Raw genomic sequence first — 71,386 nt, forward strand, 5'->3', positions numbered from 1 at the left:
TTATTATATGCATACACTAGTAATTACCAGGAAATTATAGCACCAGTGCCCACACAGCTCTGCTGTATGTATTCATCCCATACAACAGGGATCACAAGCAGCACAGCAGTCCTACACACTGATCACCCCCTGGTCATGTGACCCTGGACTCCTCCCACACAGGTGACTGATCACATGACTCATCTCAGATGCTGTAAAAGCACATGGCTGTTGTCCAGCGCTGCAGGTTTTTTTTTAATAGAGTGACGCACTGTGATGTTGCCATCATGTGATCAGGGGTGGAGCACAGGTGACTGATCACATGACTGACATCACCACATGTAACTCAGACAGGTGGTCGTTCGTATTATATAGTAACAGACCACGGTGATTTATAGGGGATGTAATCTGCACAGGGATGAAGCACCTGTGATGTCACTCATGTGATCAGGGGCGGAGCATGTAACACTCAAGGACACAAGAGCCCAGGCGATTGATCAAATGGCGGTTACATCAGTTATACATTTTAGGACCTGTGGCGGAACACGCAAATCACGAACAGGTGGTCGTTAGTATTTTGATATGTACACGGGTGGTTAAAAAAAAAACAAAAAAAAACAAAACACACAACTGGTACTACAGACTTGTTGGATACAAAAATATTTACTGATATCACATAGTATAAATACAAATGGTCAGATTCTCCTTTCTGCATGATCCACTTGGCTATACTAGCCTTAAATACAAAGTAACGCTAGGATGTCAGTGCTTTTCGTGCCATTTCCAGAGCTCCTTCCTGTGTCTCATTTCCACCAATGAAGCCATTGGCATGGACAAAGATACAACCAGGAATGCCACTGACAGAGGAGAGGTCATCTGCTCGAAGCCCACGCCAGTCCTCTGGTAGAGAAAGTCTAAAGAAAGAGGAAAAACAGTTATCAATTGCACCCCAAAACTCAACAATCAGACATTGCTGTTTCACTGTAGTCTACACAATTAAAGGGCATCAGTCATCACCTTTGAGCCCTCATAAACTATGTTATAGGGCTCAAAGATGAGGGGACAGGGAGCTGCTTTTTAGACACATTGGGTGCAATCAGTGCATGCACACAGCTCGACCGGTCACAAGGCGGAGAGCGTGCGTTCTGCCATAGAGATGAATGGGAGTGCACGCTCACCCCCGTGAAGAGTCAAGCTGTATGCACATACTTGGGGGCACAGCACTGGAACGGAGGACAGTATAACCAGCAGCTCCCTGGCCCCTATTCCCTCGCCTTTGAGTCTCATAAAGTAGTTGATGTGGCTCAAAAGGTGATGACAGATGCCCTGTAAGCCAAAATAGGTTTACTGTATCTAAAATCGTGATTGCTTATGTGTATATGGAGGCACAACCCCTGCTGATCAGCAGAACTCACGCACTGCTCTCCAGCCAGTGCCGCATCCCCTAAACTATGTACAATCAAGCTGAGGCCGGGTACTGCAGCTCAACCCCACCTACCTGAATGGGCACCTCATTCTGCCCGAGACCCTCATCAATCAAGTATTGATAGGATAAAAAAAAAAAAAAAAAAAAGCAGGATTGTTTTCTTCCAAAACCAGCATTGTATGTGGCGTTACAGTTCAGCCCCGTTCTGAGCTACAATGCCAGACCCAACCCGTGGGCAGCTCTGGAAGAAAGCAGCCATGTTTTTTGTTTATTCTGAACAAGCCCTTTAAAAGAAGCAGCCTTTAAAATGCTAGCCTTATAAAAGTCCTTAATTGGTGATTTGTAATCTACAAATATTACCCCAAACCAAATGGTTTTCCCTCAATAAATCACATTTCTGGAATCATTAAAGCCCATTTTACTTTAACCCTCTGACTGCCAGGTCTTTAAGAACAATTTTCACACTTGCCACGCAACCTCTCTTCATACATAGCCCGCCGCTCCATGATGTATCGGTACGTCATGGAGCAGGAAGGGGTTAAAGCCCACTTACCCAGGACATAAAGAGGCAATGGGGCTGTCGTTATAGGGTTAACACATTATGTCAAGTTAACATTTGCTACATCTGTATATAAACAAAAACATCATAGAGCAGGAAAGTCAGAGGGAGTTAGACTTCAAAAAAAAAAAAATCACAAGACATTTCTATAAAGCTTATAATTTAGGAAATTGCCGTTTCTGCTATTTCTGTATAAAGGCCAGGTGTGCAAGCTGTAGAGCTACAATTTTGGTTATGAGAAGTTATTACTGACCGATTCTGAAAAGTGTTGGGACCGGTGGGGACACACTGCACCCTCCACTGGGCGCTCTGATCTGGGTAGAGTACATATTTAATTTGCTTCTCTAGACCCATTTCCTTTTCCACCTGGAATAAGTGCTCCTTCCAAGGACATCCACCCTGAGCCAAGACCACCACTTCTCCACTGTTGTCCACCTGCAAGAGACACCACCCATTATTGACAAGCACATGCTATATCCCAATCATGGCCTCTCATTGCAGCCTTAATCATGGCTACTAAACCTGGAAACGTTGTCTGATGGCCTCCTCCACCAACGCACGAGCCGGGAGCCAAGATCGGTGGTAAAAGTCCAGGCGCGACACAAACTCTGTCCCTGCCAGTTCCATCGCCTTCCTAAATCCGGCCTACAAAGTAAAGGTATCTGTAAGTCAAGTGACAGAAAACACCCAACACCCAAGTAACCATGTAAAGCTCTGTAACATACGCCATCTCACCCCTGATATGGTGCACTGTATATAGACAGCAGCTCTGTAATACAATGCGGCTTAGTATACTGCGGCACTGGAAGCCTACTACACTGCAGTGTTTCCAGCTACATGATCTGCCAGGACCTTCTTAGGGTGCGTTCACACACTGCAGAATTGTTGCGGAATTTCGGCTGCAGAACGTGCGCTGAAAATCTGCAACATACAGAGCAATGTAAGTGAATGGGGGTTTAACAGACCCCATTCACTGACAGCTGAAGAAATCAGCAGCGGAAAATATATTGCTGCAGCTTTTCAAATCTACAGAGTGTTCTGACAGCGGGTTTTAGCACACCACATCATTGTGACAGGTGATGAGGTGCACTACACGCAGTAAAATAAGGCAGACAGCGCTCGAATATCACGTTGTCAGAAAAAGCTGCGATCGAGCGCATGTCTGCGAGGACCCATTTCAATGGGAGCATTGTATCGCGGTGTGCAAAACATTGCGGTAAAAAGCTATGTGTGAGAGTGGCCTTACACAAACAATACTTGAAACAGTGGCAGAACATGCCGAGCAGTTCCTGTAATTGCCACTCCTGCCACTTTATCAGTATGCCATATAGCTGCCCACAGGCACTACAACAGAATCTCACTCCCCTGTGATTGGCATATTCTTGTGGCTCGCATGTTGACACCAAAAAGGTACAAACAGTACAAAGCAATATTGTTCATGCAAAGGTGTGTTAATCAATGGGAGTAATGCCTACTTCAGGCTATAATAGAGGGCATCGCTTCCAGTGAGAGTGGAGCCATCTATTCCACTTCTGGCCCCGACCACCAATGTGGACATCTAGCACACTACACTGACAGCGGGCTGGAAGATCGGTGGGGATCGCAAATTGGTGGATCCCTGCCGATCAACTTGAAGACCCATTCTGAGGGAAGGTCATCAATAGTAAGTGCCCAGAATACACTTTTAACCACAAAACTGGCACCTATCATCCAATTTAACAAGGAAACCCCATTTAAATGACCCCCCCCCCCCCCCCCCCCCCATGACAGAGTTATTACATCCGTGTCCTGATCGGGCTCATTCCAGCGCGGGTTGAGATGTCCAATGCGGGAGCTCAGGGTGGTGGAAATGTTGTACCGCGGCTCCCCGTCAAACTGCAATATTCCGTTGTCTATGGCATCGATTTCTTCCACAAAATTCTCATACATCTGGGAAACGAAAGGATTACAGCTTTACACGACACATCCATGTCTAGACTTCAACAACACGCTTAGGGCTCATTCACACGGCCGTGAACTTGCATTGATCCAAGAGGAGTATGAAACAGCTTCATGGGTCACAAAAAAAAAAAAAATATATAAAAAAATATAGGTTTTTGTGTCACTTGCCTTGTCATATAAAACGGGTATAATTGGATCCTCGTCATCAGTTCCCAGTAGCGTGGCTAGTATCTGTGCGCCAAAGTGGGCATATACCAGGCCGGCACTGCTCAGCTTGGTCAGCCATGGCTTGTCGGGATATAAACTGTTCATTGTTTCACAGAACGATCTGCAAGAGTTGAGTGAAGGTAGACATTACAGAGACTACAAGAGGGCCAAGATACAGAGGGATAAAGAGAAGTCGCCTCACCTCTGATGGTGGTCGTAGCGGTTCCGGGAGGGATCGTACTCTCCCCCCACATCAACAACAACATCACACTGGGACAGAAGCTGCGGGTCCCGGGTTCTAATGATCTCCGAATCCTAATAAAGGACAAGATAGAAAGCTGTAATAAATCTATACTTGGCACATTTGACATTTTACACAATCACATCTACAATTTGCACCGTACATTCAATAGTAAACTCTACTGGTAGCGCCAATTCCTACTGCGATTTTTCAGTTTGCTTTCACGCAGATGAACCCACTCCAGTCCTGTCTCTAGAGATGCCACCAACTTAAAGGAATTGTGCAGTTCAGGCCTAAAGACCGCTTTACACTACAAGATAAACTGGAAAGAGCCCGCACCGAGCAGTGGTGTGGCGAGTGATATACGCTCGCCACGCATATACAATAAATAATTGGGTAGTTTTGAACGGTCATAACCAGCCCTCTTCTGTCACTACATTCTTGTGACGCCTGCTTACTTTTTCATATTTTGACACGCATTTCAGTTGGACAAAAAAAAAAAAAGAAAAAAAAATATACCACAAAAACACACACACACACGTTCTATTTTTCTGCGTATCTGCACAGCAAAGGTCTTCATAGACATCAGTGGGCTGTGCACAAGTGCGTTCGAAATCTACAAAAAGACGCGTGAAACACTGCGTAATTCCGATGCAAAAAAGACACATCTGGAACTTATTAGATGAGTTGGCCATTTCCATCAATGTGTTTGTGTCCCGCCCACAAAGAACATGCCCTGCAGGCACAAAAAGTACAGAAGGTACACTGATGCGCACAAAGATGTGCTAAGGCATGCACAATTGCGCTTACGTGTGCGTGAAGCCGGCCTAACGGACACTAAGCAAAAACGCTCCACTTAAAAGGGTACAGTCAACAGTTTTAGGCCAGCTGCACACAGGCGGGTCAGATTCCGAATGCGAATCTGCCCCTGTGCCCAGCCGCCATCCGCGAGTACCTGTCCTGAAGTCTCTATATGTACTGCGGATGGTCCGCACGGAGCGTCGTCAGACAAGCGCAGTACAGATTTTTCTTCTTTAAATTTCTTTGTGGAAGGGCCACGAATTGGACGGCTTCCATTGATTTCTATGGAATCCGCACAGAAACGGAGCATGCTGTGATTTCTCGCAATCGATTCCCACTTGTATAGAGGAAACCGCATTTTGCCATAGCATGCCATGGGCAGCATTTGCTGCAGAATTCTGAGGTGAACGGCCGCTCCAGATTCCACAATGCAAATCCACCCGTGTGTAGACGGCCTTACACAGGTAAAACGAAAAACTAACAGCGTTGCAATAGTGTATTCGCAGTCTTCCCCGATGCATACGCAGCTAAGCAGTCCCATTTGTAGGCAGATTCGAATAGCTCATTCACGTCACAGGGGGCTGGAGAAGCGGACTTTGATGAAAACAATGCAGTTAGGGGAGCCGGCCCCCCGACTGCGTCCCTCTGCATCTACATAGAACGCCAATGAGAGCGAACGAACTAGAGATGACGCAACTCACTCGTTTAAACGAGAATCGGTTCATCTAAAAGGACCCTTAGTCATACGAGAATTGTGCCCTGTAAGAGGTCCTCAAGGGCCCCTCCTGACGGGCGAGGACGATCAGTTAGAATGCCCAATCCTTTGATCTCGCAGGAGATGAGCGGCTCAACACCCTGCCCGCTCCTTTACGGTGGAGATGGATGAAATAGCGGTTGGCCTGAAATAACAAAAAGTTCTGCAACTCTGCAATAGACTTTCCACTTTGACGCTTCATCACTTTCAGGATCTCTGCTTGCCATTTACGAATGGGAAAATACATCAAGAACGGGAAGAAATGCCTCCTGCCTGGATACACAATGCGTGCGATTCCCGTGGGCACGAGCTGCAGCCAACTTATGGGCAACAACTTGCCAAAGGCACGGCTTCAGTAACAACGGATATGGTACACAACGCCCATACAGCATGTAGGCACCATTGGAGGGCTTTACCTAGGGGCCCTTTTACACAGGGCCGACAAGACATTCAGATTCCCGCGATGAGAATGTAAAACCATCCACAGACTGAATGACTATTTATAATTCGTTTGTCATTCATTTATGCATGCCTAAAAACCTAAAGATGAACAGGCAGTCATTCATCAACGAACATCTGCCTGTATTATGACTGGAGGCGGGCGAGCCGGAACGATGTCCAACCCGCTCCGCCTCCATTCACTGAGCAATGATGTAAATGCATCGGGATGAGCTGATATACATCTGCGCCCAACAGGTCGTCCCGTGTTAAAGGGCCCTAAGGTATTGATGAGCCGTCCTCAGGGGTCTGAAAACATCACCACCCCCTTGCCGACATCTGGTGTATTGACATGGCGCCAAGCAGCTTATGCAATCTGCTGTACTTCACTATGATTGGGTGCGTTCAGGAGCTGCGCCTGCACTCCACTGCCGGTTACTATTAGACACCGGGGCATCCAAGTGGTTAGACAGTCCTTGATATCTCCCTGTTGCCCCACCACAAGAGTTCTGGCAGTCTGTCATCTTAGTAGCCTAATGGCTAATGCCCACAGATAGATTTAGGCCGTGTTCCCCGTGGCGGAATAACGCAGCTATAAGGTTCTATTGATCCTAATGGTTCGGTCCTCACAGGTGGCATTCTCCTACAGTTTTACGCCGCGGAGGAAAAAAATTGCGGCATGTTCAATTCTACCACGTTTTTCCACGGCGGGAGGCCTCCATTAATAGAGACTGCGGGGAAAAAAAGGCGCGTTTTTCAGCGATCACCAGCGGGACTATTCTTGTTTATTCCCGCGGGCGTATCCCGTTCCGTCCGTGGGCAGGAGGCCTGGCAGGTTGGCGTTTGTGTAGCTACATGGCAGCCAGTAATCACCGCTGTGATTGACAGACGAGGCCTTCCTTTATAAAGCTGCGGCCTTTGATGTGGTCAAAACGCCACCCACCTGTGGCGGCTGGTAACAGTGTGTGGCCACCGGGTGCGACGGGTGGGAAGGGCAACAGCTGCATGCATTCACCCCATCGTGGGGCCGCAGCCCAAGAGGAGAGGGATTCAAAAGGGAAGTACACCCTTTTTTTAACCCATACTCAACTGGATTTCAAGGGGTATTCCGGGCATTTAACCCCTTGTAGTACTGATGACCAATCCTCAGTGGAGGTCATTAATAGCTGATCAGCAGGGTCCGCCACTCTGGGTCTCTAGTGGTCAGCTGAGGTCAGCCCTTGTACTTCCTGTAGAGCAGCCAGATGTCCACATTGTTGTTAAACCTTCTACTGCTCTTGTGGCTCCGGACCCAACATGTCCAGGGGCGGAGATCAGCTGATCACTAGGGGTCCCCCGCCGACCAACTACTGATGACCTACCCTGAAGATAGGTCATCAGTACTGCAAGGGGTTAAATGCCCAGAATACCCTTTAAAAACCCACTTTTAAAGCAAATAAGCCAATTGAATGGTCCAATTGCACCGTGAATGGCGCGACGGTTACATTTCCGTTACTTCTGGGTTATCTGTCACCACTTGTTCTAAAATATATAATTTTTGACGCATTTACACCACCGGTGTTGGAGAAATAAAAAGTTTAAAAGTTAATAGCGCCCCTCCCCCCCTGTATCGGTGAAACTTTTTTTCAAACTAAAAGTGCCGACCGACAACCCAACAAGCAGCAGAGTCTTCCTATGTGGCTTTCACGTCCCGATATGCGCAATCGATTTAAGGCCCTTTTACACGGAATGATTACCATTCAAAAAAAAATAATAAATAAAAAAAAAAAAAAAAAAAAATCAAACGAGTGAAATAAATCATTCGCTTTTCATTCGTCTTCCATTTTGCGCAGACATAACAATCGTCAGCTCGTTCGCTAATCGTTCTCACTCACTTATACAGCGAATGTGAACGGTTTCTGGAATGAACGCACCAATCGTGTATCTGCCTGTATAAACATGGCGGCACAAGCGAACCCCGACATCAGTTCATTCAAACTATTTCACGGGGCGGAAAAGTTTCCATTGTAGCATTGAAATACAAACGCGGGCTTGTGGTCTATTTATCGCAACTCAGTGGCCACAGTCTAGTGGTGCAGTTACACTGCAGTGCACCGGGGGGCGCTACTACAAGTCATGGGCCATGAAGTATACAGCCTGTATATAGTCGCTGGCATGCCGTACTCTATAGGGCTCCAGCGTCCGCAGCAGGTAACACGCCAGCGCCTCGTCGCAGTGGAAGGTCCCGTTGTGGGTGCCAATCTTCGGCGCCATGAGTCGTTCCTCCCGCCGGGGCCGCTTTGGGTCTTCAGGCATCAAGAGTGGAGAGAAGCCGCCCGCAGTGACGGAGAAGCCGGCTCGGCAGATCAGATGGATGGCGCGGGACTGCAGGGCCCACCACACCATGTGGAACCAAACAGAAAGAGGAGGGGAAGGGATAACAGTGCGGATTCCAAACTTCCGGCAGCCGCTGCCACCATGTCTGATGAGGGCGTCTGCCCACACAAGAGAACGAGAGCGTGGGATGCATATTATCAATTTCTGCCATACCTCTGCCCTAACAACCAATCAGGTTGAATGAGCCAACCCAAACAACCAATCAGGTTGAACCAGCCAATCCAAACAACCAATCAGGTTGCTGGAATGGTGAATCAGAACCAATCAGGTGGCTGGAATTGCTGAATACGGCTGAGCTGTTACAGAAATTGCTAATATGCGCGCGGGATTTACTGAGGAATCACAGCCGCGCGAATTTTGTGTGGATTTGACGCAGAATCTGCGCTAATTCCTCTCCAAATCCCATTAATTTCAGTCAGAATCATTTTGTATCCGAGTGGCAGATTTTGCCCCAGATGTTTTTTCAGCGGTGGAAAATCCCCAGCAAATGACGTGTGAACGCAGCTTTATGACGCCGGCCGTGAACGCAGCGGAGTTGCTGTAGAAGATCTGCAGTGTTTATAATACGAACCCCGCGGACGTGATCTAAAATATCGGATCCACAAAGTGGAAAAATTCAGAAACCGCGGTGCATTTCAGATTCTAAATGAGATGCAGAGGTTGAATTCTGCACAGTTAGGCCGGCGTCACACGGGCGAGATAATCGCGCTAGATTTGTGTACTGCGAAATCTCGCACAAATATGAACCCCATTCAAAACACATGAGCGATGTTTCCCTGCGTGGCTTTACAATGCTGGAAGCAGATGGCGGCGTGTTCTATCTTGTGCGCGCTCTGGCATCGCAGCGCACGTTATATTCAATGGGGTCGGGAAAAACTTCACACAACGTGCGAGCTGCACGCGAGTGCGGTACGATGCTTCACGTGGTCAGCGTATTTGCACGTGTAAGTAAATGTCTTAGGCTGCCTGTCCACGGGCGGGTTTGAATTGCCATCGGTGAGCCAGCGCACATGTGCAGTACAGGGGATGCCAGGCTGTTGCTATGGCGATGGTCGCAGGAACCGTGTCATTCTGCAATGAAGATTGCAGAATGGCCGCGGAAGGGACGGCTTCTATTGACTTCAATGAAAGCTGGCCGTGCGTAACCTGCACAAAATCTTGCTGCAATTTCTCCCCCTCGTGCAGAAAATCGCAATTCATTTCCGGTCGTGGGCAGGAAATCGTGCTTTGCCGTAGCATGCTATGGGCTGGATTTGCTGCAGAATCCACAGGCGGAATCCCGCTCCGGATTTCACAATGCGAATCCGCCCGTGTGCAGGCGGCCCTACAGCACAAGACATGCGGAAGAGATTTCTAACATCACCTGCACACGGAGCGGAAAGTTTACTCAACGAATCTGCAGTGTTCTAGAACCCCCTGTGGATTCTACGGATGCGTTCACATGATGGAGGTCACCATGGTAAAATTCGATGTGAATTCTGCCTCTAAAATCACGTCAAAATCGGTGTCTTTTTTATACGTTTTCCGCACAGATCTGCAAGCGGAATTTGGGCTGTCAATGGGCAAAACCCACATGCGGAATTTCAACATTTCCACATCAAGAAGGTGCTGAGACTTTCCACAACAAACCCCCAGCCTGCGGAGACTAGTTTCAAACAGGCGATCGCAATATTGCAAGTAAATCACGGCAAAATCCCATCTGTGCTCATGCGATGTCTGAGCGTCGGCTAGCCTTTTTCTTATAAAAACATTGCGCGTTCCTGCTGCCCGCGATTTTCTTGCACGATAGGCGACAATAGGAGTGTCTAATGTTTGAAGCACATCGCACGAAAATGCAAGTTTGTGCGTTGTGATGTGATAAACAGAATGTTCCATAGGGAAACATGGGCGATAGAAAAGACCAAATCGCAGAAAGCTAGGGCAGGCAGCGATTTCTAAATCTCGCAGCATCGCACGAGAGAAAACGGCGCAGATGGGGAATGGAACCATTGGAAAGCACAGATTTCATAATTCTGCATTTTTACATTGTCCGTGTGAAGGCGGCCTCAAACCTCCTTCCTGCGGTGCAGAGATTTGCCACTGCTGCTTTCTGCTGTGTAATACAAGCATTGGAACACAAGGGTTAAACTCCGCAGTAGATCTGCTTAAAAAAAGTGTCTGAATCTGCACCCTTTAGGTGAGGATTTGGTCTCGGTGGTCTGTTGTAGAAAGCTCGCCGCAGATACGGGCCGTGTGAAGGAGCCCTTTGACTTTGTTCACAAGCAGCAGATTTCTTGCAGGAGCTTGTGTGACTGTTCTATTCCTCTGAATGGGGTTTGTAGAAATCCACGTGTTTGCCACAGAAACATCCCAATTCGCACTAGATTTGGCGCGGATTTACTCTGTGTGATCTGTAAATGGTCACACTTGGCTCTCATTAATAGACGACCATGGAACTGTGTTCCGGGATGTGGGGGGCTCCCGTTGTGTTGCAGTCGGTGTTACTTCACGTGCGTTGTACACAAGTAGGCGTCCTTCTATACGGAGCGAGAAATCATTGGAACAAGCGCCAGCGGGAAGCTTTGCCGTTACGTCGCGGTTATTCCCAATGGTGCCATTTTCCACTGACAATACACTTTCACCAAAGCAGCAGGCGAATATTTCACAAACTGCGCTCGTTGAGAAATACTGTCACTCTTACCCTAAAAACCAGTAATCATCCATTTTTTGCAACTCGGCCCTTTTACCCATGACGAGTGATACATGAGCAGACAGCTTATCACACACCTTATATACCCACCAAGCCATTCCACTTCTTTCATGGCTACTCACTGCAAACGCCAATATTGGAAGGTGGTGACAATAACGCGACTGTATAAATGGACAGCCTTGCACAGGCTCCTGCATGTCACTAATGGAAGGCCATCGGCAACTTCACAGGTTTGAACTATAATGATCAGCTGATCGCCAAGCTGGCTGCATTGGAGGAAGGGATTTCATGGGGAGACAATCCAACACATTTTGCTCCCAGCTACTATTGTCAGTATAGTTCTGAAATTTGAGTGCTGCCTGTTTGACAAACAGGATTTTTGTTATTTACCGTAAAATCCATTTCTCATCGCGTTCATTTGGGGACACAGAAAACCACTGGGAGGCAACACTAAGCAAAAACAGTATTCATCTCTCCTGCCAGCTATACACCTCCTGCGGGCACTAAGCTAAATCAGTTTGTACGGAAGCAGCAGGAGAGAGAAGAATAACCCCTGAAGTTGAGCCATACAGACTATAAGTAGAACCCTTGAATGACCAGCACTTTTCAGTTTTTCCAACCTGAAATGGCGTGCCGGAAAAAACCAAAAAAAAACAAAACATTTTTTTTTATATCCACCATGTGGGATAAATGCTGTATTTTTATAGCTTAGAATTGTACAAAAATGCAGTGATACGAGTCGTTTTTTTATGTGAAATGTTTCAATATTTTACTTTTTTTTGTAAACTCATTTTATTGAACAATAACTATACCATACAGTATAGGAGTAGAAAACTTTGCATACATCATAATATTTCTCACACTAAGGGAGAATTACACAGGTACATTGTTTACAACCGACATATTGGTATAATACATTAGTGCGTCAGACTACGGTGTCAGTAGAATTTGCTAGTTGGCACCCACATTACTGACCAGCCCTAAATACAGCTCTATTCAATAAACTTTGGAACAGATCCCGTGTGGAGGTTGTGTCCGTCGAGCCGCACAGTGTCCCTCCCCTTGGCTGAGGAAGCCATAGAACTGCCACAAGTCTCTGCGGAGACACTCTGCTGGTGTCTGATGTAGTGAGGGGGTTTACTGCATTGGCAGATATGGCCTGGGATACTGGTGATCACCCTTCACCGCAGCAGCTTCTGTGAAGAGAATCTGTAGCCTGGACTAGGCCTTGGATGTCCCGGCCTGAGCCGCTGTCAACTGCTGGATTTTTATACTCATCATTTCCATCACCGCTGCAGAGATAAACATAAAAAGGATTATAAAGCGGCATTACATATAAAGCCACAACAGTAGAGACAAATCACAAGGTGACGGGACGCTGCTGTGTATGAAGGACTTTGGAAGGATAACAGGTTGTTGCCCGTGAATGGTCGTTTTTGCATAATTTCCCTGTGGGGGGTGAAAGTGGAACTCCAGACTGAAGCAGCAGCTTGACCACTGAACTACTTCCCAAGAGCTCCATAATGTTGTGTCTATGCACTGCACAACCACCCTAGGTGACCAGTTCCTTGAGGCCTTCCGCACACCAATGTTTTTGGGCTGTATTTTTGTGTCCATAATATGAACGCATATGCTGGCCTGACCGAAACTCCGAACATCATAGGAATCTGATGCCCAGCGTTCAGGTCAGGAGACCAGCGGTCAGGCTGTGAAACATGTCCGTATTACTGATGCAGACACTACTGCAGTATGTTGTGCATCACCAACCTTCTAAAAACCATGTACAAATATTGTCCATGTAGCATCAATTTTGGTAACTTACTCCGTTTGCTGCACATAACCATGTACATGCCAATCCCTATCTGCACTAAGCTGTAATTGCCCTTAAACACCATACTTACTATGGATTCCTTTTCACCAGTTACACATTGGAAAATGCCCAGCCGTGCCATTCACTCATGACTGGCAGAAACTAGTGCGACCTGGTACACCCATCTACTGTTTGAAGTCATCGCGCCAGAAGCAGTTTTCATGGAAGAATTGCGGCTAAGAAGCCGTATGTTCAACGTAGAAACAAGACCAAGGAACTCAACTGTGCACGAAAGCCTTGAAACCGGGGGTGCAGAAATATGGCAGCAGGTGCTCTGGACTGATAAGTCAATGTTTGTGGGATGAGAGAGCAGTACGAGTGTCTGCAGGCAGCAGTGAAGCATACTGGAGAGCCATATAATAATGAGTGTCTGCAGGCAGTGAAGCATACTGGAGGTTCCTTGCAAGTGTGGGGCTATATTTCAGTAAATGGAGTTGGGGATTTGGTCAGAATTAATGGTGTCCTCAATGCTGAGAAATGCATGATGGATAAGTATCTGCCTGTAATACCATCAGGGAGGCCCCTGATTGGCTCCAAATTTATTCTGTAGCAAGACAACAACCCCAAATATACAGCCAATGTCATGAAGATGTATATACAGTATAAAGAAGAACAGGGGGTCCTGGAAGTGATAATATGGCCACCACAAAGCCCTGATCTCAACGTCATAGAGTCTGTCTGGGACTACATGAGGACACAGAAGGATTTGAGCAAGCCTACATTTATACAAGATCCTTCAAAAACTGTGTACAAGTGTACCAAGAACAGTTAATGCTGTTTTGAAGGCAAAGGATGGTCACACCAAATATTGGTTTGATTTAGGCCTGTGTCACACGGGCGTATTTGTGCAGCGTTCTGCATGTACAATATGCAGCAAAAAGAACATTGATTTCATACTTGCAGCGTATTTTACACGTGTTACATTTACGCAAAAAAAAAAAAAAAAAAAAAGGCAGCATGCTCTATTTTCCTGCGCATCTGCACACAAAAATGGCAGTTTTTGAACTAACTGTCCATTGCAATTCTTGCATGTTTTTTTGGGGGGTTTTTTGCACGTGCAACACCAGCCTTAGGCTGGGTTCACACGGGGCGGATTTGCTGTGGAAATTCCGTGCGGAATTTCGTCGCGGAAAATCCGCATACGGCCCCAATCCCAGGATTAGCCAGCCATGTGGACGAGATTTCTCAGAAATCTCATCTACACGGGACGGCAAATCCTCTGCGACTAAGCCGGCAGAAGCCGCTGCTGCTGCGCGGATTTGCCGACCGCAGCATGTCTATTTTTTTTCCCCCGCTGCGGCCACGCTCTCCTCTATGGGAGCGCCGGCCGCAGCGGAAGGCCGAGCGGCCGGGCCGCTTCAAAGCTGCCGCGGGTTTTGCAGCAGCGGTTCTCCCGGCGGAAATCTTGCGGTTTTTCGCTGTGGCCAAACAGCGGGATTTCCACCGAGAATCCGCCCTGTGAGAACCCAGCTTTAGATTTCTTTGTTGTTTATCCATTTTGCATTTAATTGACAAAAATAACCTATTACCACTTCTAGTTTTGAAAACAAACTTTAGCACAGTACTGTAGTTCAGAACATAACTATTAGTGCCGTTATTCTAAAAGGGGGCTCCAAAACCCCAGCTTTCCTTCACACATCCACATTTTCTATCTAAACCCATGACTATGGCGAGATTACCACAGATCATGGAGCAACAAGGAGCTCTATAAATGTGTCATCTGTAAAGCTCCTCATATACAGGGCCAGTCAAAAGTCTCTACACATGTGCTTCGCAGGTCCACATAAGCGATGCCGCTGACAGCCGAGGAATGGATCACTGCGATACGGCTGGCAGGGTCGGGGTCACCAAGTCAATCACACCAAACATACTGTAAATTGTATCATGAATGTATCCTGTAACATGTGTAGAGGAATAACAATGTATGCAAACTGTATGGAGACTCGACTCACCCTGTAGATGTCCCATTGTAAAGACCTCAACCTCCTAGCATACATTTACCTGCAGTTCACCTTCATGATCTGCAGTACATTTGTGCACTTCATGACCCTACTGCAATATAAAACATGGCATCACCTTGCTTCATGGCGTGTTTTTCCTGTAGAGCGGGCTGAATCTTCTCAATTTGCTTTGTAAGGAAATCAATCTTCCTCTTGAAGAAATCTTTGGCATCACCCACATTCTAGAGAGAAATTCAAGATGTGACAGATAAGACAGAAATAAGACGTCTGGATCTACAGTAGATGCAGTATATTCCAGTCACCAACGTGGACGTAGAAATCCACAGGCTACTATAACAGCGTACAGTGCGAGAACACTTACCGTATCCACGTAATATCCGGTGCCCACATCTATGAGAACATTGGATACGTCGCTAAGTGTACCAGGCACATACATCTGCAGGAAGGCGGAATTAAGAAATCTATACCAACCGACCCAATTAATAAGTCATTTTTAGTTACAGTTTCAGCACTAAACTCTTGAATGGCGTGGATCACGTTTACTGCATCCAGTACGGGGCATACTTCAGTTCGGTAAAGTTCTCAGATTTTGCAGCTACATTCTTTAGGTGACATTTTTAGTACACATTAGCATTTAGTTTGGGAAAAATTAATGCAAAGATATTCTATATATTTATTGTACAGGTTTTTACAGTCGTGCAGAAAGCAAATGAGTTACAGACCACTATATATATATATATATATATATATATATATATATATATATATAGACCTATTTATTGGAAGTCACAGGCAGCTCCCAGTATCATACATGTTTAACTTGGAAGGGGTTAATCATCACACTGTTAACATGTGGTAAATTCTTACACTCTGTAAGGCCGGGCCGTGTAAACCAATGTGGGGCTCCCGCAGCGGTTTACATCTGTGAACCCGGCTGTGGTTCTGCATACGGCAGTGAAATTGTTCTGCGCATGACTGAGTTCTCACACAGGCGGTCACAAAGTTTTTCTTTATATAACCCATGCCGTCGCGATGACGCGTCTACCTGCAGCATATATGCAATGTAATTCTGTATGACCAGCAGGTATATACATGAGAATAGAGAACAATGGGCTCTATCTCGTGTATATACGCGGCAAAATAGACCGTGCTGCGCTCTACTTTACAGATTACGCAATTCCTGCACACTAATGTGAGCAGAACAGTGTAAGCTACAGCGTACCACACGGGTGCACAAAGCCCGCACAATACACACTTTCAGTACGGTTGTGTGAGCCCGGCCATAGGCCACTTCTAGACTAGCAGATTTTAGCTTTGTATCCGGTCTGTAATTTGCGGACCATTATACAGAGCTGATGTAACTTTATGTATCTGTACACTGACTGCCGCAGCTTGCTGATGCTTCTGCCACCAACAGTTTGGCTGTGTGGAAACGCAGCTTCTAGATCGGAGATTCTAGAAGAAAAAAAAAAAACACACAAGAAAATCTTAAGAAGTGGCATTCCCATCTCAGGAATCATATTTCTGTATGTTTAATAAAATAAACAACAAAACAATACACTCACCCACAAAATGTTTATTTCCAAGATGCTCCGTTCTCCAGATATTGATTCCCTGCCCTCTGGTTGTTTACTGGTCGTTGCCAGGAAAGCCAACCACCTTGCCTATGGAATGAGGCAGTCAGCACTTGTGTAATGTCCATCTGAATTTGCTGGCTGGGATCTTAGGAGCGCATGTACGCTAGCTTTCAGCCCAGCCACCTTAAAGTCTTTCCATAGAAGAGGTGGTCCGTTTCCCTAGCAACAAGCGGTAAACAACCAGAGAGCAAAGGAAACAATAGCTGGAGAACAGAGCATTTTGAGAATATACATCTTATGGGTGAATGGATTATTTAGCGATTTCAAACACATTGCAATAGGATTCCCGAGAGGGGAATACCCATAAAGGCCAACGATCAGAAACAAAATGTTCATCTCAAAGTTTGCTCACCCAAACAGAGCCGTTATCAGCCAACAAGTGAGTAAACGCTTATTTGTCAGCTGATTGGATCATTAATACTGCGGAAATAATTGTTGTCGGAAACGCATCTACCTAAGACACTGGATGTGCGCCCGACAATGAAAGTGTGGGGGGAATGAACGATTATATGTACCATCGCTCATTCACCATACATATGGAAGCAGCCTATGTGAAGACCATGTAAACAAGCCGATCGGCGCTTGTAAAATGGCTCATATTGCGCCAATGTGAAGTCACTCTTCCATCATCAGAAGGATACAGAACTGGTCAGGGGAACAAGCACTTTTTTCCCTGTCAAAAAAGAAAAGTAGAAGGTTAGTGAATATAAAGGGACATGTAATAAGTGAGAGGCGGCGCCGTCACTGACCTTCATTACTCTTATGTAACACGCTCAGGCATTCCTTGGCTTCCACGTACTTTGTCTGCACCACTTTCAGCTGCGCGATGGAGGAGGAGAGGAACTCAACTTCCTGCAATGCAAATACAAGATCTATTAGGTGCAACGCAGAATTACCCTCCAGTCACTTCATCACTTGTTATACAGGGGGGTAAACAAACTAGTACAGCAGTAAACTAATTCCTGGTCTAGGGGGGTTTTTTGTTTTGTTTTTAGACTTGCACTACAAAGTCACATGTGTCATACAACAGCAAGCTGCATAAGGCCTCATGTCCACGGGAAATATGATTTGCGGAATCCGTGCAGTAGATCCACAAATCAAGCCGCCGTCCGCAAATGGGTTAAAAAGCATGCAGATTTAATTTGTGGACCTTTCAGTCCTGAAAACAAATCGCAGCATGCTCCATTCTTCTGCGGATACACTCGGGCGGCTTCCATTGAAGTAAATGTAAGCTGTCTGATACGCAGCTGACACTGCGGCCGTGCCGCGGATCCGCGAGAAAGCAGATTTAAAAAACAAAACAAAACCCTGTACTGCGTATGTCCAACAGCGAGCCGTGAGGACCATGCGCAGTACAGCGAACCCAGAAGTGGAGGGATCCCCGCGGGCAGATTCCCTGCGTGCCGCAGACATGAGGCCTAAAACAGTCTGCGTGACTTGTCTGCAGTTTAGTTATTGGAAAAACAACCAAATTGTAGGAAGGTTGCGGTTTCTTGGTTGCGGAGGGAGGAGTCCGGTGACAATGGAGTTGGGTTTTCTGTGTCTATTCTGTCAGCTTTGCGGCAGCATTAGAAACAACTTGGCCTGCGACACGTCAGTGTGTAGCCCTAGTGTCACGGCTCAAGTCCACGACCGTGTTTTACCGCGTGTTGCACGGACATGTGATGCGCCGTGAATGGAGTCAATGAAAGCGGATTAGCCCTTGGGTGTATTTTTTGGTCCGTGCTTGTAGCGGACCGCACAGATCCATTACAGTCATCAGGGATTTACTCTAAGGGCTCATTCACACGACCGCGTGGTTCATGCAGCGTTTTAGCGAACGGGGACTCTCGGTCATGCGATGCCGGTCAGGTCACTGTGCATTCAGCCTTGTCAAGACACATAAAGATGTCTATATGCTGTCATGTACGCAGACACAGGGAGAAGTCACTGTTCTACCATCAATGGGGTGTGCAAGGACTACAAGTCTCAGCATACATGGTAGCCGCCCCGCCGCTGGTAGCTGCCCTTGTACCTGGTCCAGCTGACTTTTCAGTCCCTCGAGCTGCTGCAGAGACAAATCTGTAATGTTCACAGTCTGCGCCATCTTGGAGGAGGCAGAGCTCCTCCTTGTAGCGCTCATCTCACGGCAGTTACGGCGCTCTCGCGAGAGCCGCTGTCTCAGGGGCCGCTCTGCCGTGCTGGCTGCTCTCTATGGTAAGGCTTCCGCTGTGGTCTGTGGTGCGCAGGCGCAGTGCGTCTCAGTCCTTATAAGGCGTCACGTGGGCTGTAATTACTGCCAGGATTTTGGTCCATAGTTGGTTGGGGCGCATAATAACGGTTTCCACGCCACTTCAGCCCTATTCAGCAATTCCAGCAACCTGATTGGTTGTTTGGGTTTGCTGATTCACCGCCCCTTCACTCGGGAGTCACCGGAGCGCGACCGGAAGCTTGGTAAGCTGGAGAGGAGCTGAGGTGGAGTGTGCTTGTGGTGTGCTAGCATGTGCTCATGTTTATACCGTACATATGGTACGTGTATGTGCTGTGCTAGTGCGTCGTCCTGTCTATGCAGTACATATTAGTGTGTGGATATGTGTGTTAGGCTCTGTGTGGTGGTGTGTTAGCATGTGCTCATGGGTGTATGTAGTTAGCGTGTATGTGTTGTGTTAGTGTCTTATACAGTACATGTGGTGGTTGTGTGTATGTGGTACATATTAGCGTGTGTAGCCTGTGTGTGTGTTATATTTGGTGTGCGGTTGTTACCTGTTAGGGTGTGTGTGTGTGTGTGCGCGCGCGCGGCATATCTGGCGTGCGGTGGTGTGGGGTATATTTGGCGTGCGGTTGTTACGTGTGTGTGTGTGGGGGGAGCCTAGAGCCTATTAGCGGTCGGTTGTGCGTGTGTGTTGCATATTAGCATGAGGTTGTGTGTGTGTGTGTGTGTGTGTGTGTGTGTGAATGTAGGGTGCCTATTAACGTGTGTGTGTGTGTGGTGCCTATTGGTGTGTGCGTGCGCGGTATATTTGGCGTGCGGTTGTTACGTGTGTGTGTGTGGGGGGAGCCTAGAGCCTATTAGCGGTCGGTTGTGCGTGTGTGTTGCATATTAGCATGAGGTTGTGTGTGTGTGTGTGTGTGTGTGTGTGTGTGTGTGTGAATGTAGGGTGCCTATTAACGTGTGTGTGTGTGTGGTGCCTATTGGTGTGTGCGTGCGCGGTATATTTGGCGTGCGGTTGTTACCTATTAGCTTGTGGTTGTGTGTGGCGTTTTTATTAACGTGCGGTGTCAGCGTGTGGTTGTGTGTGTGTGTGTGTGTGTACGCACGCGGCATATCTGGCGTGCGGTTGTGTGTGTGTGTGGTATATTTGGCGTGAGGTTGTTACCTGTCAGGTTGTGTGTGGCGTTTTTATTAACGTGTGTGTGTGAGGGGGGGGGGGGGGAGCGGGGAGCCTATTAGCATGAGGTTGTGTGTGTGGATGTAGGGTGCCTATTTAATGTGTGCGGTATGTTTGGCGTGCGGTTGTGTGTGCGGTATGTTTGGCGTGCGGTTGTGTGTGTGTGTGTGTGTGTGTGTGTGTGTGTGTATGTATGTGTGTGTATATATATATATATATCAGGGTGATGACTTTTATACAACCTCGTCTCCCTGCATCATAATTTGATGAGCTTTCGTTAAAGATTAGATAAAATCTTATTTTCAAGATTTGATTAAAAAAAAAAAAAAAAAACACGCACAATCATTTGAAAAATGTTATTTATTGGCTTTTTTGCCCATTTTTTGTAGTCCCTATAAGCAGAAGCTTTAGAGTCACACTATACAACATTATACAGGGGCATCAAACACAAAAGGAAGTCAGTTATTCCCAATGTCATTGGACAGGATGAATCTCGGTGGGAGGTTGCCCTTGTTGTGGCAGGATTCCTGCAAGTCTTGCATCATTTTGATTGGACGCTCACAGCGTCGGGGAATGTTCATTGGAGATTCATCTGTTTTCCAGTGGGTTTTCAAGCATTTGAGACCTGTTCAGTAGTCATTCAAAGCTGCAGATAGTGCATCAAAATCTTCAGCGCGGAACAATTGACTGCTGAACCAATGGTCCGCCCATGAGTAAGAAAAATGAATGAACAGATTGTACGCAGCATGTTCCGGGCATCAGAATAAATGCAGGAAGGGCTAGAATGGCACGAGAGTTCCAGCGTGCATTGCTGATGGTTCGGATCTGTTGAAACTTCACAAAGAGGATCTCATTCCTCTCAGTGATGTGACAGAAGACACGAGTGAGGTGGTAAAGAAACTTCATGTGGTCCCTCCAGCCGCCTGTTTCCTTGATCTCGGGTTTACTGTTGCGGAAGGCTGCTTTCAATTTATCAGTTGCTCATCAAATCCTGCACAAAGTACTCTGTTTGGTGATTTAGTTGACCCATGAAGCTCATTGTCCATGACAACGCAAAGAACGCGATCCAGCACGTGGTGCTGGCAACTGATGAACTTGGGTTTGGGTTGACCTTTCTCTTCGAACATTTGCTGCAACTGAACAACGCCTGTCTTCCTGTCAGTATTCACGTCTGTTGTGTTGGCAACAATCCTCACAATTGATCCCCACAGGTTGAACTTCTCTAACACATCCTGGAGTCCTTCTGCGATTGAAAGATAGGAAAACTCAAACAATGTGAGCGCAGTCAACCTAATTTCTTTTGCTTCATTCTTGAGGACCACGGCCTGATATTCAATGTTCTCAATGTGTTTGCCGTCAAAGTGTATGCTCCACTTCTCCAGATGCAGCATGCTCATCAAGTGCTTCTTCACTGAGCAGCTCTCGTGTAGATAGCCTTGTGGATTGCTGACTGATATGGGGTTGGGATTTCAATGCCCTCACCTGAAAGCTGGCAGCACACCTTTGCTGCTCAGTGGGATGACAGCTTTGAGCTTGTAACAAGGTGTCTTGCAATGCCTGTTGGGTTATGCTTCATTGTACTTGTTGATGCTGCTGTCTCATCCTCCCACGGATTGTGTTGACTGTTGTTGGAACAGTCCTACTTTTGGAACAATCCGGTGGCAATAATAATAATCATCTTTATTTGTATAGCGCCAACATATTCCGCAGCGCTTGCATAGACAGGGGGAATACAGAAAGACAAAAATTACACAACCACGGTTACATAGTAATCAGTTGATGGAAACAATAGGGGTGCGGGTCCTGCTCTAATGAGCTTACATACTACAAGTAATGGGGTGATACAGAAGGTAAAGGGCTGGAGATGTGCACGGTATGGTGAGGTGGAGAGTGAGGGATGCTATACACATAGACAATGGTCAGACATTTAGCCGTGTGACAGCAGATACGGTATGACTACAGGAGCAGTTTATGATGGCTAGCAGGGATTGCAGCCAATAGGTCAGGGAGCATGTTATCAGGCAGAGTACAGAGGGGTTTCTTTAGGGTATGCCTCCTTGAAGAGGTGCGTTTTTAGAACACGCCTGAAGTTCTGCAAGTCCTGGATTGCCCGGGTAGCCTTTGGTAGTGTGTTCCAGAGAACCCGTCTGCTCTGGAGAAGTCTTGGAGGCGGGAATGAAGTTTGAATTAAAGGGGCGCTCAGTCTGGATTCATTAGCAGAGCAGAGAGCCCGGGCTGGGTGATGGATTGAGATGAGGGAGGCAGTATAGGGGGGGGGGGTGCTGCACTATGGAGGGCTTTGTGGATGAAGGTAGTGAGTTTAAATTGAATTCTGTATTTAACGGGCAGCCAGTGCAGTGACTGGCACAGGGCAGAGGCGTCCGAGTAGCAGCTGGGCAGGAAGATGAGCCTGGCTGCCGCATTCAGGATGGATTGGAGAGGGTAGAGTCTGGTGCAGGGGAGGCCGATCAGCAACGAGTTGCAATAATCAAGCAGAGACTGAATGAGGGCAACAGTAAGCATTTTTAGAGTGTCTACAGTGAGAAAAGAGCGGATTCTTGCGATGTTCTTGAGGTGCAGCTGACATGTTCGGGCGAGAGATTGGATGTAGGGGGTAAATGATAGATCAGAGTCGAATCTGACCCCAAGGCAGCGGGCATGTTGTCTAGGAGTTATGGTGGTGCCACACACTGAGATGGAGATGTCAGGAGGAGGTCGGTTAGTGGAGGGTGGAAATACCAGCAGGTCAGTTTTAGAGAGGTTTAGTTTTAGGTAGAGAGAGGACAGTGTTAGAGACAGCGGACAGACAGTCGGTGATGTTTTGGAGGAAAGGTGCAGAGATGTCACGGGAAGAGGTATATAGCTGGCTGTCGTCAGCATAAAGGTGGTATTGAAGGCCAAATCTCCTGATGGTCTGTCCAATAGGGCTGTGTAGATAGAGAAAAGGAGGGGGTCGAGGACCGAGCCCTGGGGGACCCCAACAGCAAAAAGAAGAGGAGGGGAGTTGGAGCCAGCAAAGGAGACTCTGAAAGAGCGGTCAGATAGGTAGGAGAAGAACCAGGAGAGAGCAGTGTCCTTTAGGCCGATGGAGCAAAGCATACTGAGGAGGAGTTTGTGGTCAACAGTGTCAAATGCTGCGGAGAGGTCCAGGAGGATCAATAGGGAGTAATTTGGCTGTCAGGAGGTCGTTTGATACCCTTGTAAGGGCAGTTTCTGTCGAGTGTTGGGGTCGGAAGCCAGACTGTAGGGGGTTTAGGAGAGAGTTCTCTGATAGCTTACAAGGCGGGAGTAAACTAGGCGTTCTGGTAGTTTGGAGATGAAGGGGAGGTTTGAGATGGGTCGCTAGTTGGCAGCATCAGTCGCGTCCAGAGTCGGCTTCTTTAGCAGTGGGGATATGATGCTGTGTTTTGAAAGAAAAGTGAAAGATGCCAGAGGTCAGAGAGAGGTTGAATATAGTGGGGAGATGGGAGATGGCCAGCTCTTCCTCTTCAGCGTGTAAGTATATAGGTGAGAAGCAGCACAACAAAGTAAAGTCTTCACAACATCTTCTAGAAGTAATAAATCTTTATTGGAACATCCAGGGATAAAAATGCAGAGCTAAGCTCTTCAGTGTGGACAGTCTCTTCCATTGTCTTCCCCCACTTGGATGGGTGGATGGTTTTGACACTAGCAGGTTTGACAGTGGAATAACCAATGTGACCTTTGTTCTAAATTTGTAGAGGTTCTTATCCTCTTTACACATCTATTCACCATTCACCTTGGTCACATCAAACAGTTCATTCAATGAATCAAATTTTTGTTTCTTTTTGCAGCACTCCTATTCTTTTAGAAGGCTTGCTAGTTTTGCACAAATGGCTTGATCAGATACATGCGGGAAGTTCAGTGTTTTGCTCCATAGGGTTTTAAGCTCCACAGCAATTAGACTGATCCTCTGTCTCCGTTCTTTGGCAGTAGATTCAAGAAATTTAAAGCGTCCAATGACGTGCTTTTTTAGGGGCTTGCGAGTCCATTCACTCAAGGGTGCTTCATAAATTGGCACTTGAAACTGCACTAAGTTCTTTGTCCAGGTTTCCTTGTTCTTCTCTGTGCTAGAAGAACTCTTTCTGAACGACCTGTCATTTAATCCGCAACTAAAATATGAAAGTCCTTAATGTAAATATTAAATACGTAACAAATTAAAGAAACTGTTATTGAATAAAATATATTAAAACTCTAACAAGCAAATACCAATTATAGAAAATAAAGAATGGCACAAACTAATAAAATATTGCTCACTGTTCAATTATAATTACTGAGAGTTAAATGCAGCTCATCAAATACAAGAAACTCTTTAAAATAACACTGGAGAATGCGCAATAGTTATAGTAAGGAATAATAATTTTGACACCAAATTAAGCTAGTTAAAACTCAACTACCTGCTTTGAACACCTCGCTTGTATACCAGTTTATACCACCCTGCGAAACGGCTCAAGAAAATTTTTAGAACTCTACAGAAGCTTCCGGAGCAACTATGTCACTGTCTGGTTGGACGGCACAGAGGATTCTATAATCTGGAAAATTTTATACTATCCTCTGGTACATAAATTATTGCACAAGTCAGTTTGATGATATATAACAATTAAATAAACTGATTAAATGGCCTACGTAACATTTCAAAGTGGTTTGAGCATAACCGGTTTCAATGGAATAAATGTCATTTTAGTCATTAAGAGGAAAGTCATCACCCTAGTGTACATGCGGTATATTTGGCGTGCGGTTGTGTGTTGCTGCTAGGACCTGCGGACAGTTGAGTGGATAGGAATCTCCTTCCCTGTTCACACTGAAGTTCTCAGTCACTGTCTTGTGTCTTTCTCAGGTGTTGCTCTTTGCACGTGTGCTGCGTGTCGGCGATCTGTGCATGTGTGCTGCGTGTTGGGATCTCTATTTGATGCATATTACGTAATTGTAAAGTTGCTTTCTCCACTTCTGCAGCTCTCACTTGGGATCTCGCTCTTCTCTTAGGTTTTACTATTGTGTTTCTGCAGCGGGCAGGAGAAGCGGCATGGAGGATGTAGGGAGCCTGACCGCATACTGACATTTTACACACCAGTTGATCACTATACAGCAATTCCAGCACCCTGATTGGTTCTCGTCATAGATATTGGTTAGCTGAGATCGGCATACGGAGAGTTAATGCAACATGGAAGCTACTGAAGAAAATGATTTAATTATTCCAAGAAACAGCGGGATTTTGGTTTCCAAAAGTAATAGTACCGCTCTGTTGAGATTACGTTGCAAAACTAAAGAGGAATTTCAGCAATGGAAGGAAGAATATGAAAATTTAAACTATGTAACTTACAGAGTCTTGCGAGGAAAAAATTGCGAGGCCAATAAAGTGTTATTAAAGGTAACTGGCATGTTGACAATCGCTCTGTGTGTGTCTGGGCGATATGTATGGGCGCAGTGTGTGTCTGGGCGATATGTATGGGCGCAGTGTGTGTCTGGGCGATATGTATGGGCGATCTGGTTAAGATTAATAAAACTTATTTCAAGTAAAAACTACAGTTAAAAAACGAGGTCAGTTACAAGCAAACGTCATCTTTTATCCTTTTATGGGTGTGGATGATGACATACAGGCCTAGTAGAAGTGTAATATTTTTAGGGTTAGAACTGTCTCTGGTGCTTTTTTTTTTTTTATTGGGGGAGGGGGTGAGAGGAAGTCCTGTCCCCGTTGCTATGGGGACCACACAGAGGCCAGTTCTGATTAACAGATGAAGTTCGCCGGGTGTTTATAATCCCTGTCTGTCTGTATGTTATGTCTGCATGTGACTGTAGGAAGAGGTTTCACAGGTCGGGCACCCTTTACATGCCGCCATGGCTCTCCGCCCTGCAGCGCTAAGGTGGCCCGACCCATGAACAGGTACTAGGGACAGTATTTAAATATACTACAGTACAGATTAAAAATCTGTGCTGTATTATGTTTAAAAACTTCTTTTCAAATTTTGGGCGGTAAAGTTAGGGGGGCGTCTTATACACAGTAAAATACGGTAAATATGTTTCAATGCATAATTTGGTCATAAGAAAAGTAAATTTGTAGAACCAGTGGAATGGGTGTATGACACTCTTTATAGCGCTGGTGAGAAATTTCTAAGAGGGAGAGAAAGAATACCGTATTTTCCGGCGTATAAGACAACCCCTAACTTTTCCAGTTAAAATATAGAGTTTGAGATATACTCACTGTATATGAATACCCCTCCGGCAATTGGCTGATGGTTGCTTCTGCAACATCACCCACATTCTCCGCACACATCCACTCATGCTCATCCACCATCACTCCCAGCATCAACACACAGACACACACACTGCTCCTCACACAGACACCTGCTCACATAGCCACCCGCTTGCTCACCCACTTACACAGCCACCCCCTCACTCACACACAGATACAAACAGAAGGCCATACTCCCCAGGCCCGGCGGGTGCTGCAGGCAGCCGGATACTTCCTGGTTGCATCACCGCGAGATGTAACTGACACAACCGACTTTGGAGAAGATTTTGCTGTGTTAAAAAGTCGTCTTGTACGCCGGAAAATACATTAAATAAGATTTTTTGAGTATTTTAAAGTTTTCTGTATTGTTCGATACACTAATTGCTTTTATTTTTATAGAAATCATACAGGTGCCATCACAATACTGTACCAAATTCTCACAAAGTGAAAAAACCTTCGAAAAAACATACCAATTGTCCAAATAAGATGTCTGTAACTATTAAAGTTGTGGCAAAGAGAAACAGGTACAGTATTTAGCCTATAGGTGTTTAGAAATGTATTAACAAATAACTTTGCAAACCCCCGTAATTAAGCAAATTGCCTGGGTAATTCGTTTTTTTTCTTCTTTAAAGGTCAGCTGATGCGTTCTTGCCTGAATACCCCACGGTGGTTGCATTTTCTGGTGCTCACAATCACAAAGTTAAATCAGCAGAGAGCCTGAAGTTTCGGGATGTGGGGTCAGAAGTACGCTTAAAATTTATAGAATTTTTCAAAGCTGGTAATGGCCCATCACATGCTTTAAAACTACATAAACGGGACCTGATGGAGCAATACGATGAAGATTATGAGCGGGTTGCATGTGATGCTGCTCGGTGTCCCCCATTACGGTCGGTTCAAACTTTGTACACTACGCTATTTAAAGAAAAATATGGTGATTTTACAAAAGAAAAGATTTTGGAGTCAATTGTTTCCAGAGTAGAAGTTTTAAAAAGTGAAGGTATTAAAATTACTTGCAGCACTTTATCGGACAACTTTTGTATTAGTATGTGCACACCTATTATGGAAAGGGTTCACACATTGAAGAGTTCTGGGAGTATTTGCTTTATCGATTCATCCGGGAATGCCGACCGATACAATTGCAGAATATTCTTAATAATGACTGACAGCTGTGTGGGTAGCCTACCCCTTGGAGTTTTGTTAACAAGCTCCGAGTCCGAGAAAGTACTACTTCAAGCTCTTCAAGATTATAAGTTACTTTTAACCGACAGTGCCTTTGGTGGACGAGGAAAACTTGGCCCACTTGTTTTCCTAACTAACGATTCTAAGGCTGAGCAGAATGCTATAAAGAATGTATTCCCCAGTGCCACCATACTTTTATGCATCGTTCATATTTTGCAAGCTGTTTGGCGTTGGTTACTTGACTCTAAGCATGGCATTTCGAAACAGGAAAGACTAGAGAGCTTTACAAAAATAAGACGGCTTCTGTACAGCAGTTCACCAGAGGAATTTGAAGAATTATTTTCTAATCTTATTACCTCTGAGCTCTCTCCTGCTCTTCGATTCTATGTTGAAAATCTGTGCCGCCGTCGTGAGCGTTGGGCATTATGCTTTCGAAAAGACCTGCCTTGTGGGAATAACACAAACATAACTGAATCTGCCATTCGTGTTCTAAAAGATCAACTCTTTCTACGTAACAGAGCATACAGCGTTGTGCAGCTTTTGCAGTTCCTCATTTCGGATTTAGGCTTGTACTATGAAACGAAAATTATTAATGTTAGTGGAAGGTCAGAACAATATCTAGAATCCATGGACAAAATTAATGAAAACCAGTGCAAGGATCTTCTAGTAAAAAAAATAGAAAATGGTTTGTATAAAGTCAAGTCAAGAAGAAGTGATGTCTGGTACACTGTGGATTTACAGTTAGGTCTGTGTGAATGTTATATAGGCAGAAATGGTGGACCATGCAAACACAAGCATGCAATTACTTTTCAGGAAAATTTTAGCTGTCAAAATATACTTGCTGCAAACTCTGAGACCAAGAAACTTCTGTTCTGGGTTGCAACGGGTAATAATAATATTCCCGAAGGTTGGTTTGGATCATTACATTTTCACAGTCCTCAAAAGTTACAATCACAGGCGGAAGATGATGAGGTGGAAAAACCAGACTGTATTAATGAAAACAACAACTTTGAATTGCCTGAATCAGTAGCTACAGTGAATTATTTGGAAGAAACCCGCAGAATGTTGTATGAAATTTCTGATGATCTTATATGCAGAGAGCGAAAAAATGAATCTGATTTTCACGCTGCCATTACAGATTTTCACAAAAAGTACTTTGCGTTACAAACTGAATCTTCAATTCTGACATTCTTACACCCCCCTCCAGACAAGATGAGCGGTAAGTAATGGCGGCGGCCTCCAGAGTAGATTGGAGGCGAGGTTTACTGAGCGGAGAGGTCGGTGCTGTAGGCCGGTCCTGAGAGGAGGGCGAGGCCGGTGTTATTGGAGGGGGTTGTGTAGCAGTAGTGATATCCGGCCCTCCGCTACTTCGCCCTCTTTTTCCTTGGCACACACTTTGAGGTGGTGGTGGCGAGGATCCCCTCCATCCTGTCTCTCTCCACCCCTCCCGCCCTTTTCGCTGTCCTCCTGGGTGGGTGGGGTGGAAGGATATAGTTGCCCTCTCACCTGCTCTGACCTCTCTGTAACCTGCGGTGGCTGCTAGCATCATGGCTGAGCTCTGTCCCATGCCCCGTCCTGGAAGTTGTGTCTGTCCTCGTCCTGCCCGCCATGTTTAGTAATACGCAGTTCAGGATGTGCTAATGTTGTACTGACTGATGCCGCTTCTCTGCCCCACAGATCAGGAACCCATGGCCGAGGACATCACTGCTGGCAAGTCAGAGAGCCGAGTGGGAGGAAGCGGATATGTCCAGAAGGAGCAGGTATGTGCGCCCACCCTGGCAGCAGCAGCCCATTTCCCCCACACTCAGTGCCAGGCGGGGGGGGGGGGGGGGGGGGGGGGGGGTGTCGCTGCTCTGCGGCTCCTACCCTTTTCTTGTCAATCCACCTACCCCTTTTTACTATCAACTGCCCACTTGAGGCTGGCTCCAGGAACCCATCCTTCTGCCCTGCTGCTGTCCCTCCTGTTCTCTGCTGCTCCTGACATTCTGGATTGTTTACATGTTGTCAGAAAGGGGGATGGATTTACCCTGGCTGTGAATGGGTTAATGAGCATATTACTACCACACCACCCTCTGCTGAGCCCTCGATGAAGCAGCACCACCCGTAACGCATGCCGTCAACTGCAGACCACGGCAACCTTGGCTCATGTCCCAAACGTGCTTCATCCAGCGATGCTCTGGGTGTGCTGAGCGGCTGTGGAGAAAATCAAAGCTGCCCGCAGACTTCCTCCACTTCAAATTCATGCTTAAAACTTATAACCTAGCCCTTCACCATGCCAAACAAGTTTATTTCACTTCTGTTGTCTCCTCACTATCCCACAACCCCAAACGACTCAACACCTTCCACTCCCTCCTCAGCCCCAAAGAACAGGTCCCTGTAACAGACCTGACTACTGGAGAACTAGCTGCCTATTTCAAAGAAAAAAATCGACAACATCCGAAAAGAAATCTCTTAAAAACGGCCTGGCTAGCCCCGATCCCAGTTTCCTCAGCAATACCTCCAGCGCTTACTCCCTTTCTACGTTAGAACCAACGACCGAGGAAGAAGTCTCCAGGCTCCTTTCTCGCTGCCCGCCCCACCACCTGCGCTAGCAATCCTATCACCACCTTCGGTCCCTTTCCCCAGCTTTCATTACTCACCTCCCTACAATCTGCAACCTCTCCTTAACCTCCTGGCACTTTCCCCTCATTAAAACACTCGAATCATATCCCATCTGCTCAAAAAACCAACCCTGGACCCGACTGGTGCTGCCAACTACAGACCCTGCTCAAACCTCCCCTTCACCTCCAAATTACTAGAATGCCTGGTCTACTCCCGCCTTACACGCTTTCTAACAACGCACTCCTCGACTGTTAAGAAAATTGTAGATCAATGTATCGGTTAATTGTTCTTTTATTGGATTATAGACTAGAAATATATAGCATGATGCTATAGCTGTGCATGGTACGGATGGGACAGACAGGAGATACGACCGTCTCCTAGATACCCCCCCTACATTCCTTTTCACTGAATTCATAACGGTTTCATTGTATGCTATAGTTACACCTTAAAAGGTGTAACTTGTGTTAGTCATTTTAGTTTCAGCCTATTATGTATTATTATTAATCTTGGAGGTATATACTTTTCCTGTGATGTAATTTATGGTATATAACCCATACACGCCTTAGAATAAATTAGAAATAATTTAATACTGCAACAAGCTGGTTTGTATTTCTCCTGGGTCCCGACTACTACACGAGATCTGCTAGTCGTCTTCTTGGTAAACAATTTCTCTTTACATCGACACCAACCCCCCCTCCCAGTCTGGTTTCCGTTTTTTACACTCGACCAAAACTGCCCTCACAAAAGTATCAAATGACCTGAAGACGGCAAAGTTGAGAGGTGACTACTCCCTACTAATCCTCCTTGATCTGTTTGCTGCATTTGATACGGTCGACCATGACCACCTTCTCACTATGCTCCGCTCGATTGATCTAAAGGCCACTGCTCTCTCCTGGTTCTCCTACCTCTCTGACCGCTCTTTCAGGGTCCCCACTTCCTCTCACTGTTGGGGTACCCCAGGGCTCGATCCTTGGTCTTCTTCTCTATCTATACAGCCCCAATTGGACAAGCCATCCACAAATTCGACCTCCAATACCATCTCTACGCTGACGACACCCAACTATACACTTCCTCTCGTGAGATCTATGAGCCATTCCTCCAAAATATCACTGTCTGTCCGCTGTCTCTAATACTATGTCCCCCCTTTTTCTCAAACTTAACCTCTCTAAAACTGACCTCGTCTATCCGCCTTCCAACCGACCTCCCCTCAACATCTCCATTCCAGTGTCTGGCACCATCATAACCCCCAAACAGCATGCCTGCTGCCTTGGGGTCACACTGGACTCTGACCTCTCCTGTACCCCCCATATCCAATCTCTGGCCCAAACATGCCACATGCACCTCAGAAATACTGCTAAAATACGGCCGTTCCTAACCACGGACACACTAAAGACACTCGTGGTTGCCCTTATCCACTCCCGACTGCAACTCGCTACTCATCGGCCTCCCCTGCACCAGACTCGCTCCACTCCAATTTATACTAAAAAACAACAATAAATGGATGAGACCGGCCCAATATTTACCTTGATTTCCATAAATGTAAAAACACATCCAGGTAGTGAGGTGCCCCAAGGATGTCTAACAACCACCTAACTAGTTACACCGAGGAAACGCCAACATCCCGGTAACCATTATTAACCATCTCTGTTCCTCTGGTCATCATTAGATTCTGATTCTTTATATAAAAGTAAGGGCGCCCACCCACTGGCATTTGCGATTTTCGTGCGTGAAAAACGCAGCGTTTTCCGCGGCGTTTTTCGCGCCTTTTCCGTTCATTTTCATTGACATTCATAGGTGCATTAAGAGAAAAATAAGGACACATACGCAACTGACAGTTCCTATGTTAAAAATTGCAACAGACCGAGAAAAAAACGCCAGTGGACAGGAGCACGTTCAATACTCATTGCTCTTGAGAAAAAACGCAAAGGAAAAAAAATCGCCAGTGGGTGGGCGCCCTAACAGTTATAAAATAACAAGTAACTATAGCCCAAATCTGATTAACAGCAGCAGCCGCCTCAACCACAGACTGCATGCAGTAGTTACCTCAGGGCCGGCCGTCTGCGGACGGCGGACGGTTACCTCAGGGCCGGCCGTCTGCGGACGGTTGCCTCAGGGCCGGCCGTCTGCGGACGGTTGCCTCAGGGCCGGCCGTCTGCGGACGGTTGCCTCAGGGCCGGCCGTCTGCGGACGGTTGCCTCAGGGCCGGCCGTCTGCGGACGGTTGCCTCAGGGCCGGCCGTCTGCGGACGGTTGCCTCAGGGCCGGCCGTCTGCGGACGGTTGCCTCAGGGCCGGCCGTCTGCGGACGGTTGCCTCAGGGCCGGCCGTCTGCGGACGGTTGCCTCAGGGCCGGCCGTCTGCGGACGGTTGCCTCAGGGCCGGCCGTCTGCGGACGGTTGCCTCAGGGCCGGCCGTCTGCGGACGGTTGCCTCAGGGCCGGCCGTCTGCGGACGGTTGCCTCAGGGCCGGCCGTCTGCGGACGGTTGCCTCAGGGCCGGCCGTCTGCGGACGGTTGCCTCAGGGCCGGCCGTCTGCGGACGGTTGCCTCAGGGCCGGCCGTCTGCGGACGGTTGCCTCAGGGCCGGCCGTCTGCGGACGGTTGCCTCAGGGCCGGCCGTCTGCGGACGGTTGCCTCAGGGCCGGCTACCTCAGCTCAGACATGATACCATTGATAAAACACAATTGTTAAGCAGACATACATTCCCCATCATCACCCTGACCAGCCCTTTCTTTACAGCCTAGTAAGGGTTAACACTAACACATTTAAAACTGACAAATCTACCTCGCTCACACGACGGCCCCCATATCCAGTACTTCGTGAGCCAAAGCCAGGAGCAGAGAGAAAGTATAGTGGAAAGATTTGAATGTCTTCCCTATAATGGGCCGGCTCCTGGCTCCGGCCCGCCAAAAAAAACGAACACAAAAACCGCCGTGCGAAAATCGCTCCCAACTGGTACACAAGCTAAATTTATCCTTCTATACACAGGTGCCAGTAACCAGGGGTACCACCTGGTTACCGGGGGTCCTGCACCTGCAGCAGCACAGGACTTGGTATTGGCATCTGGTGGCACTGTTCCTGCTGGTGTTGGCATCTGCTGGGCACTGTTCCCGCTGCCAGGTTTCAGTCACCTCAGATCGGATGCAGGTAAAAGGCAGCCCCTGCGTTCGCTTCGCTGGTGTTTTTCTACTGCCAAGTCCTCCTCAGATACAAGCGTTCAGACGATGTCCTCTACCTGTTCAGCTCCTCCTGGCCTGCGCTTCTGACAAGTCCTCAGCTGAAGCGCAGGGGATTCCAGACATCTGTGAAGCAATTCCTCACCGTCCGCTTCATCCTCGCTGACGATCAGCCGCTGCAGCAGGTCCTCCATCTTCACAGAGGATCTGAAGCTATGACAGGAATTGTGAGAGGAACTGACAGGAAGAGGGAGCTGTCACCTGTATGCTGCTTCCTTTCCAGATGATGATGGCCCACATCTCTGCACCTCCTTATCTCACTGTTGCTCCTCCCAGCTTGTTCCTCTGGGCCAATCACCAGCCACTGTCAGGCCACCAGATTCTGCCTGACAACCACAGGCATTTCCCACCATTTTTCTTAAGCCAATCAGCTGCTGCTGCCAGCCACTCCATCACTGGGCAGAACTCACTTTCTTCCATCTCATCTGACCCTGTAATGACCTTTGTAACATATCATGGTTAACCAGAAAACCTCTATAGAGGGTGACATATCATCCATCCATCATGTACCTAAAGCTCCCAGATCCCATGAGGCTTTCCCTCCTAACTGTCCCTCAAGCCTTACATTAGTCGTAGGGTATAAGCTTTCCTCTAAAGCAATGCTATTCCCCAAATGTCAGGCTAAATCTTCTGGGGTGCTATGTTAATCATCTTCCAGTAGTTTGGCCGGGCGTTGTATAAATCACTACTGAGTAAGTCGCAACCAATTGTTGGTAATGTCATTTTGTTTGTTGCAATGTGTGTGCACACCGACCTGGCGTGTGTACAGTTAATGGGATCTGCAGGCTATAAGGCAAGGCTGGCACTGCGTCTACTTAATGCACACAAGAGCCTTGATGAATGTCTTGTGCTAGGCACACAGCAGACAGTCACCGCTGGCATACAGTGACCACTTTCCCTATCAACATATGTACACAGAGGTCAGCTTGTCTGGGTGGGATAGGTAGGACCCTCATTATCTCAAATCTGTACTACAGGATACCTTCACATAGGACAACTGACCGCTTCACTCCTGCTGTGATACTTCAGGGGGCGCTCCGATGTCTGATGCCACCACCACCCACTGTAGCTTTCTGAATACTAAATTAGAGGCTAATATAAAGGGTAACAAGCATGAATATGACTGCCTAGTCCTGTGCTTACAACACTTGGCACTGAAGCACCTTGAACCTGCTTCCTGTTTGTTCTAGATGAGACAAATGGCATCCGATCATCTGTCATCCCCTAACATGGGCTGCAGTTCTGTGTGCTGCCTGTGACACGCGTGCTGCTGGACGGTACAGTTTGTAGCCTCTCCTGTGCCTTAGATCTCCATCTGTGGCTCTCGAGAATCCTGCTCACCATTTGTAGTCTCTGTGATTGTGATGCCTGGGCATGTAGATACCGGACCTACGGGCCATATTAGAGGTTGCAGGGGAGAAAACGGACATCTGTATGACGCGGTTTCCCTTTAATTTTCCATGCAGCCGGAGGAAAGTGAGCCGGTATCACTGGGAGAAATAAGCGGCTTAGTTTTTAGCCGTCTTAGTAGGATTTTTTTTTTTTTTTTTTTTAATGATGGGTCCGCCATCTTGCCTGATCTGCAGTTGAAAGATTTGTTATGCAGCAGCCGCATTGCTATAATGGTTTAGCATATGGAGGAAGAGCACACTAGAGATCTCTTCCGGCTGCCCACCTCCATTCACTGAGCAGGCAGTCACTTGTAGATTAACGACTGTTTACACTAAGCGAGAAGTCACTCAGTAGTTGCTACCGTTCAGTGAGCTGACACAAAGTGACTAGCGACTTATCCCCGACTTCTCGCTCAGTACCCTGTCCGGTTCCGTGTTTTATATGGGTTGACTAGTTATAAAATGTGCTCTTTTTTGAGGATAGTTCGGTCTGGTAAAAGTCCCCTTATTCAGTTCTGTGGGAGGGTGTTGTGGACAGGGCTCTGGAGTTCATTAGCCAAACCTCCAACTTCTCAGTTTTCCCGGACTCCTAACTCCTGATTCAGACTTCTTCATATGACTCAGGTTTAAGTGATTAAAGGGGTTCTGACACGAATAATGTTTTTATGCTTTAGCAGCCATTGTTCCCTGGTCTGCCTAATGGTCACAGGGAACCCACGATTTTTGGCATGTTAAAACATAATACTTACCTTGTGTTCTGTTGTTGTTGTCATCAGGGAGGTCATCTCCCAGCAAGCTCTCTTCCTGCGCCAAGGTCCTGCAAAAATGCTGCCATGCTAGCACTGTAACATGGCAGCATTACAATGGGATAGTGTAATGCAACAAAGTCATGTAAGGCTGACCGTGAGGGCCCCCTCTCACAGATGCCGCCCGAACTCTCAGCTCCCTGTTGGCCGCTGCCCCGCTCAGAGCTGCCGTTCTCCGCGCTTCTGCTCTATTGCTGTTGCTCTCCCGCTGCCAGCTCCGCGCTTGTGCTCCTCCGCTGGCACTGTCAGATTCCTGGCGGCGGGTCCTCCAGTCAGAGCTTGAGTGCGCTTCGCCGCCGCCGCGAAATTCCGCAGAGGTGGAGGGGGGAAGGCCGCCGCCGTGTTCTTCTGCACTCTGCGGCCGGCCCATAACAGTGTCTGTCACCCCGGCCCCTCTGTCAATAATACCGGGATTGCGCGCATGCGCAGTGGAGAGGTGCCCTCTGACAGGAGTCAGGACGGGCCGCGTCTCCACTGCGCACGCGCAGAATCTCGGGGTTCAGCCAGGACGGACGGGCCGCCAACAGCAAGCACTGCTTGTGACGTGCTTGCTGTGGGCGGCCCGTCCGTTCACCTCAGAAGTGGCGGACGGAGCAGAGCAGGAAGGGGTCATTTTGACCGCTCCTGCTCTGCTTCTAGAAGCCGCAGATGAAGTCGGATGGAGGGGACATGCCTTGCGATGGGTCCTGGCCAGGCAAGGTGAGTAATTTTTTTTTTTTTTTTTCATGTCAGAACCCCTTTAATTTACTGTGTTAAAATAGTAAGATCAGGCTTTTCATCCCCATTATGATAAAAAAAGCTACATCCTATATTCCACTTCTTAGTTATCAATGTTGTTAATAAATGGGGAATTAGATGAATACAATGTATGTTTACAGGCTAGTTCAACACTTTCCTAGGTTCCTATAAAAGAAAATATGCAACACATTATGCATTGCGTCAATTCGATCATTTTTATAATATCTAATTTTTTTTTACATTTAAGCTACAGTTGGTTCATTTCTACCAGATTGCATCAGACAGACTCTATAGCCCTTGAGGTGTGCAGGGATGGAGTAGGTTAGCTGTGATCACCTATTGTAAATGACGGAGGTCTTCTATGCCTCGAGCTGTCAAGTATGCAAGGCAAACTTCCAAAGCCGGCTTCACGTGACCGTATGGTAAAACGCTGCATAAATATTGCAGCGTTTACTGGCATGTAGAGCTGCGGATCGCAGTTTGTGATCGCTTATGCCCGTGCATGACTGCGTGTTTCACGCACGCTCTCATGCACTGGCTTCTTGGTTCCTTTGGGGGGGGGGGTCTATCGTGCGTAATATGCGATAAATAGAACATGCTGTGTTTTTGTTTTTTTTTGTTCTATGCAATAAATATACCGGAGTGTGTATGGATCAATGAAAATCAATGTACTTTCATTGTGTCCATCCATCGGGTATTCTGTGCACTGACCCCGCACGTGTAATATATGATGCTTGTGTGACCCTGGCCTAATTCTGGCTGTGACTCCTCTATTTCCCAACACTTGGACTCCATAACTGGCTCATGTATCATAATGAGTAGTTTACTGTAGTAAAATGGTAAATATATATACAGCATGGCAGCACCTGATGAGTTCCAAGAGACATGCCTACACCAGATACATGACTATTGAGATGTATTACTGCCATATTTATTCATTTGTGGTTTCTGGCACACATTTTGGTCAAATCGGTTGTCTTGTATTTGGGGTTTCGTGGCGCTTATAGGGTGCTGTGAAGCAGTCTTGTGGTTTTGCACTACAGCCACTATGGTGTGCCTGTGTATATGCCACTTTTGTCTTGGAGGTCCTGTCCTAACCATGTTCTTTCCTCTAGTATACCGGTAACAGCAGATGGATATTGATATGTTATTTCCAGTATTTTTATGTAGTGGAGCTGTAATACTTTTATTGTCTCCACCCAGAACTGCCTTCCACTTCACAGCGCTGTTATAATATAGGTGTTCCCTGTCATTGTAATCCTGCCCGTGATACTGAGAAGTGATATTACAGGACAGGAAATGTCAGGCTGTTGTGAGGATTAGGGAGAAAACTGTAAGATTTCAGCTAGTAGCATGAGCAATAAAATAACACACAGACCACCTACAACAGTCTCACACAACCGGATTTTAACCGCGGTATCCAAGATTGTCAACCGTGTGAACGATTACGCACACAGTATTACGCACACATATATAAAAAAAAAAAAGCGCATTCCTGTGTCTATTCAGATGAGCGGATAGCGATTGTGATTTCGACAAGTGGATTTAAAAATCAGTATGTTTTTTATTTGTGTGTGAAATTCGCACGGATGGCTTCCATTGAAGTCAATGGAAGCCATCCGACCCGCAGCCGATCTGCAATTGACATTGCAGATAGGACGCGGGTACCCGTGTCATTGCCTAATGACGGCATAGGAAAAACCTTTTTTTTTAAAAAAAAAAAAAAAAAGCTGCACTGCCCATGAACCGCGCGCACCCACTGTCATCCATAATACAAAAAGCAAAAGTACACAGGGTCGCCTGAGTAATCAATAAAATGCTAAGAAAAGGAGTGTTAAGCTAAATAATTAATTTATTAAAAAAACACATAACATACATGTCTGACAGCACCAGAAGACTTAGGCCGCCTGCACACAAACGAGTCCGATTCCGCATGCAGGATCCCGCAGCACCTGTCTAGAATCTCTTTAATCTGTATTGTGGATGGTCTGGCCAGCGCACACGCGCAGTACAAATTTTGCAGCAATGACGGGGATCCCGTGATCCGAAGGCTTCATTGACTTCAGTGGAAGCAGTCCGCACGGAATCTGCCAAAAATAGAGCATGCTGCAATTTTCCCTCCGAGCGGAAAATCGCAATTGATTTCCGCTCATGTGCAGGAAAATTTGCTTCTCCATTCCATACTATGGGCGGTATTTGCTGCAGAATCCAGAGGAGGCGAGGCGGATGCCCGCTCCGAATTTTGCAATGCAAATCCACCTGTGTGCAGGTGGCTTAAAATACAACAAAGGATCAATTAAATGGGAATCTAAAGTGCCTAACAAATCTCAGTATAAAGCTACATTCACGCAAGTTTTCGCGCATTGCAAGATGCACAAAACACCTGCGAATATTAACTCCATTCTTTTGAATGTAGTCATACACATAAGCGTTTTATTTTTTTTCACCTCAGATGCTGCAAGTTAAAAAATGGTTGCATGTCCTATTTTTTTGCATCCCCCAGAACACATTGCCTATTGATTTCAATGGGATGGTCAAACACATCGCATGCTGTGTGTTATTTCCCATTGAAATCAATGGGAAACACTTGCTGATCTTTTGACTATGTGAAACCTGCGTCGGAGGATCAAAATTTCAGAGAAAAGATGCTAGGTGATTTTGCTTGAAAAGCGCCCCGCAGGTAAAATGCGCAATATCGGGCAGAGTTTCTCACCCTCATTTCACGCTTGTCCGTGTGAAGGTAGCCTAACAGAGGTATATTGGTCTCAAGGACTCCGACTAGTAGAACAAATACATAAGTGAAAAATACTACACACAGGTAAAGTAGGCTAAGTGCAAGTTGAGTCAAAAACCATATACTAGAAAAGTACCAACCAATGGCACCAGGAGACACCCTGCCGTGTGTTTGTTTCCTTTCTCAAGTGGTTACGCTCCCACACCTCCTGTTATACCCCTCCCAATGAACATATGGTAGGCAGCTGGTGCTGGAGACAAGGTGGGGCATGAGTAGGAATTCGCAAACAAAAGTGCAAGCTATAGTCTGTGGTCGGAGCAGGGTGACGTGTGCGGTCTGATAAACGGCGAATTATCCCCAATTTAAACACTGTAATATAACCCATATCAATAAGTATTATACGCATGTTGCTAGGAAGCAAAACGAGGAAATCGTAGAGATCTCAGACTATATCCTCATTGCAAAAACCGATCTCCAAAATCTGTTGCCTGCTGTTCAAACTTTACTTCTGATGAACCGATCTGACTCATCCAGAGGAATTTGCCAGCTTGGACAGCACACATTGTGGAATAAGCATGAAAAGAAGCAGCGTGTAGTAATGAGGTGATCGAGGTCTGTAGACAAAAAAACATCAGTCGGCAGCATATTGTCAAAATCTTTCTCAATCAAGATATCCAAAAATTCAATACGTCGTCTTCTGTATTCAGATGTTAAGATAAAGCATAAACCTCGCCCACTCATCCTCAGGCCCTTGCCAAATAAAAAATAAACAAATCCTCTATATAACACAACCAATACATAGTCCGTGGCTTGTGCACCCTCGCCATGAAAAATCTCCCCTTCCCAGAAGCCCCCATAGCAGTCCCCTGCTTCCGAAGAGAGAGAAATAATCTTTCGAAGGTAAAATGATTGTGCGTTAAAATAAACCTCCAAAGTTGTATAATAAAAGCACATAAATTGCTGCTGTCCCATCTGGTGGTCCCCAGAAAGGAGCGGACCGCCTGCAGCCCATCATGATGTCTTGTATCAGTGTATAATGACTCAATGTCAGCTGATACTAGAACATCTCCGGCTAGTTGGTGACAAGTTGGTGACGAGGTGTTTCAAATAGTCAATAATCGTACGACAGACTATTGGTTTTATTTTTAATTTGTCATTTTAGTTCTAGAAAGTTTATAGCCATAGGGATTACAGAGGCTCAGGCTGTATGTAAAGGCTGTGAAATTGATGCTCGATGCTGTCTGAGCATGGGGATGCTTTCCACTCTTCTGCACTTGCGCACTCTTCAACTTGATCTGAAGAATTGTTATATTGGAGTTCTTTATGCTGCAGTTGTCACTCTGTGTGGGCTCAGTTGCCTGGTTGCTGGTTTGTTCTCTTGATTATTGTCTTTGTGACTTTGAAACGTTGGAGAAAGTCCATGCGACAGCCGTTGGATTGGTCCAGAATTTTTGGGGTCGTTCTTATTGATGTCTGGGAAATCTTTATTTTTTGCTAGTTCACTTAAATGTCAGTATGGTCTGCAGGGAGTACCTGCCTGTATAAAGCGAATTCCCGCTATCTGCTAGACCATTAGAGTGTGCTTGCTACTTTTATGCATGGATATCCCAAAGTAACCATACCCCTCCCCCTCTACCCCTTGCCCAGAGCATTCTCATCAGAACTTTTTTACACTTATGAAGCTGTTTGTTTCACATTTGGCTGACTTTTTTTTCTTTTTCTTTCTTCTAACTTTTGATAGGACTCCCAGCCTGCTCCATTGGCTGCTACATGTAGTAGGATTGAGCCTCCTGAAAACGGAAATGGTGCCGGCCAGCAGCAGTGTGCAACAGAACTGGATTTGAGCACTGCCCAAATAGCACAGACAGCCGACGGCTGGCAGATCACATTGACTGCTCAAACCAAGGACCAATCTGGAGGAGGTAACTCTTCAAAGAACCGTCCAATAGCCCCTAGACAACATGTGGCTGCAGCAGCCCCGACTTTGCAGAATCAGCAGGTCCTAGCCAGTCTGCAGGGTGTAATGCCTAATATTCAGTATCAAGTTATACCCCAGTTCCAGACAGTGGATGGGCAACAGCTGCAGTTTACCACTGCTCCTCAGGTCAATGTCCAGCAAGATGCCTCTGGACAGCTGCAGATTATCCCAGCTACAAATCAACAAATAATTACTACCAATCGCACTGGTGCAGGAAACATACTTGCTGCCATGCCCAACCTTCTTCAGCAACCTGTCCCTATTCAGGGGGTTTCAGGACAGACCCAGTACTTGGCCAATGTTCCCGTTGCGCCTAATGGCAATATCACCCTTCTCCCTGTGAACGCAGCTTCTCTGACTCCCACATCTCAGTCAGTGACACTGAGCACTCAGGATAACTCTCAGCCTGTTACTTCATGCGTTAGTTCTTCTCAGCTGGCCACCTCTCAGGCAAACGCCTCTTTTACCAATGCCAATACCTTTTCCACCAGCACCACTGCTAGCAGTATGAACCTCTTGAACTGTACCAGTGGAAGTAGCACACCTGGGACCAACGTCCAAGTTCAGAGTTCTCAGAGATCCACTGGTCAGCTCAGCTTGGTGACAGACTCTATTCAACAGGGCCAACAAAAAGATGGCGACCAAACTCAGCAGCAACAACAGATTCTCATTCAACCACAGATTGTTCAAGGTGGACAGACTATCCAGACGTTACAAGCTGCACAGCTTACTGGCCAAACCTTCAGTGCACAAGCCATCTCCCAAGATGCTCTACGGAATCTTCAGTTTCAAACTCTGCCCAACACTGGTCCAATCACAATCCGCACTCCTACAACGGGCCCCAACGGGCAGGTTACTTGGCAAACGATCCAGTTGCAAAACCTTCAGGTTCAAAATCCCCAAGCTCGGACAATCACTCTTGCTCCGATGCAAGGTGTATCGCTGGGGCAGGCAGGCAATGCCAATATGCAAGCTGGTTCAGTGACCATGAATGCTGCTCAACTTTCATCAATGCCGGGCCTTCAGACCATCAACCTAGGTGCCTTAGGAGCCTCTGGAATACAAGTACACCAGCTTCAAGGGGTTCCACAGACTAGAACTAATGCAGCTGGTAAGTCTCTTGCACGTTGTATTTGATTAGTAATAGTTGGCTGATGGACAGAAGTGATTATTGGCCTTTTCTAGGTTGGACATGTAGCCAATGCAACGAAGAGAAATCTCTTGGACAGGCTGCTTAAAGGCCATGGACACCTTTTTGGGGCCTTTTTTTTTTTTTTAAACCCTAAATGTGTATTTTGGAGGCTGTCCAATAGTGAAGATTTTTATTTTTTTTTAAACAAACCCAATTTGTCTTCTGCATGCCCCTTTATGTGGTAAACTGCACACGGGCAGATTTCAATTACAGAATCTGTGGTCGGCGTCCACGCGGAGGGTCTGCAGCAGCAAAAACGCAAGCCTTAAAAAGCTAGTACTTTCCCTCTTTTTCTTTTCTTTCTTTTTGTTCACACTCGCGGATATGAATTGCATATTCTGCAAACGGAAGAAAGATCGCAGCATGCTCTTATTTTCTGCACACAGCCTTTGTTGTATTCAATGGAAACCATCTGACCTGTGTATTGGCTGCGGGTACATTGCGCATCGGCAATGGGTCCTTGCATCATTGCTAAGCAATGGTGTGGGAATTGCCAACATCAGAAGGAAAAAAAACCTACTGCTCTTGACCGCCAGTGATTTGCTGTGGTCATCCGCGTTAGAGAATCCGCTGCGGGCCTCCCGCATACAGAATCTGGTCCGCCCGCATGAGCCTGGCCTGAGTTTCAAGAGATGGACTGAGGGCTTGGTGGTCAGTCCTTACCTCTTCTGTCCTGAACATTCTTATCAGCTAATTATTACCCCAACATAAGTTTCGCATTGTTGTGGTCATAAATTAACTGATTACTTTCAGGAGAACAGAGGGTAATCACACTGTTGGTCCAGCTTCACTGAAGACTTATGTTGACACTTGACCTGGAGTTTTAGATATGTGCAATGATGTAAAAGCTGCAGAAGACAAACTGCTACATTTTTAGTTAAACCGACTGCAAAAATGATTTGCCTCAAATTGAATGCATTCAAGTGTGGGAAAATTTGAGTGAGCTCCGGACTGGTGTACGTGCCAAACGGAAATGGTTATTCTGGCCACACAGGGTTAAACAAACTGCACATAATGCCAGTTTTCACGTTTACAAGCTTGAGCTTTGTGTAGCCTGTGCAGGATGATGCATTATCCACTCCAATAAAGGACCAGGCAAAAGACTAAACTAAGATTCTACAAAATACTTAAAGGGGTTTCCATGCAATTTTTATTAATGACCTATCAGGATAGGTCCATGAGGCTCATTTACATGCAATGAAGCTAATAAAGTGCTAATGGGCATTATGCAAAATGATCACCAGAACTTTCAATCGTTTGAAAGATCCCTTGCGTGTAAATGAGCCTTTAAATCATCCTCTCCAGCAGCATGTCTCCAGTAGTTAAAGAAAACCACTTCCTATTTAGTGATCCTTTCCAGTGTCTTGCAGCTATCTGGCTATAGCGATGCATTGGTACATGCAAATGTCTTCTTACAGATCGTTGCATCTTGTAGCAGCAGCACTGGTTTAACTAGTTTTTCATATTTAAACTGCATTGCTTCATACGGATTTGCTTGCAGCTACCGGACTCATAGCATTAATAAATAACGGCATTAACTGCTTATAAATATACTAACATGTATAATGAGTCATATGCTGGTAGACTGCTAGTACACTGACTGCTAAGGCTGCCTGTCCATGGGCAATAGTCATAGCGTGATCTGCGCCCGCTATGGAAAAGCTTTCCATAGGCTAACTATTAAAATCGTGGCATGCTGCGATTTGCCGCGATTCTCCGCGGTGAGCCTGTCAGTGCTCCCACGTGGCGGAATATTGCTAGCGATATTCTGTCCCGGCCGGCGACAGGCAGCCTAAAAGTGTGTGTATACGTATGGCTGTATGTGTGTATATATTAGCAATTTCAGTGTAATGTACATTTCCCTCTGCTGTGGGTATACTACTTTCTCTTAGACTTGCAAATTTATTTATGTATTTATTTGTTGGAGTGGTGGTGATGGGGTTAAAGTACATTGTATAAAACGCTTACATATTTAGTGCTAATTTTATGGGGGTAATGGCGCAGAAGGAGGCAACATCTCTACCAGCATATGACTTATTACAAATATAAGTATAGGTAGTTGCTACTGTTATATACACGTTCTGAGCTTAGAGGTCCATTGGGCAGTCCTATCTGTGATTGACAACTATTGTGCTATGTACAGTCATTAAGATAGCTGCCGATCACTGATTGGACCGCCCACTGGACCTCTAAGCCCAAAATGTGCAGAGATATAAATGAACATCTGCTGAACAGTCCAATGGGTGGTTCTATCAGTGGGTAACAGCTCCCCCTGTACATACACAGCTGTCAATCACTGATAGGACCGTCCGCTGGACTGTTCAGCGCAGAATCAGCAAAGGGTTAAATGAATAAAATACAAGTTCTAGTGATTCTTCCCCATAAAACTATATCCTTCTGCTCGGCTCATCCTGCTCTATGTGATGCCTGCAGTTGGCTGAGCTGGTTCAAGCTGAAGATTCCTCATTCGTACGTATTCCAGCTTCATTTTGTATACAGCCATAGCAGGGCTTATGTTGTAGGTTATTTTATGTAGATGTGGTTTTTTTTTTCCCCCAGACTCCTTATAAATCCAACCAAAATGGGTGAATAACTTCTAATGGGTAGACTAGCTCAGTGCACACGGCTCAGTCACCGGGGGGCGCTGCACATTTCTTGTTTCCAAAGATTTCTTATTCCAGAATGAAAAACTGTCTTGCCCTCAGAAAGTACTCTAAACTGGATTTATTGGTCAACTGTAGTGTTGTCACTTTATGCTGCCCCGCCCCACCCCTTATATTGGAATATGAGGACAGATTGCATTGACAATCTTGTTTAAGGCCACTCTCACACATTTAAAGCGCCATGCTAAATGCCTTCATTGATTACAATGTGGCTTCTCAGAACAATGATTTTATGTTGAGTTTAAAATCCATCTTTCGGCCGAGGAGCTGATAGCAGGGACTGTTTGCTGTGATTCTCCATGGGAGCGCTGATCACATTGTATTCAGCTGCAGTCCTACAGCAGAATGAAGGAGCTGTATGCAGATAAGACCACCTGTTCTCTGCATACAGCCCAGGGAGGCTCATTTACATGCGAATTAGACTAATAAGCTATGAATGGGCATTAGTGGTCATTTGCAGCTTATGCAAAATGATCGCTTAAACTGTCATTCATCCTATCTTTTGAACAAATTTTGAACGAGGGTCCTGTAACAAACTAGGGTATGTTTAAAATCAGTTTGGCGTTGATCTTTATGTCTGGGCAGCATGCAGATAACATTATTTCTCTCCACAGGAGATGGAACCGGCCACTCAAGCATTCATGCAGCTGGTGCTGATGGTTTACACGAGGATCATTCTGCCATGGAAGAAGGTCAACCGAGGCCAGATCCCCAACCCCAACCTGGACGGAGGAAGCGTGGAGAGGCTTGCACTTGTCCTTACTGTAAAGATAGCAAAGGAAGGTATGAATTGCAGATATGGCAGCTCAGTGCTGTATAGTAAAGATGCCTTGCCGTCCGCCCCTCAACACTGACCCGTTCTTTCCAACAAGAAATGTAGAAAGCAAGCATTACACGGCGACCATTTCACCCGCACACTCCCCAGCTCTTATTTATTTTTGTGTAGGAAAGTGCGTTGTGGATGCCTTGGAATTAATCAACAAGCACACAAAAATGATGTCATGATGATTTTATTAGGAATTTTTTGAAAATTAAACGTGGGATGATATTTATTACACTGTATATTTTGTGTCTATACTAGAAGTGTGTGTGTGTGTGTGTGTAAAAAGTATCATATATAATATATTACACACACGTCAGTTCTCTCCCCAGCGGCAGAATATCGCTAGTGATATTCCGCCTCGCCCGTGAACAAGGGGCCTTAATCAATAAGTAAAATGCACTGTATAAATGGAAGACATTCTTGCATCTTTGAACCTGTTTTGTACTAATAAAACAACCACAAAATGACCTCGTTTTAACTTCAAACATCTTCAAACAACTTTCTTCATTCTCAGGAGTTTAAGGAATCCAGGGAAGAAAAAGCAGCACATCTGTCATATCTCAGGCTGTGGCAAGGTTTATGGGAAGACATCGCACCTGAGGGCTCACTTACGCTGGCATACAGGAGAAAAGCCTTTTGTCTGCACTTGGGTGTTTTGCGGAAAACGTTTTACCCGTCGTGATGACCTACAGAGGCACAAGCGTACCCACACTGGTGAGTTGTGTATTAGGTATTGCCAGCCACACTCGTACTGACAAGTGTGGAGAGTACTTTTCACTCCCCCTTTGGGCTTCTATTGGGTGAGACTATTACCAAATCATATTGCATGATTACTGTTTAGAGACTGTTGGGGCTCCTTGCACGTCTGTGGGAAAGAAAATGTTACGTTGCCGAACCTGTGCATTGTATGACTGGCTTATACAATTTTTTTTTTTTCAGTAGTAATTACTGGTATTGTATGTAAGGGCCAGGCTCACATGACTCTATGATAAAACGCGGTGTAAAAAAAAAATAGCAGCATTTTACCGACATATTGTTGCGTTGTTTGCTAGCATTTACAGCGTATTTTATATGCGCTCTCGTGCCCTTTCTGGTTTCTTCTATCTTTTTTTTTTTTTTTTTTAATTCCTCATGTATGTCTTCTAGCTACATGCATAAATAATGCAGCACATATACGGAATGTAATTGCGAATGCACTGCATTTTAAATACATCCATAGAGAATAGGGCTCTGGCGCACATAATATGTGGTGAAATAGAACATTCTGTGCTCTTGCACTTGTAACATAAATGAATTGGTGTTAGAGATGAGCGAGCACCAAAATGCTCGGGTTCTCGTTAGTCGAGCCAAGCTTTTTGTGGTATTCGAGAGCTCTGTTCGAGTAACGAACCCCATTGAAGTCAATGGGAAACTCGAGCATTTTTGCAATGGATCCGCCAGGTGCCGTGTGTGTGTGTTTTTTTTTTTGTTTGTTTTTTTTTCCCCTCCCCCCCCTCCTCTCCCCCAGCCAGACACTGCTGTAGACGTGCACACGCTGGCATGTCACAGCAGGAAGTGGTACAGCGAGGAGGGGCCAAAAAAGTTTCTCGAGTAACAAACATCGAGTATGCTAATACTCGAATGAGCATCAAGCTCTGACAAGCATTCTCGCTCATCTCTAATTTGTGTACTTTCATTGATGCCATTTACTGTTTTTTGTTTTTTTTTTGCATGTTACACAGAACAATTTTTGCTTATTTTCGTTCATTTGAATTCAATTTTGAGCAATAATCGTCCCATGTAAATGGACCTTTACACAAAGGGACTAAGTGAACAACCCCTATGCTAATCTGCATGGTATTTGGATCTCCATCCTTTAGAATGAATCTACACAGGGTTTGGACTTGGTATGAAGAGGTTCATTTAATATTCTACTCAATATACTCCACTGCAAGTTATGTTAGCTGATAACATATTCTATTCTATTGATCTTGTAGAAGATAAGTTAACCTGTATGTGCTCTTTTTAGGTGAGAAGAAATTCGTGTGTCTTGAGTGTCCGAAGCGCTTTATGAGAAGTAATCACTTGTCCAAGCACATAAAGACACATCAAAACAAGAAGGGGCAGGCGGGACCAGTAGTCATAACCGTTTCAATGGAAGCCGGGTCAGGCTGTGATGGAAGTGCTGCCTCCACTCCCACCCCTCAGGCCCTCCTCACCACCAATATGGTAGCCATGGAGGCAATGACTCCCGAAAACATCGCCCGTCTTGGCATAAACGTCATGCAAGTGGCAGACCTGTAGTCAATCAATATTAGTGGCAATGGCTTCTGAGGGCCTTGTTCAAGCAGGACTGTAAATAATTGGGAAAATGTATTTAGGTATTGGAGTTGGGCTGTAAAGGAACGATGGGTCCAAAAGTGTCAAACTTCTATTGTGACATGGAAGTTTATGCCAACTTATCTTCTCACTTGTGTGGAAGAATCATGCTCTGTAGCACATTATATTTTTTCTCCCTCCATTCTCATTAATTAACGTATTATGGATATCTACAGGGCCTTCTCTTTAGAAGGAAGGTAACCATGTATGTGTTAAAATGGAAAGTCTCCAGTTAATAAACCTTGACCTGGTTCTGGCAGAGTGGATTTAAGCTTTACCCATGTGATAAAAAGGTTAATAATACCTTCTGATTACCTGAAGGAGAGCCAGGAGTTTCCTCCTGACAGATGTCTTTGAGGTTAAACTGTACCAGATTGATCAGTGATGGATGAAGAATTTAAAGGCTTGAACACAAGATTGAGGTGCTAATATGCAAATTCTGGTTTATAGTCACTGATGGTGGACAGTCCATTTAGAACTGAAGACTTCAATGGAACAATAGAATGCAATGGACAATAATTCACCAGTGTAGTGAACTTCTGCAACCAGATTCTTCTAACTTGCTTTTTATAGGCCGTGTGCTCAGCAATATATAAGCTTCTACTTTTTCGGACTGGAGGATTATGGAAGAGTCCCCACTCCTTTTGGGCATTTGACGCAGTGTCTGTCTGTTTGGGAGTTTTGTTCCTGACACAGAATGTTTTAAAACACCGCAATAAACGTAACCGTTCCATCTATCCGTGTCCCCGTTTGCTCACGTTCTGACACCTTTTGCAAAAGTTAGTGGAGAGGTCTGTTTAGTTGTTTTTTTTTTTGTTAGAATGATTTGTGTATACATTTTTGGAAACTGTACTTCATTGGGGCTTCCACCTACATAGTTTTATATAAATATATACATGCAGCCTACACATATGGAAACGTACTATATAGTGATTCTACCCCCGCCCCTCCCAGCCCCCCTCCCCTCGGGTATTTCTGGTCATCCTAAGGAATAATAAGGTAAAAGCGTACAGATTTCATACTGCCGTGTTTCTTATGGAATTCTCGGCAGATATGAAATCTGTGCTTCTGGCCTTCACTCCAAAAGTGGAGGTTGTGTTCGATCGAAGGCTTATGATTGCAGCTGGAAAGCCAGTTGCATTTAATGGAGATTTTTTTTTTTTTCTTAATGACTGTGCCTTAATCCGTCATTATGTGGCTAGACCATAAATGATTACTTAGTAAGGAAACCAGGTCGATTAGTAATGAGCTATGCATTATCATCAACTGTTGTCATTCGTATATCACACAACTTTTTATATATAATATATACATTGCCCCCCCCCCCCCCACACACACACACACACACACACACACCTTTTCCAGTATCACGTCTTATGCATTGTACTTTATTTTCAGCGTTTCATACCTATGTAATTGCAAGAAGCTTTGTTTTTTAAACCTATGATTTCTGTATATATCTGTCGTAAATAAAGGACCGCTTTCTGTTTCTGTCAAGAGGCTTCATATTTAGTAGTAGTAGTTTAGGAAAGCAATGAAATTCCATCAGCATCAGAAGGTTAGAAAAGTTTTTATTCTTATAAGAAGTGTCATGACAGCCACATGGTAAATATTTGGCTGGATTTAACTATAAATCCTTTTATTTTGTTTTTTTTTGTATCTGCTTATTAAAAACCATATTTCTCTCCCCAGATATTCAAGGACTATCGCTTTCAGTTTTTTGTTTTTTTTTTTCCCTTTTCAACTTCAGTAAAAGTTCCGAAGTGTCTTTCGGTCTCCTTTTTTTTTCTTTTTTGTTTTACTCTACGTTAACCCTGTCTCCTGTTGATCATTGGTTCTGTGTCTCTTCTGATGTCATAAGACTCAGCAGCTCGTCACACCAAAAATCCCTCCACATACCCAGTAGAGCAGAAAGATGCAAAACTGAGCTGATGCAATAATGGCAAAGGTAAACACAAAGTTGAGGTCGCGCTGTTCTAACATTAGTCCTGGAATGTCTGGGGATAGAATTATTATTTTTATTTTTTTTTATTTCTAGTATTTTAATAATTGGATCTTATTGTAAACTCCTCTTGTGGGACAACCCCTTTTTTAAAACCTGACCAAATGCCAGAGCATTCAAGACCTATCAGGAATTTGTGCAAATGCCTAATTTCCCCAGTCGTCTCCACGACAGCACCAATTGAGATTGCCTCCTCCTGATAGGACAGGAACATACTGAGAGGTTAAAAGCTCCCCTCCTTCCCCAGTGTCTTCCTGTCCTGCCAGGAGGCAGGATCTCTGAGAGGGGTTGGTGGAGAAGCCAGCCAGAATTTACTCACAGGCGGATCGGAGGGCAGTGGGTCAGCCTGTCCTCCCTTCCAAGGCAGACGACTCCCGGGATGCCACATGGGGTGGTAGCCCCTGGGCCAGGTTCCTCCTGCGGTGGCCCATGGGGGGGTACAAAGCGGGAGCCTCAGTCCCCCTCCTCCTCCCTGCAGAGTTACAGCGCGGCGCTCCAAGAAGCCCCTTGACGACGGGGGCAGGGCGTCGCGTCACGTGTCCAGCACGATGACGTCATCGCGCCCGCATCAGGAGGCGCACGGATGGGGCGGGGGCTTAGCGCAGGAGCGCGAAAATTCAAAATAAAGGAACCTGAGAGAAGCCAGAAGGTGGACCAGCACTACAGGTCGCAGGGTGTCTGCAGCACCGGTATAGTAATGAGTGCTCCAGCCCCAGAGACAGCTGAAACCTCAGCCTCAGCGGCCGTAAGTAGCCAGTGCGGCAAAAAATACAAATGCAAAAATCCAGTGTATTGTGTGTGGAAAAATTGCATATTTACCCGCAAAAAATACTTTCCCTTTTTTTGTCAGGGGGGATAAAAAAGACATTCCCCCCCCCCCCCCCCCCCCTCCAGAACAAAACAAAAAATGTGTGGAGTGCGGGACGAGACTGCCAGCTACATACCAGAGGCCTTTATGCAACGCGTGCGTAGCTAGGCTAGTCAAAGAGGAATCGGGGGGATTCATGGAGGACGTTAGGAAGCTGGTAAAAGAGGAGATTCGATCAGCCCTAACGCCACAGCTGGCGCCGCTAGCTAAACGCCAGAAAGGCGTATGTTCCCGATGAGCCTTCCGACTCCGAGAGTTGGATCGGAGCAAGAGGAACAGGCGGCCGAGGAGTCCTCAGATGATGAGGACTACAAAACATACCTATTCCATCAGGACGACTTAACGGAATTGATTGTCAGTCAGGGCTACATTAAAAATGGAAGAGCCAAGAGAACCACGTACCCTACAAGATGAGATATTCGGGGGACTAGGGGAGAGGCGTAAGCATGCCTTCCCTGTCCACAAAAATATCATTAAAATTATCCAAAAGGAGTGGAAGAAACCAGATGCAGGTTCCTTCTCCGTCGGAGATAGTGCTAGAACTCCTCCAGTCTCTAGGATGGATCATAAACTGGGAAAAATCCAGCTTAGACCCAGACAGGAAGAAGACGTTTCTGGGCATAACGCTCAACTCAGAATCGCAATGCTCCTGCCTGCCCGAGGAAAAAATACAAAAAATCCGACAGCTGGTCAAAACCTTCCTACGGAGACAATCGTGCACAATTCGGGAAGCCATATCTCTCCTGGGAAGTCTGACCTCATGCATTCCAGGAGTAGCATGGGCCCAGGCTCACACCAGAGCTCTGCAGGCTCAGTCCTATCCACGTGGGACAAAAAGCAGTCCTCGCTAGGGACAAAAATGTATATCCCAAACACAGTGAAAACATCCCTGCGTTGGTGGACATCCCCAGCAAACCTGCAGAGAGGGGTTCATTGGCTACAAAACCCAGCCACGCACATCACAACGGACGCAAGTGCCTGGGGATCGGGAGCGCATGTGGGGAACCAGTTCTTTCAGGGTCCATGGTCCCAAAGGATAAAAGAACAATCCTCCAACTCCAGGGAGCTACAGGCCGTAGGGCGGGTCCTACAGCAGTTAGGAAACTCGCTACGGAACCAGCATATAAAGATACTGTCGGACAATACCACCACGGTCGCCCATATTCGGCACCAAGGGGCAAAAGGTCTCCTGCCCTGCAAAACATTGCGCAGAAAACTTTTCACTGGGCAGAGAGCCGGATCCGTTCGATCATGGCAACACACTTAAAGGGGACGCTAAACCAAAAAGCGGACTTTCTCAGCAGGAGGCAAATAGACCCAGGAGAATGGTCTCTCTCCCTGGAAGCATTCAGGCACCCCACAAGTGGACCTGTTCGCAACCAGGGAGAACGCCAAAGTAGGCAAATTCTTCTCCCTCCGGCCAGGAGATCGTCCTACAGCAATAGACGCCCTAGGCCAGGACTGGGGAGAGGGGCTGGCGTACGCTTTTCCTCCGATACCGCTGATCCCCAGAGTCTTACAACATTTCAGAACCCAGGTATGCATGCTAATCCTGGTGACCCCCCCCTTCTGGCCCAAGAGAAGTTGGTTCGGTCTCCTGACAACGTTGAGCGTCCAGGATCCAGTCACCTTCCCTACCCGAACAGATCTGCTATCACAGGGGCCACTGAACCACCCGAGCATAGACAAGCTCCACTTAACAGCATGGCTCTTGAGGAATCCTCACTAAGAGGGAAGGGATTCTCAGAGAAAGTGGTAGAAACATTAATGTCCAGCAGGAAAAAGGTGACCTACCTTATTTACCAGAAGGTTTGGAGAAGGTTTTCCTCATGGAGACAGGGAAGGGATTCTGGGGATTCTATCCCGGACAGCCCTCTAATCTTAGAGTTCTTGCAGGCGGGCCTAGAGATGGGCCTCTCTCCAAGCACCCTGAAGGTCCTGGTCGCAGCTCTTAGCGCCATATGTGACACGAGGTTCGCGGACAACAGATGGGTCAACAGGTTCCTGACAGCAGCAGCTAGATTACGACCTAGGCCCATAAACCTTTTTCCAGACTGGAACCTTAATTGGGCCCTAAGGGCCATGACAGCAGAACCATTCGAGCCGATCGAAGCACTACCAATAAAAATGCTTACGATTAAGACCATTTTTCTAGTAGCCATCACCTCCGCAAGGCGGGTTAGCGAGCTGCAGGCCTTGTCCATCCGCCACCCGTTCCTGAAAATCTCGGACACCAAAATAATATTTAAAACAGACCCTGCCTTCATGCCAAAAGTAGTATCACATTTTCATAGGTCCCAAGACATAATTCCCTCATTCTTTAGTAAACCTAAAAACGAGGAAAAAACCCTAAGCTGCCTGGACGTTAGGAGAGCAGTCCTAGGCTACATAGATGTGACAAGCTACTGGAGACGGGACGACAACCTGTTCATCCAGTTCAGTGGCTCAAACAAAGGGAGCAAAGCTGCGAAAAGCTCCATAGCCAGGTGGATCTGCCTGGCCATTATAGAGTCCTATATGGCCCTTGGGAAGGAAATCCCCTTAGCTCTTAAAGCCCATTCTACAAGGGCAGTAGCATCCTCATGGGCCGAACATAGCTCAGCTTCGGTCGAGCAGATATGCAAGGCCGCAGTCTGGAAGAAACCCCGCACGTTCATTAAACACTATAGGGTAAAAGTGCAGCAGGACGAGGACATGGCCTTCGGCCGCAAAGTCCTCTCGGCAGCAATCCCACCCTAGGGAAAAAACTTTAGTTGGTACATCACAATTGGTGCTGTCATGAAGACGACTGGGGAAAAAATAGATTATACCTACCCGATAATCGGGTTTCCAGGAGTCTCCACGACAGCATCCGTACCGTCCCACCCCAAGAACGTAGTAAAGAAATTATAGAATATAATTTCCCCCCCCCCCAAAATAAAACCCAGTTAGGGAAGAATTTAATTTAAGATCCTACCCCGGCAATTCGTTAGAATCCACTGAGGAAAGTGGGGAGGGGGGGCTTTTAACCTCTCAGTATGTTCCTGTTCTATCAGGAGGAGGCAATCTCAATTGGTGCTGTCGTGGAGACTCCTGGAAACCCGATTATCGGGTAGGTATAATCTATTTCTTTTAAGGGTTTTTACACCATTTTTAGAATTTTCAGGTTCCACTCCAATACCCCCTGTTCATTGGCTGTTTGGTATTTTATATTGCCTCTATTTATTTGAATGGGACTGAGCTGTAATGCCAGACACAAGCATTGGGCAACAGTGAAATGGTTTCTGGAGGGAGGGAAAAAAGGGAGGTATCCTGTTATCCAGTCACTAACCTTTCAATGTTATAAGTTGTGTTGCTTGTATTGTTATAAGCCTGTATTTAGGTGACTGATACTCTTCCGTGGCCAAGAGATGATGCCTCATAAGTAGATATGAGCGAGCGTACTCGTCCGAGCTTGATACTCGTTCGAGTATTAGGGTGTTCGAGATGCTCGTTACTCGAGACGAGCACCACGCGATGTTCGAGTTACTTTCACTTTCCTCTCTGAGACATTAGCGCGCTTTTCTGGCCAATAGAAAGACATGGAAGGCATTACAACTTCCCCCTGTGACGTTCAAGCCCTATACCACCCCCCTGCAGTGAGTGGCTGGGGAGATCAGGTGACACCCGAGTATTAAAATCTGCCCCGCCCGCGGCTCGTCACAGATGCATTCTGACAGATCAGGGACAGTGCTGCTGATGCTGCTGCTGCTATAGGGAGAGCGTTAGGAGTTATATTAGGCTTCAAGAACCCCAACGGTCCTTCTTAGAGCCACATCTGACTGTGTGCAGTACTGTTGAGGCTGCTGTGAGCAGTGTTGCACTTTTTTTTTTTTTTTGTATATCGGGCGTGCAGAGCATTGCGTCCTCAGTCTGCAGTCATTGTACAGAGTATAGGGCCAGTACTGGTGAGGCAGGGAAAGAGATATACAGGCTATATAGGCAGTGGGCTTTTTCAAACAAATTGGGGAAAAATAGTATATTTGGGCTGCCTGTGACCGTCTTCAGTGTACTGCGTGTCTGCTGGGGGTAGTAGTCCTAATTAATACGCAGCTAAGCGTTACAGCAGGCTTGACTGCTTCTGCGCTGTGAATTCCACTAGCTGAGTCATACGCACCTACGTCACAGTGCAGGCGTGCGCAAAATTGTTTGCTGGCTCTGCTGTCTCCGTTACATCACCGCCGTCATCCCGCCAGCGGGAAACAGTATACATAATATATGCTGCCTACAGTATCTGTCTGCTGTACCAGCTCAGCATTTAAAAAAATAGAAGCAAAATACTTAGGGCCTATTAGTGGCCTTTGGCCACTTGACTGCTTCTGCGCTGTGAATTCCACTAGCTGAGTCATACTCACCTACGTCACAGTGCAGGCGTGCGCAAAATTGTTTGCTGGCTCTGCTGTGCGTTCCGTAAGTGAAGTCAGCCTCCAACCACAGGCAAATAAGCGGCACATTTAATTACAGCGTTCTGTTTCTGCTCTACTCGTAATACACCATGCTGAGGGGTAGGGGTAGGCCTAGAGGACGTGGACGCGGGCGAGGACGCGGAGGCCCAAGTCAGGGTGTGGGCACAGGCTGAGCTCCTGATCCAGGTGTATCGCAGCCGACTGCTGTGGGATTAGGGGGAGAGGCAAATTTCAGGGGTCCCCAGATTCATCTCACAATTAATGGGTCCACGTGGTAGACCTTTATTAGAAAATGAGCAGTGTGAGCAGGTCCTGTCGTGGATGGCAGAAAGTGCATCCAGCAATCTATCGACCACACAGACTTCTACGCTGTCCACTGCTGCAACTCTGGCTGCTGCTCCTCCTTCCTCCCAGCCTCCTCACTCCATTACAATGACACATTCTGAGGAGCAGGCAGACTCCCAGGAACTGTTCCCGGGCCCCTGCGGACCCTGCAACATCGGTTTAATCTGCCAGTGCACCGACTGCTGTGCGACGTGCCCACACGGTGGAACTTTACGCTCCACATGTTGGCCAGGCTCTATGAGCAGCGTAGAGCTATAGTGGAATACCAACTCCAACATGGGCGGCTTAGTGGGAGTCAGCCTCCTCACTTCTTTACAGAAGAGTGGGCCTGGTTGGCAGACATCTGCCAGGTCCTTGGAAACTTTGAGGAGTCTACCCAGATGGTGAGCGGCGATGCTGCAATCATTAGCGTCACCATTCCTCTGCTATGCCTCTTGAGAAGTTCCCTGCAAAGCATAAAGGCAGACGCTTTGCGCTCGAAAACGGAGGCGGGGGAAGACAGTATGTCGCTGGATAGTCAGAGCACCCTCATGTCTATATCTCAGCGCGTTTTGGAGGAGGAGGGGGAGGAGCATGAGGAGGAGGGGGAAGAGACAGCTTGGCCCACTGCTGAGGGTACCCATGCTGCTTGCCTGTCATCCTTTCAGCGTGTATGGCCTGAGGAGGAGGAGGAGGAGGATCCTGAAAGTGATCTTCCTAGTGAGGACAGCCATGTGTTGCATACAGGTACCCTGGCACACATGGCGGACTTCATGTTAGGATGCCTTTCTCGTGACCCTTGCGTTAGACGCATTCTGGCCACTACGGATTACTGGGTGTACACACTGCTCGACCCACAGTATAAGGAGAACCTTTCCACTCTCATACCCAAAGAGGAAAGGGGTTCGAAAGTGATGCTATACCACAGAACCCTGGCGGACAAACTGATGGTAAAATTCCCATCCGACAGCGCTAGTGGCAGAAGGCGCAGTTCCAAGGGCCAGGTAGCAGGGGAGGCGCGGAGATCAGGCAGCATGTACAGCGCAGGCAGGGGAACACTCTCCAAGGCCTTTGCCAGCTTTATGGCTCCCCAGCAAGACTGTGTCACTGCTCCCCAGTCAAGGCTGATTCGGCGGAGCACTGTAAAAGGATGGTGAGGGAGTACGTAGCCGATCGCACGACCGTCCTCCGTGACGCCTCTGCCCCCTACAACTACTGGGTGTCGAAGCTGGACACGTGGCCTGAACTCACACTGTATGCCCTGGAGGTACTTGCTTGTCCTGCGGCTAGCGTCTTGTCAGACAGGGTGTTTAGTGCGGCTGGGGGAATCATCACGGATAAGCGTACCCGCCTGTCAACTGACAGTACCGACAAGCTTACACTCATAAAGATGAACAAAGCCTGGATTTCCCCAGACTTATCTTCTACAGCAGCGGTACCTAAACAATACGTAGGCTGCACCCGCGGATGGAAGCATTGTTCTGTATCACCATCAAAAACGGGGACCTTTTAGCTTCATCAATCTGTGTATTATATTCATCCTCCTCCTCCTGCTCCTCCTCCTGAAACCTCACGTAATCACGCCGAACGGGCAATTTTTCTTAGGCCCACAAGGCTCAGTCATATGACTTTAGTAAACAATGTTTATACGTTTCAATTCTCATCAAAGCGTTGAAACTTGCACCTGAACCAATTTTTATTTTAACTGGGCTGCCTCCAGGCCTAGGTACAAATTAAGTCACATTAACCAAAGCGATTAATGGGTTTCCCCTGCCCTCTTGGTTGGGCATGGGCAATTTTTCTCAGGTACATTAGTACTGTTGGTACACCAATTTTTTTGGTCCCTCGCCTACAGTGTAATCCTAGTAATTTTTATGGGCTTCGCCTGCACTCATGGTACAGCAAGGTGTGTGGGGTTGGCCTACACTTTTGCTACATAAATGTAACTGGGGCCTTGTCTATACTGCAACTACTGAAATGTGCAAGAGACTGTTATCTCCCTAAACTGCTGCAACGGGAATGTTACTGGGGCCTGTCTTGATTGCTACTACTACTGAAATGGAACTAAGACTGTGCTCCCCCTATACTGCTGCTAGTGATATGTTACTGGGGCCTGTCTGGACTGCTACTACTACTGAAATGGAACTAATACTGTGCTCTCCCAATACTGCTGCTAGTGATATGTTACTGGGGCCTGTCCCTAATGCTACCGCTGAAATGTTACTAATTCTGGGCTCTACCTATACCGCTGCTAATGCTATGTTAGTGGGGTGTGGAAACGGAGGCTTCCCAAAGACATGATGGTGGCGAGGCCATTTCCCACCAACGCGGTTACTGTTAAGGTGCATATAACCACGGACACGTGGAGAGGACACGTAGTGCCTCAAAAACTTCCCCCTCCTCCTCCAACAGCTGTAATGGGCAATGCAATGGGATATATTTATATACCGCCGGTGGGTTCCAGGGAGCCACCCATACCGTGGTTCCACAGGGACTTCACATTAGGGAGTTGTACCTGCCAGTGTCTATGTATTAAAAACCCTGGTCAGACTGGGGCATGCAGTGTGGGCCGAAGACCACCTGCATTTAATCGGACGTTACCTCATCTGTGATGGACACTGCAATGGGATATATTTATGTACCGCCGGTGGCTTCCTGGGACCCACCCATGCTGTGGGTGCACACGGAATTCCCATTGCGGAGTTGTACCTGCCTGTGACTATTTATAAAAAACCCCGGTCTGACTGGGGCATGCAGACACCTTGACAGAATGAATAGTGTGTGGCACATAGGTTCCCCATTGCTATGCCCACGTGTGCAGCTCCTGATGGAGGTGGCACAGGATTGGATTTCTCATTGCTTCTGTACAGCATTGTGGGCTATCGCCCCGCCCCTTTTAAAGAGGGTCGCTGCCTTGCCGTGCCAACCCTCTGCAGTGTGTGCCTGCGGTTCCTCCTCATGGCAGACGCACTTATAAATAGACATGAGGGTGGTGTGGCTATGAGGCCAGCGTGTGGCATAAGTGCAGCTGAAAGCTGCGCAGGGACACTTTGGCGTGCGCTGTGGACACTGGGTCGTGCGCGCGCGGGGGGGGCAGCATGTAACCCAGGAGAAGTGGCAGCGGAGTGTCATGCAGGCAGTCATTGTGCTTTGTTGGAGGTAGTGTGGTGCTTAGTTAAGGTATGCCTTGCTAATGAGGGTTTTTCAGAAGTAAAAATTGTTGGCAGGGGGGGCCCACTCTTGCCGCTATTGTGGCTTAATAGTGGGACCTGGGAACTTGAGATGCAGCCCAACATGTAGCCCCTCGCCTGCCCTATCCGTTTCTGTGTCGTTCCCATCACTTTCTTGAATTGCCCAGATTTTCACAAATGAAAACCTTAGCGAGCATCGGCGATATACAAAAATGCTCGGGTCGCCCATTGACTTCAATGGGGTTCGTTACTCGAAACGAACCCTCGAGCATCGCGAAAAGTTCGTCTCGAGTAACGAGCACCCGAGCATTTTGGTGCTCGCTCATCTCTACTCCTAAGGTGGTGTATTGGAAAGCAATGCGTCCAACATACTATTGAGTTTTAAGTAAATTTTAGTAGAGTTGGACTATATAGGTTTTATTAGTTATTAGAGATGAGCGAGCATGCTGTTTAAACATTAGCGTACTCGTTACTCAAGCGAGCACCACGTGGTGCTCAAAAATTTCACCCTCTCCTCCCCACATGTTTAGTAGCTTTTTTAGCCATTAAACATGCAGGGAAGGCTTTGGCACCTCCTGCTACGACGTGCCAACCCTATGCATGTCTATAGCAGTGGATGGCTGGCCGGATCAGGTGACCTAGGAACATAAAAATTTAGTTCACCTGATGCTCGCCTCACACGGAGGCTGGATGAGCTGCTGTGAATGAGGGAGAGTGTTTAGTGTAGGTTAGAAGGAGCGTTTAGACAGGGATTAGAGATGAGCGAGCACTAAAATTGTCGGGTGCTTGTTACTCGAGCCGAGCTTTTTGTAATATTCGAGAGCTCGTTTCGAGTAACAAACCCCATTGAAGTCAATGGGAGACTCGAGTATTTTTCAACGTGACCCATGCCTGCATAGGGGAGTGTGTGTGATTCACCTGAAAACATCAGAAAGTGATGGAAACACCACAGAAATGGATAGGGAACACCAGGGGCACCATGCATGGATGCATCTGAGGCTCCCAGGTCCCACTATTAAGCCAAATTGTGGGAAAGAGCCTGGTGGTCACCCCCCTAACAATTTAGTTGGGCCAGACCATGATCAGCAAGGCACACGAGCTGGCACATTTTAGCTAAGCACCACAGTAGGTGGAATGAAGGCCAATAACCGCCTGCAGGGGATACCACTGCCTCTTCTCCTGTGTTACATGCTGGCATTGCTGTCCAAGCCCCCCAGGATGTTACCCCCTAGGTCTGCTAAGGCCCACTTGGTACCTGGTCCTGATCCAACATCTGGTCTGGCTGGTGACCGTGTGTGCATTAGGGATACAAGTGTAAATGGGAATACTCCTGGTTCAGCCCGGGTTTCTGATGCTAAGAGCTCAGAGACCCAGGCAGCTCTTGGTGCTCCTAATATGGGGGCACCTGCTGCACAAGCAGGTACTGTAGGTGGTCAGGAGGGGTAGCAAGTTCCAGTCGCCCCTCTGGTGGTGACAACATCTGGTAGGAGTTATGCCAGTGTCGCCGCTGGAGGGGGTCCTCCTTGGCTCTAGGGAGGGCGATTTGCAACAGCGCCTCCTGGGGACTTCGTGGAGGGGGGAGAGTTCAATTACAGTTGGAGGAAGAGAGCTGGACCTATTTCTCTGGCTAGAGAGTCATGGCTTAGGGGCCTTCCGAGAGCAAGGGGGGAAAACCGTATGGTACCTACCGACACCCAGGCAGGACGTAGCTCATAGGAATGTGATCTGTCTTCACTGGAGAGGCAATGATGCATGTCCCCCGAGGGAGGAGCTTCTACTGAAGATGGGCTTCAGGGTGGTTGACATCTGTGCCCTGAGCCATCCCTATGACACGTGTGAGTTTGACATCAGTTTCGTTGGCCCAGAATATCTAGAGATCTTCTGGGGAAACTACGAGCTGATAAAAAATGAGCCTGGCTGGCGAGAGTTTGGTGTCCAGTTGATGTCTCGCCAAAGAGGACAGGAGGATCCAGAGTGAGGAGACCAACTCTGCAGAGTCCTCCCACTGTGAAAGTGTGGATGAGGAAGGCAAGAGATGGTTAGAGAATAGGCGCAAGCTAAATGTCACTAGGAGGAAATGAAGGGGAGATTCAAGATCTTCTCCCACCCCGGGCCAAGTACTGGAAGGAGAAGGCTGCTCACCTGTTGGACAAATTGTGGAAAAGAACCTGGTAGTCACCCCCTTAACAATTTAGTTAGGCCAGACCGTAATGAGCAAAGCACACGCACTGGCACATCTTAGCTAAGCACCACACGAGGTGGAACGAAGGCCAATCACCGCCCATGGGTGACACCACTGCCTCTTCTCCTGTGTTACATGCAAGTATTGCTGTCCAATCCCCGCAGGACACAAGCATGAGCCTGCGTCCACAGCGTACTGCAATTTTTCCCAGCGCAGCGGCCAGCTGTCCCCATCCCCGATGGGGTAAGGTGCACCCCTTCGCCTACTCCATAGGCCACAGCGTACTGAAGTTTTTCCCAGCGCAGCGTTCAGCTGTCCTCATGCCACATGGTCGCTTGATAGCCACACCACCCTCATGTCTATTTATAAGTGCGTATTGGATGAGGAGGAACAGAAGACACGCTGCAGAGGGTTGGCAGGGCCTGGCACCGACCCTCTTTGAAATTGTGGGCAATAGCCCACAATGCTAAATAGAATTGCTGATAAATTAACGTCTGATCACAATTCCAATCCCATGCCACCTCCGTCACAAAATTGCGTGAGACACAAATGTGGGCATAAAGGGGACTCAGATGCCAGTACTTCTACACATCTCTACGAATTCAACAACCCATTTTAAGTCAAAAGATTTTTTTTTACCCAGAATGCAGGTGAATCCCTGAAAGATTTGTTTTACCAAGAGTATAGGTGAACCCTTGAAAGATTTGTTTACCAAGAGTATAGGTGAACCTTTGAAAGATTGGTTTATTAAGAGTGTAGTTGAACCCCTAAAAGATTTGTTTATCAAGAGTGCAGGTGAAACCCTGAAAGATTTGTTTACCAAGAGTATAGGTGCACCCTTGAAAGATTTGTTTACCAAGAGTATAGGTGTACCCTTGAAAGATTTGTTTACCAAGAGTGCAGGTAAAAACCTGAAAGATTTTTTGAGCGACAGCTCGTACTTAATGGGATTCAGGTGGCGGTCCACCAACAGGCAAGCTACTGCCTGTCCCAGCCCCTGCCTCTCCCCGAGGGGCTTGTTAACCAGTGCCCCAGGGAAAGACAGCATGAACTGTAAAGAAATTAGAATGGCCAAAGATGGACATTCTTTTATTTGTTTTTGTACAAAACTGTACTCCTTTTTCACTGTTTATGCTATAGTGTACGCAAAACACCCCAGCGTGTGTCCTGTCGATCTACACTATATAACAAGACTACACATTTTTCACTGTCTATTTTTTGCTATGGTGTACGAAAAATATCTCACAGTTTACCTTAGAATTTTGATGCAGTGCATTATACAACATGATCAAGACTAGGGGTAAGGGTCGGGGTGTAGGCATTCGAATGAGGGTGTGGGCAAAGGCCGAGGTCCTGGATGGGGTGAAACACTGCCTGCTGCTGAGGGGGAAGTAGAACACCGCGTATCTACGCTCCCTAGCTTCATCTCACAGTTTGTAGGTCCACGTGGTACACCATTATTAACCCCTTCCTGCTCCAGGACATACATTTACGTCTTGGAGCGTCTGGGTATGTATGCAGAGAGGTCACGGGGCGACCTCTCTGCATACAGCGTGGGCGTCAGCTGTTTACTACAGCTGACACCCGTGGGCAATAGCCGCGTTCGGCCGATCGCGGCTATTAACCCTTTAAATGCCGCTGTCAATTCTGGCAGCGGCATTTAAAGCCCGAGAATGATGTTCGGGGGTCCCATACGGTCCCTCCCCCCCCCCCCGCGGTGAGATCGGGGTAGCCATGCAGGTGTCATGGCTGCCGGGGGCCTTCTGAAAGGCCCCAGAGTTGCCTCGAGGGACTGCATATCAAGCCATCCCCGTGGGGTGGCTTGATAGGTTGCCTGTCCGAATGCAGTATGACATAATGCTGTAGCGTTACGTCATACTGCAGGAGCGATCAAAGCATTGTATAGTGTAGTCCCACAGGGAGACTTAAAAGTTTAAAAAAGATCAATAAAGTTTTTTGTATTTGTAAAAAAAAAAAAGGAATCAAAGTTTAAATCACCCTCCTTTTGCCATATCTGTAATTAAAAAAATCTAAATCATAAAATAAAAATACATATTTTTGCTGCATCCGTAAAAGTCTGATCTGTCAAAGTAGCACATCATTTACTCCGCACGGTGAATGTCGTCTGAAAAAAAAAAATAATGCCAGAAATGCACTTTTTCAGTCACCCTGTCTCCCACAAATAAACGCAATAAAAAGTGATCAAAAAGTTGTATGTATTCCGAATTAGTACTAATGGAAAATACAGGATATCCCACAAAAAATGATCCCTCGCTGAACTACGTCGACGGTAAAAAAAAAACATTTATTGCTCGCACAAGATGACCGCAGAAAATAATTTAAAAAGATTTAATGTCTTTGAAAAAAAAAAGTAGTATAGTAAAAAAAAAAAACTACACAAGTTTGGTATCGTCGCAATCGTACGGACCCATAGAATAGAGTTATCATGTCGTTTTTGTTGCAGTTTGTGCGCCGTAGAAACAAGACGCGGAATGTCTTTTTTTTTTTTTTCATTTTACTCCACTTAGAATTTTTTTTTAAAAATTTCAGTACATTATATGGTACTTTTAAATAGCGCCATTAAAAACTACAACTTCTCCCGCAAAAAACAAGCATTCATACAGTGACGTTGATGGATAAATAAAGGAGTTATGTTTTGGTTTTTTTAAAGGGGGGAGGATGAAAAAACGAAAATGGGTGGGAAAAAAAGGGCCCTGTCATGAAGGGGTTAAAACCACAACAGTGTGATCAGGTGATGACGTGGATAGCGGATAACGCATCCAGTAATTTATCCACCACCCAGTCCACTTTTGCTAGCCAAGGGACTGGACCTGTGAATCCTCACGCTGATCCTCCTTCCTCGCAGCCTGGTGACTCCAGGAAAGGGAGAGATTCAGAACAGGCATACTCACAGGAACTCTTCTCAGGTACCTTCCCTGAGTCGCAAACAACGGTTCATGAGCCACCTGAGGAGTTTGTCATGACTGATGCCCAAAATTTGGACCTTTCACAGTCTCAGAGTGATAGGGGTGGGGACTTCCAAGTAGTGTCTCGAGCTATTTGTGAATGAGGATGAGGAGACACAGTTGTCTGTCAGTGAGGTTGTTGTTAGGGCAGTAAGTCTGAGGGAGGAGCAGACTGAGGATTCAGAGGAAGAGCTGGTGGATGATGAGGTGACTGACTCGACCTGGGTTTGTAAGCCTACTGCAGACATCGCTTTAGAGGGGAAGGCAAGTGCAGCACCAGAACAGGTTGGAAAACGCAGTGGGGTTGCCAGAGGGAGAAGCAGGGCTAGAGCAAGTAATCCCTCAACTGTACCCCACAGCACCTCCTCGCGGCAAGCTCCCATGCAGAGGGCTATGTGTTTGAAGGTCTGGAGGTTTTTTTAATTAGAGCGCAGACGACCAACGAACAGTGGTGTGCAATCTGTGCCGCACTAAGATCAGCAGGGGAGACACCACTACCACCATGCGCAGGCATATGATGGCTAAGCACCTGACGAGGTGGAACGAAGGCCATTTACCACCTGCAGGTCACACCACTGCCTCTTCCTCTGTGTCACATGCTGGTACTGAGATGCAATCACCCTCTCAGGACGCAGGCACGAGCGTCTCCCGTCCTGCACCCACCCCTTCACCTGCACAGTCCTCCACTGCCTCCACCAATGTGTCCCAGCGCAGCGTTCAGCTGTCCATAACACAAACATTAGAGCAAATATGCTCCCACCCACCCGCATGCACAATCACTAAACGTGCATAATCTCCAAAACTGCTGAGCCCGGAGATGCTGCCATATAGGCTGGTAGAAACTGAGGCTTACCGCAACCTCATGACGGCGGCCGTCCCTCGCTACTCGGTCGCTACTTTCCCGCTGTGCCGTCCCCACCCTACACCAGCACGTGTCACGAAATATTAACTGTGCCCTCACCAACGCGGTTACTGGGAAGGTCCACTTAACCACCGACACGTGGATAATTGCTGGCGGGCAGGGATCACTACATCTCGCTGACGGCACATTGGGTTAACCTGTTGAAGGCTGGGACTGAGTCTGACCCTGGGTCCGCTCACATGCTCACGGTTCCTACCTCGGTCATCGTTTCTCTGCCTTATTATGCCACTTCCACCTCTCAATTACCATCTGTGAGCATGTCTCCTTCAGTCGGTAGCTCGAGGCGCTGCAACACTGCCGTGGGGAAGTGTCAACAGGCCATGCTGAAACTCCTGAGCTTAGGTGACAAGAGGCACACCGCCCAAGAACTGTTACAGGGTTTGACAGAGCAGACAGATCTGTGGCTTTTGCCGCTGAACCTCCAACCAGGCATGGTTGTGTGTGACAATGGGCGTAACCTGGTGGCGGCTCTGCAGCTTGGCAGACTAACACGTGCCATGCCTGGCCCACGTGTTCAATTTGGTGGTTCAGCGCTTTCTTAAAAACCACCCCAATTTGTCTGAGCTGCTCAGCAAGGTGCGTCGTGTATGCACACATTTCAGAAACTCCACAACAGATGTTGCCACCCTCAGGACACTGCAACAGCGCTTCCAGCTGCCAGTTTACCGACTGTTGTGCGACGTGCCCACGCGCTGGAATTCAACTTTGCACATGTTGGCCAGGGTTTACGAGCAGCATAGAACCATTGTTGAATACCAGTTGCAACATGGCCGTTGGAGTGGTAGTCAGCCTCCGCAGTTCTTCACAGAGTGGGCATGGATGTATGACATCTGTCAGGTCTTAGGAAACTTTGAGTAGACAACACAAATGTTGAGCGGCGATGCGGCCATTATCAGCATAATCATCCCACTTTGCCTGCTGAGAAGGTCACTGCTAAGCATTAAGGCCGACGCTTTGCGGATAGAACAGGAGATGGGGGATAGCAATATGTCGCTTGATAGCCTGACCACCCTCATGTCTGTTTCTCAGCACGTATTGGAGGAGGAGGAAGAGACTGCTGCCAACACTACAGAGGGTACCCATGCAACTTCCTTCACATCTGTTCAGCGTGTATGGGCTGAAGAGGAGGAGACTGAGAGTCATCCTAGTTAGACGCGTTCTGGCCAATACAGTTTATTGGGTGTTCACCTTTTTCGACCCACGGTATAAGGAGAACCTTTCCACTCTCATTCTCGAAGAGGAAAGGAGTACAAGAGTGATGCAATACCACAAGGCCCTGGTGGAAAAGCTGATACTACACTTCCCATCTGACAATGCTAGCAGTAGAGGACGTAGTTTAGTGGGCCAACTAGCAGGGGAGACGAGGGGAACAGGCAGCATGTCTAGCGCAGGCAGGGGAACACTCTCCAAGGCCTTTGCCAGTTTTATGGCACCCCAGCCAGACTGTGTCACCACTCCCCAGTCTAGGCTGAGTAGGAGGGAACAGTGTAAAAAGATGGTGAGGGAGTACATAGCCAACTGTACCAATGTCCTCTGTGATCCCTCTGCTCCATACAACTATTGGGTGTCAAAGCTAGGCAAGTGGCACAAACTTGCGCTGTATGCCTTGGAAGTGCTGGCCTGCCCTGCCACTAGCGTGTTATCAGAGAGGGTGTTTAGTGCTGCTGGGGGGATTATCACAGATAAGCGTAAGATGAACAAAGCCTGGATTTCCGCAGACTTCTCTTCTCCAGCGGTGGAAAGCAGCTTAACAAAGTATCTTTAAGCTGGAACTGGAGAACCATGCACCCTCTATCACCCCAAAAACGGGGTTTACCACTAGAGGTCAGCAAACGTGCTGGTTCCAGCTTCATACGCCCACAGAGTCCACACATGTATTCCAGCACAGTGTCCAGCTATCTGACACCGAGACAGAATGAATTGTCCTGGTTTGGCCACCCTAATTTCTTCATAGTACATGCTGTCTTTCCTTGGGGCACTGGTTAAAAAGCCCATCGGGGAGAGGCAGGGGCTGGGACAGGCGGTAGCTTGCCTGTCGGTGGACCACCACCTGGATCCCATTAAGCAAGTATGAGCTCTATGTTAAAAAAATATTTCAGGGGTTCACCTGTACTCTGGGTAAACAAATCTTTTAGCGGTAAACCTATACTCTTCGTACACAAATGTTTCAGGGGTTCGCCTAGACTCTTGGTACACAAATGTTTCAGGGGTTCGCCTAGACTCTTGGTACACAAATGTTTCAGGGGTTCGCCTAGACTCTTGGTACACAAATGTTTCAGGGGTTTGCCTAGACTCTTGGTAAACAAATGTTTCAGGGGTTCACTTATACTCTTGGTAAACAAATACCCTACACTCTCGCTCAAAAAATCTTTCAGGTTTCTACCAGGCCCCTGGTAAAAGGCCAGGATACGATCCCTACCGAGGAAGGCTGCAGATGGTATGTGAGCCACTGAGTTCCCTGAACACTTCAGCTTGACCATAAATGTCCAGGACCCGGACCATAGGCCGTGCTGATCCCTGTTCTTCTTGGGCATGTCTGTCACTTCACTGTACCAACTGAGCCACGTCATAAGAAAGAGACTCGTTACAGGTCAAAACGATCACCTTCTTGACCTCATTCTGGCGAGAGACCACCTGGACGCCAAAGTCTCGCCAGCCGGGCTAATTTTTCATCAGCTCGTAAGTTTCCCCAGAAGATCCCTAGAACCTCTGGGCGAACGAAACTGATGTCAAACTCAAACGTGCCATAGGGATGGATCAGGACAAAGATGTCAACCGCCCTGAAGCCCATCTTCAGTAGAAGCTCCACTACCTTCCCAGTGAAGACAGACCACATTCCTACGAGCTACATCCTGCGTGGGTGTCGGTAGGGACCATACGGTTTCCCCCCTTTGCTGTCAGAAGGCCCCTAAGCCATCACTCTCTATCCAGAGGAATTTGTCCACCTCTCTTCCTCCAACTGTAATTGAACTCTCCCCCCTCCACAAAGTCCCCAGGAGGCGCTGTTGCAAATCGCCCTGCCTGGAGCCAAGCAGGACCCCCCCTTCTTCCCCCTCCCGCGGCGACACTGGCATAACTCCTGCCAGATGTTGTCGCCACCGGAGGGGCGACTGGAACCTGCGGCCCATCCTGACCACCTACAGATACAGTACCTGCTTGTGCAGCAGGTGCCCCCATATTAGGAGCACCAAGAGCTGCCTGGGTCTCTGAGCTCTTAGCATCAGAAACCCGGGCTTAGCCAGGAGTATTCCCATTTACACTTGTATCCCTAATGCACACACGGTCACCAGCCAGACCAGATGTTGGATGAGGACCAGGTACCAAGTGGGCCTTAGCAGACCTAGGGGGTAACATCCTGGGGGGCTTGGACAGCAATGCCAGCATGTAACACAGGCGAAGAGGCAGTGGTGTCACCTGCAGGCGGTTATTGGCCTTCATTCCACCTACTGTGGTGGTTAGCTAAAATGTGCCAGCGTGTGTGCCTTGCTGATCATGGTCTGGCCCAACTAAATTGTTAGGGGGGTGACCACCAGGCTCTTTCCCACAATTTGGCTTAATAGTGCGACCTGGGAGCCTCCGATGCATCCATGCATGCTGCCCCTGTCCCTATCCATTTCTGTGGTGTTTCCATCACTTTCTGATGTTTTCAGGTGAATCACACACACTCCCCTATGCAGAGCATGGGTCACCTTGAAAAATGCTTGAGTCTCCCATTGACTTCAATGGGGTTTGTTACTCGAAACGAGCTCATCTCTATTAGTTATGCTTCTATTCGTAATGTTTTATTGTTTGAGTTTTTCCAGTAATGTTTACCAAAGGTGCTTGTGAACATGATGAGGATGACGACTTTGGAGCGACGCATGAAAGTATGCACCAACATTTCGATATCAACCTCTACTGACTTACATTTTTTTAATTTGGTTTTTTTTTTTTATATATTTTTTCGGAAATGAAATACCTTATATCATAATGAACATCAAGCCTTGGATAGTTTGTACATATGTGTTCTGTATATATGCATATGTATGTGCATCATCGTCTTTAGGCTGATTATAAACAATACAGTACTGAAATAATGACTATCCTGTTACATATGATTGTCTTTATTCTTATCAGTGATCTATTATGGTACCACATCATGTTTATGCTATATAAATTTCTGTTATTTCTTTGATTAGTTGGAGCATACTTTGGTGTGTTGAGGTCCCCAGTCATCGTCGTTATGCGCCATACAAGATATGTGGTCTGTGTGGCACATTGGTGTTAGTGATGTGTGTGTTTCTTCATGCTCGTCATTGTATAATATTTGGGACAGTATGGGGTCTAGTCCGCCTGCGCAAGGGACTGCTTGATACATGATCGTGCACTCCGCTGCGCTTCATCCTGGAACGCATTGAGCGATATGCGATTTAGTGCACATGCGCAGTATATCATGTGATGCGTCATCACATGACATTGACGTCAGCGGACCGGAACATAGCACATGCACAATAGGTAAACATACGGACGCCTGTTTGAGCGGTCAGACGTCATGATACCACCTGATACAGGTAGTTACTTACCGCTATTTCTCAGTGGCTGCATGTAAAGTGACTTCGGTGGAGGAGGTTCTCAATGTTTTTCCATCTATTAGGATATAATCGGGTTCTCACATATTGTGTTATAAATTGTCTGGTGCAGTTTGGCTCTATTATATTATGTGCTGGGGTTGTGTATTCTGGAGTGTAATGAGGTCGGAGCGGCTCCGTTGCAAGAGTAGGGTGGCCATCCAATAAGTTCACCCTCCTCTTTATAAGATTAAATGCATGGTTAAGATTAGTCTATGTAAGCCTTGTGAGATGAGCTGATGACCGGGAATGTAGATGATGTGTTTGATTTCCTTTTTAGTGTTTTTCAAATCAATATTTCTGTACTTTGCTAATTTTTTGTCAGATCTGATCTTCAAGTTTATTCCTCTGTTGACTGATTTTTGGGCAGTATTCTTCAAGCCATTAACTTTTTTTCTAAAACGTCTGGGAATGTATAAAAAAACACTGTCAACAACTAAAAGCGCAACTATAATTAAAGGGGTTGTCCCGCGAAAGCAAGTGGGGTTATACACTTCTGTATGGCCATATTAATGCACTTTGTAATGTACATTGTGCATTAATTATGAGCCATACAGAAGTTATCAGAAGTTATTCACTTACCTGTTCCGTTGCTAGCGTCCTCGTCTCCATGGTGCCGTCTAATTTACAGCGTCTAATCGCCGGATTAGACGCGCTTGCGCAGTCCGGTCTTCTTCTTTTCTGAATGGGGCCGCTCGTGCCGGAGAGTGGCTCCTTGTAGCTCCGCCCCATCACGTGCCGATTCCAGCCAATCAGGAGGCTGGAATCGGCAATGGACCGCACAGAAGCCCTGCGGTCCACCGAGGGTGAAGATCCCGGCGGCCATCTTCACCAGGTAAGTAAGAAGTCACCGGAGCGCGGGGATTCAGGTAAGCACTCTCCGGTTTTCTTTTTTAACCCCTGCATCGAGTTTGTCTTGCACCGAACGGGGGGGCTATTGAAAAAAAAAAAAAACATTTCGGCGCGGGACAACCCCTTTAAACCTTTTGTAATGTTCTATGATATATATATATTTTTTTTTTTATTTTTTTTTTTTTAAATCCTGGTGTAATATGGGAAACATTTTAAAACCATTCTTTTGTACAAAGGTGACAATTACTGTAGTTTATAACTCATTTGTAAAATGAATTCCTTTTTTTGTTTTTAATAAAGTTTCTAGAGCACTACTGGATCTGGTGGGTTTTATTTTCTTACTGTAGTGTTTCATTGTGGATTTGAGAAACAATATAATCACCCTTTTTTTGTCATTTGAACAGACAGTGATCTTAGGAAACTACATGCAGACTTCAAATGCATCTTCACTGTTTAGGTTTAATTTATATTTTAGTAGAATGTTTATGTAAATATACATATAGACAAAAGGAAAAAAAACTATAGTAGGTCGCACAGGACCGCAATACTGGGTTAAGAATTTTTGGGAAAAAAATTAAAAAATAGGTGTCAGAAAAATCAAAGCAGCGAAAACCTCTGCTAAAAAGTCTTTCCGATGCATCTTTAGTGACTGCATATATAAAATATTATAACATGGCACCAGACCCTCAGTCTGACACTTCTGCATGCTTGCAATGAAAAATATAATTTTCAAGTATCTGAAACCATAAAGAACAAAAGCTATGCACTAAAACATTCAGAGTAGACAATAAGAAACAAAGGGAGTCTAGAAAGGAAAAAGGAGAAAAGAAAAAAGGCCATACGGGGAGTATAAATACTC

At 46.7% G+C, this 71,386-nt stretch overlaps 3 protein-coding genes across 3 annotated transcripts; 1 reads left to right on the plus strand and 2 right to left on the minus strand.

Annotated features, from left to right (window-relative positions):
• Positions 1-623: 623 nt before the first annotated feature.
• Positions 624-8,761, minus strand: MYG1 (MYG1 exonuclease). Its single transcript, XM_066584245.1, has 7 exons — positions 8,510-8,761; positions 4,315-4,427; positions 4,074-4,233; positions 3,744-3,893; positions 2,487-2,609; positions 2,218-2,399; positions 624-893 (listed from the first exon to the last, which is right to left on the minus strand). The coding sequence occupies exons 1-7, from the start codon at positions 8,729-8,731 to the stop codon at positions 734-736; spliced, it is 1,110 nt and encodes a 369-aa protein (XP_066440342.1). The 5' UTR covers positions 8,732-8,761; the 3' UTR covers positions 624-733.
• A 3,404-nt stretch (positions 8,762-12,165) lies between these two features.
• LOC136583492 (prefoldin subunit 5-like) lies at positions 12,166-19,050 on the minus strand. Its single transcript, XM_066584247.1, has 6 exons — positions 18,894-19,050; positions 17,629-17,731; positions 17,521-17,552; positions 15,604-15,678; positions 15,358-15,463; positions 12,166-12,703 (listed from the first exon to the last, which is right to left on the minus strand). The coding sequence occupies exons 1-6, from the start codon at positions 18,999-19,001 to the stop codon at positions 12,633-12,635; spliced, it is 495 nt and encodes a 164-aa protein (XP_066440344.1). The 5' UTR covers positions 19,002-19,050; the 3' UTR covers positions 12,166-12,632.
• Positions 19,051-19,129: 79 nt separating this feature from the next.
• On the plus strand, positions 19,130-49,686 carry LOC136583476 (uncharacterized). The gene is made up of 9 exons (XM_066584246.1): positions 19,130-19,312; positions 25,249-25,633; positions 26,894-27,018; positions 27,127-28,892; positions 29,351-29,433; positions 40,917-42,264; positions 45,623-45,791; positions 46,346-46,545; positions 47,840-49,686. The coding sequence occupies exons 2-9, from the start codon at positions 25,427-25,429 to the stop codon at positions 48,112-48,114; spliced, it is 4,173 nt and encodes a 1,390-aa protein (XP_066440343.1). The 5' UTR covers positions 19,130-19,312; positions 25,249-25,426; the 3' UTR covers positions 48,115-49,686.
• Positions 49,687-71,386: the final 21,700 nt, after the last annotated feature.

Source organism: Eleutherodactylus coqui, chromosome 1, assembly GCF_035609145.1.
Source record: "Eleutherodactylus coqui strain aEleCoq1 chromosome 1, aEleCoq1.hap1, whole genome shotgun sequence".
NCBI classification, from domain to species: domain Eukaryota; kingdom Metazoa; phylum Chordata; class Amphibia; order Anura; family Eleutherodactylidae; genus Eleutherodactylus; species Eleutherodactylus coqui.

Coding starts and splice junctions, on each gene's coding strand:
- MYG1 (XM_066584245.1), bottom strand. CDS start 8,731: ATGGTGTGGTGGGCCCTGCAGTCCCGCGCCATCCATCTGATCTGCCGA. Junction 4,234..4,314: donor CGCTACGACCACCATCAGAG/GTGAGGCGACTT, acceptor CAACTCTTGCAG/ATCGTTCTGTGAAACAATGA. Junction 2,400..2,486: donor CCATCAGACAACGTTTCCAG/GTTTAGTAGCCA, acceptor TGTCTCTTGCAG/GTGGACAACAGTGGAGAAGT.
- LOC136583492 (XM_066584247.1), bottom strand. CDS start 19,001: ATGAGCGCTACAAGGAGGAGCTCTGCCTCCTCCAAGATGGCGCAGACT. Junction 17,732..18,893: donor TGAAAAGTCAGCTGGACCAG/GTACAAGGGCAG, acceptor TTTGCATTGCAG/GAAGTTGAGTTCCTCTCCTC. Junction 17,553..17,628: donor GTTACATAAGAGTAATGAAG/GTCAGTGACGGC, acceptor CTTTTTTGACAG/GGAAAAAAGTGCTTGTTCCC.
- LOC136583476 (XM_066584246.1), top strand. CDS start 25,427: ATGGAAGCTACTGAAGAAAATGATTTAATTATTCCAAGAAACAGCGGG. Junction 25,634..26,893: donor CCAATAAAGTGTTATTAAAG/GTAACTGGCATG, acceptor TTATTTTTATAG/AAATCATACAGGTGCCATCA. Junction 29,434..40,916: donor GATATGTCCAGAAGGAGCAG/GTATGTGCGCCC, acceptor AACTTTTGATAG/GACTCCCAGCCTGCTCCATT.